The following is a 58256-nucleotide window of genomic DNA, read 5'->3' as shown; positions in this document are numbered from 1 at the left end:
AACCTGACGATTCTCTCTCCCCCCCCCCCCCCCCCCCCACCCCCAATGCTGAGATTAGGATTCTCTTTCCCCCCCCCCCTCCCATGCTGAGATTAATGAGGATTCCCACCTTTTCTCTTTCTCCACCCCCCCCCACAATGCTGAGATTAATCTGATGATCCCCCCCCCAGCCAAATGCTGGGATTAATCTGAGGATTCCCCCCTTCTCTCCCCTCTCTTTCTCCTCTCCCACCCCCCCCCCCCCCCATCCCAACAATGCTGAGATTAATCTGAGGAACACCCCCCCCCCATGCTGAGATTAATCTGCGGATCTCCCCCCACCTCCATGTTCCTGCTCTCCTTACCGGTGCTAATTTTGCTCCAGCTAATTCCACTGTTGATCCTCCATTATCCCCATTATTCTTCATGTGAGACTTTACTGATTGATAGCAATGGTAGAATAGCCATTTACAATGTTCACATATGAATATTTGACAGAAGGGGCAAATTGATCGTGATGACTTAAGAATCCTGTGATTTTCTCCTCTGCTGCAGACCTCTGAAGTCAACTGTAACACCTCCAATGTGTAGCTCTTTTCCCTGCCTCTTAAATCATGGTGTGTACCTTTTTCAAGAATAGAACAGGATGGGCAGAAAATGCTGGCCTTGTCAGCAATGCACATATCCGTTGTCTTCAGCTTTCCACTTTTATCATATTTCTTTATCCTGCAAAACTTATTAGTTTGTGCATTGTTTATTTATTAGTGTCACAAGTAGGCTTGCATTAACACTGCAATGAAGTTACTGTGAAAATCCCCTTGTTACTGGCACCTGTTTGGGTACACTGAGGGAGAATTTAGCATGGCCAATGCTGAAGTCAGATTGACAAACTGATTCTCCCAATATCCATACAATAAAATCACCATCCTGTAGATGCTGGAAATCTCAAGTTAAAAACAGAAAATGCTGTAAAGACTCAGCGGGAGACAGGGTTAACATTTCAAGTCTGCATGACTCTTAAGAGCTCTGAAGAAGTCACCTGGTCTTGACACATAAATTCTGTTTCTCTTTCTCCACAGAGGCTGCCAGACCTGCTCAATCTCCCGACATCCAGTTTAATCCAGAGCAAATTCACTTCAAATTTCTTAGATTTTCTTAAAGGGAGAGGGGGAATCAATCATATTTATTCCTTGCCATGGTTTAAAAAGTATTTGGACATTTTCATTATATGGTGATTACCAGCGATTTAATTGTTGGCAAGTGTTAATTGTTGCTTCCAATGTCTACTGCAGACATCTTAACATTAAACACTACACTTAGGGGTGGCATGATGACAGTGGTTAGCACTCCTGCCTCTCAGTGCCAGGGACCCAGGTTCGATTCCTGGCTTGAGTCACTGTGTCTGTGTGGAGTTTGCACGTTCCCCCTGTGTCTGCGTGGGTTTCCTCCGGGTGCTCAGGTTTCCTCCCATACTCCAAAAGACGTGCTGGTTAGGTGCATTGGCCATGCTAAATTCTCCCCGAGTGTACCCGAACAGGTGCCGGAGTGTGGCGACTTGGGGATTTTCATAGTAACTTCATTGTAATGTTAATGTAAGCCTACTTGTAACACGAAGAAATAAACTTAATCTTAAAATTTAATTAAAATTCAATCTGGATATGATTCACATCAATCAAATTAATGCTGATTGACCATCTTAGCATTAATTTTGGTGCATCTAATTGTTTACCATGTGTTTACCTAAGGTTAGAAAAATATGGGTAGCTGAGGTCAAGGTACATTAAAGAAACATGGTGTCTTTCTCAGATCTATCAATTTTCAACTGACTCCAACTGAAACATTGTACCTGTGTGTACGGCCAGGTAGCTAAGCTAATTTGTGAGCACTACCCAACGTAAAAAGCCACTTCTATGCTGTTCTTCCACATTTCTCTCAAAACTGTTCAAGATTATGATGGATGTTTGCTGCCTCCTGCCTCCTTTACTGAGGGAAATAGTGGGGTAGGGCAGATGAGAAAATATAACTTGACCTGTATCTGCACCATTCAATTTAGCTTAAAAGCCCAGGGCTTTAATTATGAATCTCAAGTTAGGAGGCAATCTTGGAAACTTTTTGCAATATGAAATGAGCACCAAATGTCAACTGGGTCGTCCTGAAATAGGGGACGTGGCCTTCTGGTTGGAGCCTGGTCTGTCAGGGGTAAAGTTAGGAAATATTCCTACATGGGAAGGGTGGTAGGCATTTGGAACTCTTCTCCAACCAACCAGCAGTTAAGAACATAAGAAATAGGAGCAGGAGTAGGCCATCTAGCCCCTTGAGCCTGCCCCGCCATTCAATAAGATCATGGCTGATCTGACGTGGATCAGTACCACTTACCCGCCTGATCCCCATAACCCTTAATTCCCTTACCGATCAGGAATCCATCCATCCACGCTTTAAACATATTCAGCGAGGTAGCCTCCACCACCTCAGTGGGCAGAGAATTCCAGAGATTCACCACCCTCTGGGAGAAGAAGTTCCTCCTCAACTCTGTCTTAAACCGACCCCCCTTTATTTTGAGGCTGTGTCCTCTAGTTTTAACTTCCTTACTAAGTGGAAAGAATCTCTCCGCCTCCACCCTATCCAGCCCCCGCATTATCTTATAAGTCTCCATAAGATCCCCCCTCATCCTTCTAAACTCCAACGAGTACAAACCCAATCTCCTCAGCCTCTCCTCATAATCCAAACCCCTCATCTCCGGTATCAACCTGGTGAACATTCTCTGCACTCCCTCCAATGCCAATATATCCTTCCTCAGATAAGGGGACCAATACTGCACACAGTATTCCAGCTGCGGCCTCACCAATGCCCTGTACAGGTGCATCAAGACATCCCTGCTTTTATATTCTATCCCCCTCGCAATATAGGCCAACATCCCATTTGCCTTCTTGATCACCTGTTGTACCTGCAGACTGGGCTTTTGCGTCTCATGCACAAGGACCCCCAGGTCCCTTTGCACGGTAGCATGTTTTAATTTGTTTCCATTGAGATAGTAATCCCATTTGTTATTATTTCCTCCAAAGTGTATAACCTCGCATTTATCAACGTTATACTCCATTTGCCATATCCTCGCCCACTCACTCAGCCTGTCCAAATCTCTCTGCAGATCTTCTCCGTCCTCCACACGATTCACTTTTCCACTTATCTTTGTGTCGTCTGCAAACTTCGTTACCCTACACTCCGTCCCCTCCTCCAGATCATCTATATAAATGGTAAACAGTTGCGGCCCGAGTACCGATCCCTGCGGCACGCCACTAGTTACCTTCCTCCAACCGGAAAAACACCCATTTATTCCGACTCTTTGCTTCCTGTCGGATAGCCAGTCCCCAATCCACTTTAACACACTACCCCCAACTCCGTGTGCCCTAATCTTCTTCAGCAGCCTTTTATGGGGCACCTTATCAAACGCCTTTTGGAAATCCAAAAACACCGCATCCACCGGTTCTCCTCCATCAACCGCCCTAGTCACATCTTCATAAAAATCCAACATGTTCGTCAAGCACGACTTTCCCCTCATGAATCCATGCTGCGTCTGATTGATCGAACCATTTCTATCCAGATGCCCTGCTATCTCCTCTTTAATAATGGATTCCAGCATTTTCCCTACTACAGACGTTAAGCTGACCGGCCGATAGTTACCCGCCTTTTGTCTCCTTCCTTTTTTAAACAGCGGCGTAACATTAGCCGTTTTCCAATCAACCGGCACTACCCCAGAATGCAACGAGTTTTGATAAATAATCACTAACGCATCCACTATTACCTCTGACATTTCTTTCAATACCCTGGGATGCATTCCATCCGGACCCGGGGACTTGTCCACCTTCAGTCCCATTAGTCTACCCAGCACTGCCTCTCTGGTAACATTAATCGTATTAAGTATTTCTCCTGCTGCCAACCCTCTATCGTTAATATTTGGCAAACTATTTGTGTCCTCCACCGTGAAGACCGACACAAAAAACTTATTTAAAGACTCAGCCATATCCTCATTTCCCACTATTAACTCCCCCCTCTCGTCCTCCAAGGGTCCAACATTCACTCTAGCCACTCTATTCCTTTTTATATATTTATAAAAACTTTTACTATCATTTTTTATATTAATTGCTTGCCTAGCTTCATAGTCTATCCTTCCTTTCTTTATGGCTTTCTTAGTCTCTCTTTGTTGTTTCTTAAATTTTTCCCAATCACTTGTTTCTCCACTATTTTTGGCCACTCTGTACGCAGCTGTTTTTATTTTAATACTCTCCTTTATTTCCTTCGTTATCCACGGCCGGTTCTCCCTTTTCTTACAATCCTTGTTTTTTGCTGGAATATATTTTTGCTGAGAACTGAAAAGGATCTCCTTAAAAATCCTCCACTGTTCCTCAGCTATCCTACCTGCCAGCCTGCTCTCCCAGTCTACCTTAGCCAATTCATCCCTCATCCTATCATATTTCCCTCTGTTCAAACAGAGGACACTGGTTTGAGACCAAACTTTCTCCTCTTCCATCTGAATCAGAAATTCGACCATATTGTGGTCACTAGACCCAAGAGGGTCCTTCACAATAAGATCCTTAATTCTACCTACCTCGTTACACAATACCAGATCCAAAATAGCTCGTTCCCTCGTCGGTTCCGTAACATGCTGTTCAAGGAAACTATCCCGACAGCATTCTAAGAACTCTTCCTCCATTCCACCCTTACCGACTTGAGTCTGCCAGTCAATGTGCATGTTGAAGTCCCCCATGATTATTGCCGTTCCGTTTTTACACGCATCCCTTATCTGCTTGTTTATAGCCCTCCCTACCTCAACATTATTATTTGGGGGCCTATATACCACACCTACTAGTGTCTTTCTCCCTCTACTATTCCTCATCTCTACCCATAACGATTCCACGTTTTGTTCCTCAGAGCCTATGTCATCCCTCAGTACTACCCTGATATTATCTCTTATTAATAGCGTGACCCCACCACCTTTTCCTTCCTGTCTATTCTTCCTAAACGCCTGATACCCCTGGATATTCATCTCCCAGTCCTGGTCACCTTTCAGCCACGTTTCTGTAATGGCCACTAGATCGTACCCACTTGTGCTGATTTGCACCATTAACTCATTCACCTTGTTCCGAATGCTTCGTGCATTCAGGCAAAGTGTCCTTATTCCAGCTTTTATCTTATTAATGGAAGGTTAATTAATTTTAAATCTGAGTGAAATGATATTTAAATTTTATTACTGCAGTGTAGCAGTTTACCAGTAGCAGCAAGCCTATTTTTGGCTTCCTCCTTCAACAAAGCTGTGACCAATTCGTGTCACACCAGCCCGCAATGCAACCCCATACTTTTCATATATGTAATATATATATGTATATAGATAGGTATGGTGGCCCAGTGGTTAGCACTGCTGCCTCACAGCGCCAGAGACCCGGGTTCAATTCCCGGCTTGGGTGACTGTGTGGAGTTTGCACATTCTCCCCATGTCAGCATGGGTTTCCTCCCACAGTCCAAAGATGTGCAAGTTAGGTGGATTGGCTATGCTAAATTGCCCTTAGTGCCAGGGGGAATTAGCTCGGGTAAATGCATGGGGTTATGGCCTGGGTGGGATTGTGGTCGGTGCGGACTCAATGGGCCAAATGGCCTCCTTCTGTACTGTAGGATTCTATGATTCATGGTCCTATCTCCAAGGTAGTTTCAGCACTTAGCCTTGTGGCATTCCACTAGTCATAACCTGCCATACTGAGAATGCCCTTTTTATCTGCTTCCTGCTGTAAATCAATCCTCTACCTGTGCTTATCGTTCTCCCCCCACCCCCAACACCCTAACCCCTTATGTGTGGCACCTTATCAAATGCCTTTCAAAAGTACACTACACATCTACTGGTTCCCTTTTACCATCCTATTAGTTACATACTCAAACTAATAAGTCTAACAAATACTTGTACCCTTTTGTGAAAAAACATGTTGACGACTTGTCCTTTTAGAACCCTCGAGGCAGAGGCCTTGGAGATTTCAGGTTTCAGTCCCTTGAGTTTATCCAGTACTATTTCTCTAATATTACTTGTCTCTATTTCTTCTCATCAACAGGTTACCCTCTATTTCTGGTATACAACTTTTTTTTATCATGAAGACAGACAAAATTCTTGTTCAATTTCATTTCCTTGTGATTTATTCTGCCCAATGAATGAATGAATGCTTGCTTTAGCTACTTTTTTCTTGACTTACCAAAGCTCTTACAACCTATCGTTACAATTTGGCTAGTTTGTCATTCTACTTTTTTCCTTTAAAAAAGACATTTTGGTGGCCCTTTGCAGTTCTCTACAAATTCCCAATCTGTAGATTTACTATTCTTTGCAACATTCTAATCCTTAACCATGTCAGTGAGCTATGGATGGATCTTTCTTGCTGTATTTTTGTAAAAGTTTATTTAACTGTTTATTTCCCAGCAAATATTTTGGTCTATTTGCCTCATCAATCGTAGCCAGTTCTTCCTAGCCCTATGTAGTTGGCCTTTATTAGAATTTCAGATTCTTGTTTGTGGTAGGAGTGTCACTTCCAAACTTAATGCGGAATTTAATTCTATTGTGATTAGTTTCCCAGTGAATCCTTTACTACGACCTTGTTAGCTAACTCTCATTGCACAATATTAGATCTGAATAGCTTTATCCCCAGTTCCACAACATGTTTCAGGAAACTGTCACAAAAGCATTCTACAAGCTAATCTTCCAGTCCAACATTGCCAAGATGATTGATCCAGTCTATATAAATGTCAGCCCTCACAACTGTTCGATGCCTTTGTAGAACGATTGTTGGGGGGGCAGAAACTGCTCCCATTCGCAGTTTGATGCTTGCTATTTCTAATTACCATCTACTTCTAGATTTTCTGAGCCAGGATAATTTCTCACTAATGGCCTTATACCCTTTTATTGTTGGTGCAACCTCATCCTTATCAATTCCGTTAGTCTTTTCAAAATGTGTGGTGCAGGATACAGTAGGGTGGAAGAAATTGTCTGTGTTTCAAGTTGCAAGATAAATGTTTCATTTCACAAAGGGAGAGAACTTTCGTCTTAAAGAAGCCCTATTTTTTCACAATCTAGCAATTAAGAATTTTTGACCTAGTTCTGTCTACAGTACCATAGGAATCAGTGCTGTGTCCTCTGCTATTTGTGATTTTTATCAATGACTTGGAGGAGGGGGCTGAAGGGTGGGGTCAGTAAATTTGCTGATGACACCACGATTGGAGGAGTAGTGGATGAGGTGGAGTGCTGTTGTAGGCTGCAAAGAGACATTGATGGGATGCAGAGCTGGGCCAAAAAATGGCAGATGGAGTTTAACCCTGATAAGTGTGAGGTGATTCATTTTGGTAGGACAAATTTGAATGTGGATTACAGGGTCAACAGCACGGTTCTGAGGAATGTGGGGCAACAGAGAGATCTTGGGGCTCATATCCACAGATCTCTGAAGGTTGCCACTCAGGTGGATAGAGCTGTGAAGAAGGCCTATAGTGTGTGAGTGTTTATTAACAGGGGGTTTGAGTTTAAGAGCCGTGGGGTTATGCTGCAACTGTACAGGATCTTGGTGAGATCACATTTGGAATATTGTGTGCAGTTCTGGTCACCTCACTAAGAAGGCTGTGGAAGCATTGGAGAGAGTGCAAAGGAGATTTACCAGGATGCTGCCACTCAATTCTCTTTAGAGCGGAGGATGAGAGGCGACTTAGAGGTTTATAAGATGATAAGGGGGATAGATAGAGTGGATGTTCAGAGACTATTTCCTCGGGTGAATGTAGCTGTTACTAGGGGGCATAACTATAAGGTTCATGGTGGGAGATATAGGAGGGATGTCCGACGTAGCTTCTTTACTCAGAGTGGTTGGGGTGTGGAATGGACTGCCTGCTGTGATAGTGGAGTCGGGATACTTTAGGAACTTTCAAGCGGTTATTGGATAGACACATGGAGCACACCAGAATGGTGGGCAGTGGGATAGCTTGAACTTGGTTTCGGACAAAGCTCGGCACAACATCGAGGGCCAAAGGGCCTGTACTGTTCGACAGCCATCTTAACAGCATCATGGCTGTATGTACATCAGATGGATTACACCTTCAATGGCAATTAGGGTTGGACAAATGTTGATCTTGCTCCAATCTCATGAACTAAAAAGGGATTGCATACAACTTACTGATTCGAGGTCGTTTCAGAATCAAATTGAAAGAAAAATGACGTGACTTCAAACAAATCAATTTAATTAAGATTTATTCCAAAATGCAAGAATACATCTTCCCAGCATCAGTACCACATTTATACATGTGAACTTGTAAAGAACAACCTTTCTTTGAAAATAATTAAAATTGTTGCTGGTAAATGTAGAAAATTATCAATAAATACAAGCACTATCGCAAAAAGGTGAAGTTCCCCCATGTACTGTTTAACATTTGAATGTTCACTGGCTAGTGTTCACTGTAGAAAAGGCTAACTACAGATAAGTGACATTTGTGCAATTCACTGCTCTAAAATATGAATCCAGTTGAGACTATACAGTGGAGCCTGAGTTATCTTGCTTCCATTATTTGCATTCTCAGTTATTCACAAGATTGCCAGGAGAGCTTGTGGAGTACTTCCAGACCATTCTTCATTCAGCTGGGTCTATAGCTCACTAACTATCCAATAATTGGTGAAAATCACTTCGTACAGCTGATGTTTTAGGAGACAAGACTAATGGATACAAGGATGACAAAACTAAGAATATTCAATTTTAAAAATAGAAAAGCTTGGGTGTTATCTACATGTGATGAGGCGGTCTGAAGACACAAATGAAGGTAAAAACACTCGCTGTTCGACTGAATATCGGACTTCCAACCACCTATATTTTAATTATGCAAGAGGGTTCCCCTACCCCTCCAGCAGAAGATAACTGGGGTTCCACTGCAAAGTTCTCCCCAATACAAGACATTTACACTAAATCAGATTGAGAAGTATTAATGGTTTATTTTACTCCATTAACAGCTGTGGTGGTAAACAAATAAGTCAGTCCATTAGTCACGAAACCATTTTCTAAAAAAAAATACAAGGGCTAATACCGTGTCTTGTTGAACAGGAAAAAACATTTTTGAAAAAGATAGTGGGTTGTACACATTGAATAAGACTACCAAGTACAGACAAAGCTCAAAACAAAGAAACCAGCTGCTACAAACGTTTGTACATCAGAATCTTCGTGGAGCACCCCCTTTGAATGGCTTAAAACGAGTATCTCCTGATCCATGTATTCCTTTGGCGCTCGAGACATTGCTTCCTTGCATTGTGTTGTTGGTGATCTGCACAATTCTGTTTGCTACAGGACTAGTGGGCAATGAAAAAACAGTAAGATACTAGTGAAGAATTTCAATCAGTGGCCACAAACAATTTGCACCTATACCTTGGTACAGCAAACACTAAACTGAAGCAAATCACAGTCACTCAGCAACAGAACATTTGTTGCAACTATTTCTATAACACGATTAAACCAACAATTAATATTGTGTGAACAGGATGCAGCAATGAAAGCTGCGGTGTGAACCAGCAATCTGCTGGACACTGTGCACAAAAATTGTGTGCCATTCATAAAAAAAACTTTTGCTACTGGAGTTTTTAAGTGGAAAGGAAAAGGAAGCATTGCAAAGCCACTCATCCGTATCTTCAGGAGACCTCATCTCTAATCTGTGGAGCAGGAACAGTTGTAGTGGGGGCAGGTTCTACCTTTTGGAAAGTGAGGATAATTGTGACATGGTTGCTCTTTATTTAGACGCGAAATCACTATTTGATCCTTTGAATATAGTGCTGTACAGGCAGATTAAATAGGACGTGTAAAATGTTACAGCAGAAGAGCGAATGTGGAATTGATCCTTGGGGATATCCTTGTTTAATTAAAATGTAGAAAATATTTATTGAACTTCATTTTGTCCCTACACTGAAACACTTCCACTACAGGTCACGTGGAACACTCCTCTCCTTCCCCCGCCAAACACTGATTGTAACTATCTCTTATGCAAGATGAATTTGGATAGTCTCAATTCAGGTTGTGGTAGATGGGCAATGCGAATACCTACAAAGCAAAACTAAGGAGACATTGAGTACATAGCATGTTACTGGCAGAGGCCACAACAGATTTGTGCAATTACAATGTCATGAAGTAAGTAAATCTATTTCAGTGAACGTTTGTATGTAGAATCTACATCTCACCTGGGTTTTGTAAAATAATTCAGGAAAGGAGTTAGTGTTGGCAAGGCTCGCATTACCCATCCCCAATTGCCCTCGAGGTGGCAGTGGGAAGCTATCCTGAGTACAACGGGGTGGTTCACTGAGCCATTTCAGAGGATAACGAAGAGTCAGGAATCTGCAGGTGTGCTAGTTTCATAGTTATTTCAGTAAAATCCATGTTGGTGGACGTTCATTACTTGCTCATGTTTATCACAGTCTAGTGACCATGAGTAGAAATTTGCAATGTGCAGTGAAGGACAGGGTTTAGCCTGGACACTAATTTGGCCAAGTCGGAGATATCTAAAGTTGAACTAAGGAGCAGAATGTGCTTTACAAGAAATATTTTAATAAAGTTGAAAGAGAAACAAATAACAGCTTTGGGTGATGTATTGATTGGACACTAGCTTCTGACCCACAGCACTATGATTCAAAGGGAGAATATCACTCATTGTAGACTCGTGATTTTGGAGCAACTACCAAACTACTTGATAAATTAGGAATTGCAATTAAAGACAACTGTATCTGCGTCCTTTTGTCATCCTCAGTGAAGGTTCACTATTTTGGCTGAATTTTCTGGTCTAAAACACACATCCTTTTGCAGTGAAACCAAACTTCTTGAGGAAGAACCAAAAATATTCAAAAACCCTTCAAAGAGCCTTGAAAAAGAGGTCACAAAATCACAATCCATAGTTTTAAAATTGGGCATCCTTTCCAAAGAATGGCTAAATTTTTACTGGATCTTTCAAAACAAATAAAGCCAAGTCAGCAGGCTCTTGAGTTTTCAACTTAAACCCAGTGTGCAAGTCTCTCAGATCATTCATCACCTGCATTTAGTGAGAGAAATCAATCAGATCCTCCCAAGTTGTGTGGGGCCCAGGTCCTTATTGACAAAGATTTGCTCAAGAGCCTTAAGTTTACACAATGTCATTAGAATGAACTAATGGAACGAAGATTCTGTATGAACTCAAACTTTATAAGCATTAGCCTTTGGAAAATGCTAAATCAAACCATTGATTGGCTACAGGATACCAATGGGACATATCGACTATTCTCTTAGTGGGGAAATGCTTAGGAAATCAGAAGGACAAAGGGTCTTGGGAGTCCTTGTTCCTGATTAATAAGGGGATCAGGGGTTATGGGGAAAAGGCAGCAGAATGGGGATGAGAAAAATATCAGCCGTGATTGAATGGCGGAGCAGACTCGATGGGCCGAGTGGCCTAATTCTGCTCCTATGTCTTTTGGTTTTATATAATCTGGGAATGCTGTGAATTTAAAGATGAAACTCAAATACAAAAGTTACTAGCAATGGGTTGCAGAAAGGCTCAGGACAGCCTGGTTTCAGGCACTATATTTTTATTTGATGATTATCTTCAAATGTAGGAAGACAAACATCACCGTTATGTTGGGAGCCACAGGCGTTACAATTAATTGTGCAGGATTGACAGGCAATTATTGGATCAATCATGGCACACAACTAGCTCATCATAATTGAGGCGATGTCTTACATCTAGCATTTCTTTCTCACAGGCATCATCCTTGTAACCAAGGGGTTGAATGATTGAAGCAGAACATTAATGAGACTCGGCTTTAGTTCATCATTTTAGCTTCTGGATGACTCGGGGGTGAGAGACACAGAGGAGAGGCCCAAAATCTGACTTCCAATCTGTGCTTGGCCAGTCTCCACTCCATCAGCAGAAGGAACGTGTGGCTAACAGCTCTTGCTCACCACTATCGTGTGACCTTTGGGCTGGAAAGGTCAGTAAATAAGCAGTCAAAACACAAGATTTCACTTAACCACAAATTAGGCAACTGACTAAAACTGGAATTTCTGAAATATTTCAAAGAAATAAAAAGCAACAGCCCAGTGACTAGATTGACTGAAGCACCAACATGTAGTGCTCAATCTTAGCAAGTCAAACCCCTAAATCAACCAAGTTCTGATGTCAGCCACGCTACTGTACGGAGATTCAGGAATATGTATATATAACTGTCTACTTTATCCATTATCTTCATATTTGCCACTGGGCTTTCCATGTCAGATACTTTTCTGTAATGCTCGATTTATAGCAGCAAGTGATGAATATGGAAATCTCATGCTCAGATGCGAATAAGATGATTTAAGTGTATATGCTACCACAGGATGATTAACAATAGTTGCAAGCTTCATGCATTTATTTCACAAATCAATAAGTTAAAATTCTAATTAAGAAATATACTGGCATGAAACTGGAGTCTACAGACCTAACATAACCATCAACACTTTGGCAGAAAAAAAAAGGGAGAATGAGAGATCCAGTGTGACAGCCTTTCCTCATCACACCCCCCTCCTTAAGATATATTGCATCAAGCGTCAAACAATGCGCAAGGACTACCCAATGTGGAGATGATCGAACTTGGAACAATTTCATCACCATCCAAAATCGTGCAATTGAAGAGTTAGTGCAATTGAAGAGTTAGCCTATTTAAGTTTTTATAGACTGATGCTTAGATACCAGCACAAATATTTCCTACATAGAAAGCAGAGCAAGAAAACATGGAAAATAGGAGCAGCAGCTGGCCATTCAGCCCTTCGAGCTCATTCAACATGATCATGACTGATCCTCCATCTCAATGCCATACTCCCGCACCCCACCCCATTCCCCGTGATGCCTTTAGTTTAGAAACTATTCAAATGGAAGCACTCAATACACATCTTGGTTAAGTTGAGAATGGTTTTAATGCATTGTAAAGATTTTTCTTTTACAGGAAAAACAAGTTTGAAGTAATTTTGCCAACATAGATACATCAATATCCCCATAACATTTGACTATACGATTAAGCAAATTATTCTGATGGATTTGTATTCCTCGATGTTTTATTTATATTGTGAACAAACCTTTCACTGTAAATGACTTAATAGGCATCAACAAACTACCCCAAAAAAAGCTAGAAGCAATACACTTAATTCAACTAGGTTTTCAGAAAGAGTGAGCCTGTTTAATATAAAACCAATCAAAAATGTAACATACAGAAAGAATTTACAGTACATGTTTTAAGATACAGGCAATCAAAACAGCTAACACAATACAACTTTAGTACCTGGATAGTGGAATCATGCCAGGACCACGGCTGTCACTCATTCGCCTCATGTCTTGATAGCCACTGCTTTGAGAACTGGGTCCACCGTGCCAACTGTTCCGTGGTCCTCCTGATTCACGACCATGACGTTCCACCACTACATGTCTATTATCATGGTAGTGAGATTGCTGGGGAGAGAGATGGCAGAAAGTAAATCAGCGCAATCATCGCACTTCCATCTTACAGATTTATTACACCATTACACTAGATCCCCAAGTGAAACCTTTAAAAATTATCTACTGGTTGAAACACAAACAGTAGATAAATTGATGTTTTCCCCCCTAAATATGCATATTTTAGTAAATATAACAACATCTGTTTGATTATGTAACTGTCAAATAGGCTTGTATCTGTTAACATTTATACATGTCACATCAGGAATATAAAATGCATGTCACTCAAGGCTGTAGGGGAAATTAAATACAATTATTTATAAAAGCCACTAAAATCCCCAAACAGATCAATTACTCCCAAGCACAATTAAAGGGGGCACAGTGGTTAGCACTGCTGCTTCACAGCACCAGGAACCAGGGTTCAATTCCCGGCTTGGGTCACTGAGTTTGCACGTTCTCCCCGTGTCTGCGTGGGTTTCCTCCCACAGTCTGAAAGACGTGCTGGTTAGGTGCATTGACCCGAACAGGTACCGGACTGTAGCGACTAGGGGAATTTCACAGTAACTTCATTGCAGTGTTAATGTAAGCCTTAACTGTGACTTATAAATAAACTTGAAACGTTCATCTCTTCTGTACCTGAGTATTACCGCCTCTGTCTGCTATTGCAGGTCTTCCTCCATCTCGGCTATTATAACCAGTCATACTGCTCGGTGGTCCACTTCGCATCGTCTGTCCAGATCTTTCTGGGCGTATCCGATCTCTCTCTCTCGAATTCCTAAGTTGTAAAAAAAAATGTCAAAGTTTACTCACTGATTGCTAAAAGTTCAATTGCTAGAAGTTACATTATTAGCTTTCACCACCACAAGTCAATAATAATAAATCAGTTTTAAAAGGCAATCTGTGTTTCACAGTAAAATACATTCTATAGATTAGCTTCACTGGCTTACAGCTCAGCAATGCAGAGTTGGAAGAAATTGTAATCCAACCATCTGGTGTGCACTAGCACGTGGCAAGGTACTGATGGTAAATCAATCATTTTGAGGGGGTCTCTTAGGCAACAATCTCTCACGACTAAGAATGCTGGATTCTATAATCATAAAGGAATCCAAATGCATTTTCTAAGAATCGCAGGTTCAAAATTTATCTTTCCACAATTTGCTGCAATCTTTTGATTTCTCTGACTTAAGTGATGCTGACTTCAACCAAATATTAATTGTCCCAGTGACAGTAACAATTCAAAGATTAAAATTAAACCCCACCTCCCTCCCAGGAATGCCAGTCGGCCACAAAAAAGGTCATTTGAAAAACAGAGGCAATATATTCACACACCAAGTTATGCAGCTGTAAACAAACCTGGTTTAAATGTGAGTGAAATAAAACATCTTTGATTTCCAGATACGCTACAAGCGGTAGAACAAATTCCACGTTACCTCAATTCATGTTTAGTGGAGCTCATGCCACCACTCGGCTTCCAATCATCGGGTCTGGAAGTATTATGACTTGGCCGACTGTGATGGACTGCATGGTCATCCATCCTATTTCGGTCAGGAAAACTTCTCGATGGGGATATCTTTTGTAGATGTTCATGCCCCCTGCTCCCAGCCGAGCGGTCCTGAATTGTTACAGTTCGCCGGTCCTCTCTCTCCCTTATTTCTCTCCGCTCATTATTTGCGTGAAGTTCACTTCTTTGTTGGGAAGTTGGTCTTCTGGAGTCACTATATGGTTTTGGATATCTGTTATACCCAGCGTCCTCTCTGCGACTACCAGAACGATTCTTCTTTCCATCTCCTTGATGGTTGTAACGATCACCTCGTCTGTAAATTTGGGGAATAACATGTATTAACCAACTTCATATCAGCAATATTTTGATCTTGGCATAAAATGCTCATCGTAGCCTGTCAGGATCTTACTGAACTATTGTTCGAAACAGATGGGTTGATTTTCTCTCGGGTGCCCCATCCTGTTCAGTATGACAGGGATGCACACCAAATGCCTGAGAGATCAGGAGCACCCCATCCAGACAGCAGCCATGAACCAGTGTTCAGAGCTTTGGTGCAATGCACCCACATGCCAGTAGTGTGCGCCGTTGGCAGCATTTTCAATCGGTGCGATGTTTATTTTTCACATACCATGGCCGTATTCAATCTTCATAATGACCAATTCTTTCTTTCCAACTCTAATCATTTCTGCTCAACCGATCACGCAGGCTAAAAACACATCAGGTCTCACAAGCTGTGGTCAAAATGCAGATGCAAAAGGTAGCACTCACCTATCAAATGACGATGGTACCCTGTGGTCAAAGTCATTGTAACGGTTTGGATCTTGACGACTGTAATCAGAACCGTGACTAAAACGGGCGTCATTGTCCATGGCCCTCCTTTTGTGTTCATTCCAATAGGGCTCATCTCGTCTAGATATGACGACATTTACAGATTTTAATTACTTTCAGAATATTTTAACTAAAAAAAATTAAATTCAAATGCAAAATGTCACAACAGCCACATTTCAGGTGAAGAGAAAACTTGCCTTTTCTGGCTGCGTAATTGAAAATAAACTTGAACTTTTTAAAACCTACAAGTTTTACTCCACCTTTGTCCAGAAAAAGCTCAAAGCATTAGATTCCCATGTGTTTGACACCTTTAAATATCATAAAACTTTGCAAAATGCTTCACAAGAAGGGGGAAGCAACAGGAAAACAAGAAAATTTGGATCTACAAGAATGGAGATTCTTGGGGAGCCGGGGCAAAAGGAAGTTGCCGAGGTTTTGGAAAGATTTGTAGATTTAAGACAAAAATTGAGGCAACTGTTTTGGGGTGGGAGGGAGGGGTAGTGGCAAGGAGGTAGAGAAAGTTGCAGACGATGAGGGTGATGGCAAGCAGATTTTATAAGATTGGATAGGAGTAAGAAAGTTCTGGGTATATTGGACTCTGCACATTTAGAATAACGGATGTTAATTAGATGAACATCTGTCTGGCAAAGGAAGAAGCTGGAACCAGTCTGTCCTCAACACTGGGTTTATTCACAAAATCCAGTACAACTGAAAAGCAGATTACTTTTCCCTTGCACACAGTTCCCGCCACCAAAAGGTGGAAACTGATTCTCAAATCTGTGCCCTAACCTTTCCCTAGTTTATATCAGTTGCTCTTAATCACAACTAGAGCTGACTCAACCGTCACTGCATCTGAAACTTTCACACCATCTCCACTGATGGTTCAGAAACCTGGACAACAATCAGCAAAACCTTATTTTTCATTCATAGTGAAAGCTGCCGAGGGCAGGGAGATCAGATTAATGCCTTTGGTGTGAAAACAATAGTTGTATATTAATCAAACGAATAGACGACAAATTATCCAATCACAAACTTGCAACTTACGAACATACCGGTTATCTACATCATGTGGACGTTTTAAAGAATTTCTTCTTTCCTGTTCGTAGCGGAGTTGCTCTTGTTGCCGGCGAAGCTCTTCACGTTCACGGGCAATGCGTTCGATTTCTTTACGCCGTTCCTGAAGCATTGAATTGGTACAAGTGAATTTTTTTTTCCTGAGCCATGACTGTTGTGTTGTCAGCCTTAGACCCACTGATATGCAGTGTATTAGTGAAACTGTTCAACTCAATGTTGAGCCCAGGATGTTGTAAAGTGCTTAAATAAAGATGAGGTACAATTCCTTGAGCTTCATAAGAATAGTGTTGGAAGCCAAGGGCAGCGAGGTCAGAATGGGGCACAGAATTAGACCGAAGTGAAATTCGCCACCCCATTTCCACCTCTGTCCGTACTTGCTCATTCCTTCCACTTTATTCCAGACCTTCACTGTTTCTTCATCCTTCCACCTACTCTGCTGTTTTCCCACTCAACTGTAGACGCAATCTCATCCATCAGTTTAGTTACTACAAAATGTTCTATGTTTCTAAAATTTTAAAAAATCAACTTCAATGCACCCAATAGTGTTCTTTTGAAATTGTCCCCAAAGTCAACAGAAAATCAAACTTTAATTGCAATATTAGTCATGCAAATTGAGACACCAAATTAGATCCAAACACACAATCTTAATTTGCAAATAACCCCATTAGGAATTCAGACTTAATATCTCAAAAAAAGATAACCTATCAGAGTATTAACTCAAGTTTTGCAGCCAGTATTGAATATCCACTTACGATAAATAAACTAGATTCTTCCAGACATGTATCTAAAAGAAACAGTTTGCATTTAAGCTAAATTTATTAATACTGGACTATTGCATCTGATTAGCTTGTTTTGCCAGAGTGAGGTACATGGGTCAGCATCTTGGGAAACTCATTTTAAGTTAACTTTGCCATTGTAAGAAAGTGCCAACTCAAAGCCAAGCACTTCACAATTAGGTCAAGATAGCAACTGAAAGGAAGGACAGCACTAAAGACTCCAGACTGATGAGCAATGCAGAAATTTGCAAACTGATTGCTTAAAAAGTGTGCAAAGCTGAAGATGGAGAAGCAAACTTCATGTTTCTTCTGTCAATTTCTCATTGGATGAAGAATAAGTACCAATGACAAGGGAGAATCTACCCCACGATGTTTGAGCTACATCTCTTGGTAACTTATCCTCGGAGTTAGCACCCACCAGCCAAGCCAAGTTGTTTTGACAAAAACACTGTCTTGGCTCGTGATTAGCTATGTGATTAGGTAGAAAGGCAAATTACAAACTTGTAACAAAATCAAACATTCCGAAATGTGAATCCGCGTTGAAAAGCTGAATGGAGAACCTGTTCTATACGGATGCGTTCCCTTTCTAAACGTTCCCGTTCCATCCTCTCTCTCTCAAGTTTTTGTTTTTCAATCTCCAACCGTTCTCGTTCTCGTTGTAAACGATCACGTTCTTCACGTTCACGGATCATGCGAATGCGCTCCCGCTCACGACGCTGCCTTTCAGCTATTTCACGTCGCCTGGTTAAAAAGAAAGTTTGAAAAATGCAAAGTTCATACACCTAGCACAGCAGAAATCTTACACCTAGTCAAATGGAAACTTTTTGAAATATGCATGATGTACAAAGCAAAAGGCTATTATCGTGTAGTCTGTAATCGTTGGAGTTATGTGCTGTTGATAAAGAATTTTAAATCTTAATTTTGAATTATATCCAACTGAAATAACCAAGCCTGGTATCATGAGAAAATTATAACAAAAACTAGCAAAGAATAGGAAGTGCAAAAAAATTAGTGTGGCTAGCTCTCAAATTCAAATCCAACCAAAATTAGGGGAAATAATGTGTCCTTCTATCAGCCTCTAATATAACGAGAGATTAAGAGAGACTACCATCTGTATAGCACTGTTAACAACCAATTAAGTCTAGTTTGATATACAATCACGGTCGGAATGTAGGAAACACACCATCTGATTTGTGCACTCAAGGTTCCACAAACAGCAAGGTTTGCGGATAAGCAGATGACCTGAGCTTTTATTTTTAAAGTGAGGTTGGCCAAGGAATAAAATGTCGGCTAAAATTCCAGTGCTTCTTTGAAATAGTTTAATGGGATCTTTTGTTACACTTGAGAAGGCAGATGGGTTGGGATTAATACCTGAGACAGTGCAGTGTTCCTACAAGAATTTTGTATCCGTTTTTGGGAAGGAAAAGTTGATGGGGTAGCTCTGCTAACAGTTCGAAGGGACAACCTAGGTCCAGAGGATGCGGAGCAGATTTGGGTGGAAGTGACAAATACCAAAGGAAGATAGAGAGTGGTAAGAACATTGTATAGGCCCCCGAAAAGTAGCTATAAAATTTAAGTCAAGAGATAACAAATGCATGTGAGAGCACTGCATTAATCATGGGCGATTTTCATTTAGATTTAGATTGGGCTAATCAAATTGGAAATGGCAGCCAAGAGAATGAATTCGTACAATGCTTTCAGGATGGTTTCTTGGAGCAATATGTAATGGAGCCAATTAGGGATCAGACGATTTTGGAACTGGTAATGTATAATGTGAGTTTAATAAATGATTTTAAGGTTAAGGATCCCCTCGGAATTAGTGATCACAATATGATAGAATTTAGCATTCAGCTCAAATGTGAGAAAATTGGGACTGAAATATCAACGTTAAATTTAAAGAAGGGGAATTACAAAGATATGAGGTTGGAATTGACCCGAGTGGACTGGTCATGTAGATTAGTCAGCAAGACAACAGGTGAGCAGTGGCAAACATTGAGGGAGATATTTCGTAACTGCGAGCAAAAAAAAAATCTCAATGAGTGGGGAAGGCTCCAAGGGGAAGAACCACCAAGGAGTTCAGGACGGTATTAAGTTGAAAGCGGAAACAGAGTTCCATTCTTCTGGCCCAACGCTGATTCGGAATGCAGCAAAGAAGCACGAAAAAGAAATAATCAGGAAGGAGAAAATAAACACAGGGCAAACCAGTGAGAAACATTAAAAAAAACTCTTGTCTATTTTTTTTAAAGTACATCAAAGGGAAGAGAGCATTGGCTCCTTAGAGAATGAAACTGGGGAAGTAATTATGGGGAACAAAGAAAAGGCAGAAGAGTTAAATAGATATTTGGTCTTTACTGTAGAGAATTCTACAAGCATCCCAGAAACATTTTCAAGGATCAAGAGGTTTTTAATCAAATTAGGAATTAAGGGTTATGGAGGGAAGGCTGAAGAGTAGACTCAGAGTTAGATCAGCCATGATCTTATTAAACAGCAGAGCAGGTTCGAAGGGCTGAATGGCCTACTCCTGCTTCAATATCTTGCGTCATATGGGACATGAGCAAGGATGAGTGGCCAAAGAGAAAATGGTCTGATAATTGTGTGTTGAGGTTCATTTAATTACGCAGTTACGATCTATAGTGAATGTAAATGTTTCTCGGCCACTTCAAGTGGGTCAAATTATTAGACGACAAGTGGGTAGAAACATTAGTTTTACCTTTGCTTACCTTCTATATTTTTTTGAAATCAAAATGGCCTCAACGGTTTAGTGCTTAAATACAGTTATTCAGGATGAAGTAAATATTAACACCAGAACAAGACCAATTTCAATTGATCCAGTTTGCGCATAAATGATGGTTAATGGAGTGGAAACTTACATTTTCATAGGAAATATATATTGCAGGTTTGATGTTTTCCTTGGGCTCCAATTGTTCAATCTGATATTTGTCTGTATTTTAAATTTCCGTGTAATCTAATGAGATTGGCAACGTACTTGACATCAGCAAAATGGGCACTAATAATGGGGTCAATGTTGAATCTAACTTCCCAATTGTGTCCACAGAGGATACTCCAGACCATGATCTAACACAGCAAAATTGGTTTTCTTTGTACCTCACACAGTCGAATATACTCCAGTTCCAAAGGTAGCTGCTGTAAATTGCAAGCTTAAGTGAGCTTTCACATCAACTGTGATATTATGCACGTCAATTTCCACATATACATGGGTGACACTCAATTCTGCATCACTATCATTTCCCTCACCTCTTCCCATCTTCAATTTGCAATACTTGATGTAAAGAAATTTCCTCCAATTATATATTAGGAAGACCAGAATCAATGTCTTCGATCCATCAAGTCCAACTCTATTCCTTAGCCACCAATTTCATTTTTCTCCCAGGCTAAAACAGACTGTTCTGACCTCAAGATGAGCCTCCAACCCTTTATCTGTGCCATTACTAACACCATCTCTGTAACATTGCCCATATCCATCCCATTTTGGCTCATTGGCAGCTGAAACGCTCATCTATGTCAGTATTACTTCTAGATTGGACTATTCTAAAGCACTCCTGACCAGCATCCCAGATTCTATTCTACTTGAGATCATCCTAACTTCTGCTGTGAATCCTTAATCACACCAAGTCCTGTTCATCTATCATCCCTGTGCTTGCTGGCCTACACTGTTCTTGATTAAGCAACACCTCGACTTTAAAATTCCCATCCTTGTTTTCAAATCCCTCCATAATCTCACCTCTCCATGGCTATCACCTCCACAAACAAACTCCCCTAATTCAGTTCTATCCCTGATTTCAATCACTCCACCATTGGTGCTCATGCCTTCAGCTGCCAAGGTACTAAGCTCTGGAATTCCCTCCTCCTCCTCTCTACCTAGCTTTCCTCTTTTCAGATATTCCTTAAAACCTAAAACCTACCTCTGACCAAGCTTTTGGTCATCTGAATGAATATATCCTTCTGTGATGTCAATAATGCTGCTGCAAAGCATCTTGGGTTGTTTGTTTATTAACTTAAAAGCCTCTGATTACATACACAAATTAATAGAATCCCTACAGTGCAGGAGGGAGGCCACCTGGCCCATCTAGTCTGCACCAACTCTCCAACAACTCTCCAACAGAGCATCCCACCCAGGTCCACCCCCTGCAATGCCATGTACTTACCCCTCTAAAAGGACAATTTACCATGGCCAATCCATCTAGCCTTCACATCTTTGGACTGTGGGAAGAAACTCAATCACCCAGAGGAAACCCAAGGAGACACAGGGAGAATGTGTGGAGTTTGCACAGTCAACCAAGGCTGGAATAGAAACCCGGTCCCTGGCGCTGAGAGACAGCAGTGCTCACCACTGTGCCACCATGCCGTCCTGTTACGTACACAAAACTGAATCACTAACAGATTTCTCCAATCATATGGTGACAGCCACAATCGCTAAATTTATTTAAGCTGCTTTTATAAAATTCATAATTCATCCTCATTCTGCAAGATTACAAATGGATTGCTGTCTTTTCTGTCCACACAATCGTTGATGCTAATTTTCAAGGACAGTCATGTTTAACTTTTCATGCTGGTCAATCAAGCTGAAGCAGCTTTAGAGAGGAGAGATGAGCGTACAAGTAGAGGCGAGGCCTACTACCAGCTGTTTTATCACCAGGAAAACAAATTAGGTGCACAAAAGTACAGCAAAACTCAATTGAATCCCGAAACTCTCACATACTGATCTAAAAGGGCCTTCAGGCCAAGGTTGCACAAATCTGAAAGAGTACATTTGCCAGTCATTGCCATCAGGGAGGCTGGAATTACTGGGGAGAGAAAGAGAAATTAAGTTTGTACAGAGCAGGCCTGACCTGGATGGCAAGATAGTGATAACACTGGACATTTAGCCACTCAAGCTCAGTTATTCTTAAGCCAAGCTTGCATCATATAGTTTAGTAGAGTCCGTAGGTTGAATCTGAGAATCTCTATCTGCAGGATTTGCTCAAAAATGCTGGACCTTTGAGCTGATTGTTTCAGCATTCGCTTTCAGATTTTAGAATAATCTTTTTAATCCTAACTGAAATGTACAGGCTTTGGAAGGGGAAGTATCTTCCGAATAATTTATTGAAGACACTCTACGAAGTAGTAAAAGCAATATATGGCATTATTGATAAATGTTGAACTTAAAAATATTTTTATATGGTGATCTTAAACCAAGTTCCATCAGCAGTGGGAAAGGGGAAATAAAAGCTGCACAGTTGTACCTCTAAACCGTGTTTGCAAACTCTGTTCTCTGGAAGTCAGCAGTCAGCTGCCCAATTTCCTCCCAGTTAGCAGCCATGCTCAGGGATGTCCCAGCTCTGCCTTGACTCTTGGGCTACAAGAGGATCTTCAAATGGTCCCAAGGTTTGAATTTTGTCAAATGGCTGAATTACTCTCCTCTGGATGCAGGCGTCACTAACTGGACTGGCATTTACTTCCACCCCGAATTGCTGTGGAGAAGGTGGGGGTAGCCATGCTCCTCTTAAACCACTGCAGTCCATATGTGTACGTACAGCCAATCACAGTGCTGTAAGGGAAGGAGTTCCAGGACATCGACCGAGCAATGAAGGAACAGCGATACAGTTCCAAGCCAGGTTGGCGTGTGACATGGGGCTATCATCCATCATCATTGCCTTTTCCTTTCTACATTGAAGTTGAGAGTTTGGAAGGTCCTGTCAAGGAATTCTTGGCAAATTGCTGTAGTGCATCTTGTGCATCTGTGCCAGTGATGGAGGAAGTTAACGTTTCGAGTGGTGGCAGGGCTGCCAAGCAAACAGGCTGCTTTGTCCTGAATGTGCGTGTTTATAGAGCTGCATTCAACCAGGCAAGTAGAGAGTATTCCATTACACTCTTGGATCTGTGTCTTGGAATACACACTTTGGACCAAGTCTCTAGAGGGGGTTTGAATCCTCAAGCTTCCAATTCGACTGTCCTACCATGGAACCATGACTGACAATATTGAGATTGCTCAATTCATCTCAAATGAACGCAGTTTAAATAGGTGTGAATTCACAGCACTGACAAGATTATTCAACCTTCTCTTTTTGTGAGTTAGAAAATCCCACCTACCTTCTTAATTCTATTGCACGTCGTATGCGTTCTAATCGGATTAAGCGCTCTCGAATTTTTTGCTGTTTTATTTTTTCGAATGGCAGAATACCCTTTCTGTCCCTGGAATTTGGTTTAGATGGAATATGTTTCTCTTTGCTCCTTGAACTAGATGTCTATAAGTAAAGGAAAAAAAAATTGAAATCAGTATTACAACTTCAAATATGCTTGAGCCTGTCAGTGCCAATTATATCAACCGGAAAGGGTAGTGACAAGCATGTTACTCCCTCCCCCAGTTAAAGCAGGCCTCGTTTCCATTTAACCTTTCTTCTTCTCGATAGCAAGAAGATTTGGAATTAAACATGTTGCAAATTACAAGCTTAACCCATCTTGATCAAATTTAAAAATAGTACAATAGCTGTAAAGGAACAAGGCTTCCTAAATTGATGTAGGACCATATACAAAAATTAAAACCAGATCTATACCTACAGAAATAATTGGACAGTTTCATTCTAGGACCGCAATCAGATTACTCTACTCTGTCAAGTACAATTTTTGAAATTGTAAGTAGTCCAAAATTAAGTAATACCACAATATCCTCTCACTCCACCATGCCTTCCTAGTTTCAGCATTTCCATGGTTAATTTTGAAACAGTATTAAAATCTCCCTTAGGTGTCTTCATTACATAATTTTTGCATTAATCTGGGATTAGAGTTTTCCTTTAAATTTCTAAAACCTTCAAATACAGAATTCAAATGATTGGCTGTTACCTTATCACTATACTTTTAACTGAGGTGGTTTGGATACTCAATATTAGAAAATGGAGTGAGTTATGGAAGGGAAGGGTTAAATAGATGGACAAATCCACTTGCAAAAGAACAAAGATGAGAAGAATTTGACACATGTAACCCTTTTGTAGATATTCACCTGCTCACTCTTGCCTTTCTTTGCAGTTTTCACACTAACAACAGGTTCACCTTTAGTCTTGTCTATAACCACCATTCGATGAGGGCTCTTCACACCTACAAAATCAAAAGAATTTGTAGAAAATTAATGAAATTAGACAGGAAATCAATTACCCAATTATGTATGCAAGAGTTACCCCTTTTTGAAATTAATTGCAACTTTACATAGTTGCATAAAAACTTGTGTACAACGTAGTTTGCACCACAGATTAAAACCTTCATTTTAAAATGCACTTTTTATAATATCTTGTGTCAGAATCAGAAATACATACCCCTTCGCCTCCTTTCATCCACTCTTTTGCTATGGTCGTGACTACTACTCGTACTCTCCCTCTCATCCTTTTTCATTTCTGGTTTCTTTGTGGAGCTTGATCCATCCTTACTTTCTTTTCTCTCTCCAGGTTTTTCAGTTTTCTTATCCTCTTTTTTCGAAGAAGTTTGTGTCCTTTATATTTAAGATGAGAGAATTTTAACAGCTAACATTAATGGGCCTGTTTATAATTCCAGAACTTTCTAAACTAATGCTGAAGTATTATCTATAATTATGCAAGTGGATTTCCCAGGACATTTTTTTTAATGAAAAGTGATGTTATTGTAAAAAATTGAGATAAATGCGGTGAAATAATCAATCAAATGTATGATTAAAACTTTTGATTGGTTTATACACAAAAATCCTAAGTGTTTCTCATAGTCAGTCGATTAACTTTTTAAAGATGGCAATGGAGTTGGGGACCACACTAGACACAAAGAAACAATGACTTCATGTAACCACTGTCTAGTGGCCAGATTCAAACTAGTGTTTGATCTTTGACAAAGCTTAACTGAAGTAACAGTTTATGTTGATAAACATGGACTTAAAACTGTGGCCATAACTATAATAGCAGGCACGGTAGCACAGTGCTTAGCACTGCTGATTCACAGCTCCAGGGACCTGGGTTTGAATCCCGGCTCGGGTCACTGTCTGTGTGGAGTTTGCACATTCTCCGTGTCTGCGTGGGTTTCCTCCAGGTGCTCCGGTTTCCTCCCACAGTCCAAAGATGTGCAGGCTAGGTTGATTGGCCATTCTAAATTGCCCCTTAGTGTCCTGGGATGCATAGGTTAGAGGGATTAGTGGGTAAATATGCAGGGATATGGGGCTAGGGCCTGGTTGGTGCAGACTCGATGGGCCGAATGGCCTCTTTCTGCACTGTAGGATTCTATGATTCACTGTGGTTTGTGAACTGGAAGCACGCAAGATGTGCAAAATAGATTTCCAATCATATGAAAACTTGGTCAATATATTTCTAAACTAATTCTTAAATTGCTACTTGGTTTTTGGATATCGGATTCCAGTACATCTCATTAACATAATTGCTCCTTTATAAAGCTCTTTTGAGTAAATAAGATGTGTTGTGGAGGCAGTTTGACTAAGATAATGGAAGAATTTTCATTTATTTTCAGGTCTACGAGGAAAAAGGGAGGTGTGGAGGTGGGATTAGGTGAATTGCAATTGCAAAAAGCTGGCAGCAGCACAATGGTCCAAATTTGAATATATCTACAAAACACTAAATAAAGGAGCAGTCTTCACAATTCATGGCAAGTCAGAAAACAAAACTGCGTAGAACCATCCTTTTTTGAACAAGAAAACTAAACTTTAAAAGTAATCATGTTGTACTAATTACTAATATTTATCTGCATACTATTTGCAAGTTTTATCCCTCCCTGCTGGCTAATTAATTATCAAGCTAACTGATCTCAGCTGATATATCAATAGCCATATATTTGTCCAGTGGACCATTGTGAGAAAGGAGAGAGGGGAAAAGCTGTCAGGGATACTGTTCCTAACTGCTAACTAGCAACTCCTACTGAAGTGTGCATGCTTTGGCAAGATCAGACTCGGCTTTGATGTCCCAATCCTGGTGTTGCACTGTTCCGACCCTCATATGAAATGGGTGAGATATTGAAAGTAACCAGCACCTGAACTGTATTCGATTGAAGCTTCAACACCCTCAACAGTGGACATGGGAGAAAAATATTGGGAAGTGGAATGCATAAGAAAACTTACTTGCTAGTTGTTTTTCCACTTGTCGAACTCTTCTTATCACTGTTACTTCTGCTTGAACCGGTTTTCCCAGTTGCATCTTTTGTGCTGGATTCTTTTTTAAAAGGATCATTTTTGACCTAAACAGATGAAGAGGAGGTGGAATTTAAAGACCAAAATAAATCTTTTCAGGAGTAATGGGCAGATTAACCGTTTCCCATTTTAGAATTCAGACCTCAGGTGTGATGTTAATCTCCTCGGAAAACCACAACTCGTTTAGCCTTTTGGATTAGCACACCTGTATTCTCATTTTGAGCATCAATATGCTTGAAATTGAGAATAAACATTCAATAATATTTCTCCACAGTACATTCTAAAAATATTGTGCCTGCCTACACTTCCTACGACATCGTTCATTATAAATTCTTACTACTATATTTGTAATGGAAATTGGCCATGTAATTTTGCCATGCTGTCCATAAGTACACCTCCCCCAAAGTTGTGGCACTGCATGACTACCACTCCCACAGAATACAATTACAGCATGACAAGTTTACACAGACAGTTTCCATTTTAAATGGAAATATAAATACAAAGCTAAAATGTATGATTTGAAGTGAGTTTTGAACTTCTGGTACTGCTCGCCAGCCTCTACGCCTGTTTCACCTGAAAACTGCACCTGGTCCCGACTGAGATTGACTGGGTTATATATTACTATGATGTGGAGACGCCAGCGTTGGACTGGGGTAAACACAGTAAGAAGTCTCACAACACCAGGTTAAAGATATTACTAGACAATCCCTGGTAAATTAGAATTGAACAAAGTACATATAGAGCGGGATTTTCCAGCCGCACTCGTCCTGAAAATCCCACCTGAGGTCAACGGAGCTTTGCATGGTCCGTGTCCCGTCCACTACGATTCCCGTGATGGGCGAGATGGGAAAATTCAGCTCAAAGTATATTTCAACTGTGTAGCATTTTATCCGTTATATTTTGTATGTCAGATTAATACAGAAAATGCCTATACTTTGTAACCAGATTAAAATAATACTTTCATGTGCAGAGCAAGCAATGTTCCATAATTTTCAGCACATTTGCTGAAACCTATTTTGTCAAAAAGCTTTCAAAATTAAAAATGGAGCTTCAAACACGTTCATTTTTTAAAATCACTCAATTGCATTCCTTCACCAGTAGCAGCATTTCAGCCTGGGAGTTATCTCATTCAGAAAAGGCAAAGGGGAACGGTACGGACTGCTCATTTCTCAATTTTTCCGGTCTCAAGTAACCAATCCTCCTTGATATTTCTCTTACGCCTCTTGCCCAAATCTTGCTTTGTATTCATGTGATCTGATCCAAAACATTTTCACATCAGATTCAAGAATGTTGGGAAAAGTATGCTCTTGTTCCCTGCACTTAACAGGACCATTAACCTTAGAGTAGGTGCATCTGGATTTTTTTTTTGCTGAGACCATGACTGCGATTCTCCCATCCGTGCCTGCCACTTTTCTGGTGGGATCAGCCAGGAGCCACGTGTCTGTGGCCTTGAACGGGGATTTGCGCATGTGCGGGGAACACATGCGCATCTCCCAGAGCCGGCGAGCAATCGCCCGCCAGACCACGCTGGAAACCGGCGGGAAGGCAGGTAAGTCATTTAAATCTTTTAAAAATCTATTTTAAATATGTAGATTAGTTAATTACAGGTTCTTACAGGTCCCGAATGAATCTCCCACCTCGCCAGGAGTACTTCATTTCGGCAGGGTTTAGACCAGCTCCCCATGCTCAGGGAGCTAGCGGGAGACCCCGCCAGATTGAGGGGAGGCGCAATCGGGGCTCGCAGGCTCAGAGAGCCCCCTGGCAGTGCCAGCCTGTGCCCCCAATGCTGCCCAAGAGGCAAAGAGCCCATGCCCAGGGGGCACCTTGGCATAGGAACAATCGGTGGAGGTCCCGCTGCCACTCTGCATTGGGATCAGTCTGGAATGGAGGGAGGGCAGCGATTTGGAGAGGGGGGGTCTGCTGGGGTGAGGGGATTGCCACTGCTTGGGGGGAGGGGCGAGGGGGAGCTGGGCGTCAGGCCGGGAAGGGGGGTGGGGAGAAAGAGAGGGGTGTCAGGACTGGCCCGGGAATCATTGTGGGGGCTGCGATCGGGGCTTACGGGACAGCACTGCGGGGGGTCCTGAGCTGGCCAGCAAACGGGAATTTGACAGTTTGGGGCCACTGCGCATGAACAGTTTTGCCGCCATTTCAGCACTTCTGGGAGAATCGCCTCCCACATTTCTAAAGGGTACAAGTTCGAGTAGAGGAATTAATTTACTCAACTCAAGCCTTGTTCAAATGAGCCTTGATAATGGGTGCCAGCAAATCATTCCACTGTGGGTTGCATCACAGATTAGCTTGATTCAGTCTTCACGCCTGTGCATCCACTAGATCAGTTCGTTTTTCTCAGTGACAACCAAGGCCATTCCACCATCACAAAATCAAGTTCAGCACCAGTCGGGATAGAACCTGAAAACTTCCTGATTTTTACACCTCAGCATGGCGCCACTGCAACTGAACACTGGAGTTATCAATAATACTGTCTTGTGCACTTACTTCAGAATAGCTTACTATCACTCACATTTTGAATCCTAATAGGAAAAAGGGGGTGAAAACAAAACTATTTTAAGATCGTGAACCGAACATGAATACCCCTTGTACCCCACCTCAACTCTCAAAAGCATAGTTTGTTAAAAACATTCCAGTAGTTCTGTAAATCTAATGTATAAATATTTTTTAATCCAGACACTCTTATGCAGGAGTGTATGAGTATGGCCTTAAATTATACCACAAATGGAACGTTCAAAGATTGAGTGTAGTTAAGATGAATGTATTCAACTATTTATTGCACTTTTTGCAGTCACAAAACACCAGAATGCAGAGTGTGCAACAATCAGGAAAGGATGATGAGCGAGATAGAGACAGTGGCATCTGATCTCTACTGGTCTATTTTTGTTGAAAACAAGTCTGTATGTTAAGTACCAATAAACTTTGAAATTAACTAATCTCTTATTCTGCTTATACAAGTGTGTCTTCATCACCCGCACATTTAAAATCATTGGCAACATCATCAAGAATAGTTACCTTTTCAACAGAAATCTGCTGTCCATGGAGCTCAGTGCGATGAAGGTGGGAAATACACCTGGACATTTCTGCACTTGAAGACATGGTCACAAATCCATAACAACGAGCACCAGGACTGCGTGCATTGGTTACTACTTTTGCACTCAGAACCTAAGATAAGAGGCATACAATTTACAACGACCCTTCATTAATATACTTACAAGCATTCTTAATGTTTAATAATTCATTATTCATGGGACATCACACAAAAATTATGTACCTTGCCATATTTACTAAACAGGTTCTTCAGATCAGCTGCTTTAGTATTTGAAGACAAGCCACTAATCCATAGGTTCTTGGTTGAACTGCTAGTGCTGCCACTGCTACTCCCAGTACCGCTATTAACACCCCCTACAGTACGGAAGAAAAGCAAAACCACTGCCATTAATCATTTTACTAAATTATTTGAATATTAGACTGACAACCTCACAATCATAGAACTATGTTCTATGTTTGATACCTATGAATTGCAGATCACGTTCACCCATCACCCCTGTACTCAATGATCTACATTGAGGCATTGATGGTTTGGGAGCCAATTTTTAAATTCCCATCTTATTTTCAAATCCCTACATTCCTTCACTTCTCCTCATCTCTGTAACCTCCTGCGGCCCTATATTACATCTCTGCACTTCTTTGATTTTGGTCTCTCGAGTACTTTTTTTTTGCTTTATTATTGGCTGCTGTCCCTTCAGATGCCGAGGCTCTAATTCTGGAAATTCCTCTCTAGTCTTTTTTGAACCATGTCCAATTTTTAGTTAGTTGTCCAAATATTTCTGTATCTGAGTCAAATTGTGCATCGATAAGCTTGCCTAGTGATATTATGCTATGTTAAAAGGTGTTATAGAAATGCAAAATGCTGCAAGACCATTTCCAATATTCAAAGCAAACTGTCAAATTACAGTTACAACATGTTCCGAAGGACGAAGACTTAATCTGGTCTTACCTTTCTCATCTTTAGAAGAGGTTTTATCTTTCGAATCCTTACTTGAACTATGAACACAAAACAAAGTTAGAAAAAAAAGAAAGCACAAAGAAAAGTAGAGTTGATTTGTCGAAATACTACTGGACATAATTCAAAACACACAACAATGCATTTTCCCCATAAGCCACCAAAACAGAAAGATAACAGACGGCTAAATTAAAAAATTGTAACTGATTTCTGGCCACAAAGGTACCGAAGCCAACGTGTCCTACACTTGAACAGAACAATTCCAAAATCAACTCTTGCATTGATTTTCCGAAGTTGAATAAAGATCTGGGTTTGTGTTAATTCTATTCAGTGAGCAAATCACAATATTCTCCAGTATTCAGGAGTGGTTGTTTTGATTCCATATATGAAAATTCTCCTTATTTGACTGCGAATTGTTCACACCGGTGTGTTGATTGTTCAGAATCAATACAACACAAGGCTTTTAAAAAAATCTTGGCAATATCCAACAAAAAAATATCTAATATAAAAAAATAACTGTCAGCAGAGGGAAAAAAAAGCTATCAAAAATGCAAGCAGTCTTGCATCTGTTTTTTGTTTAAAAAAAGGCATCGTGTTAAGTCTCTTAAAAAGAATAACATAATCGGAGACCTAACAAGCCAGTGGATGAACCATGTTTAGTCACAAATGAAGACCAATCTTACTGTTGGTATTCAGTATCATAAATTGACATAGAAAAACAAACCTCTTTGCTTGATTGGATGCCCCAGAAGATGAGGGGCCTTTCTTTGAAGAATCTTTCTCTTTATCTCCAGCTTCAGCCTTTCTGGACCCTTCTCTGGTTTCCTTCTTTGCTGACTCTGATTTTGTCCCCTCCTCTTTTCTTCCTTCCTTATGGTTTTTCTCTTTCTTTCCCTCATTTTTGACTTCTCCCTTCACATCCTCCTTGGACTGGGACTCCTTTTCAGCTTTGGTCTTATTCTCACCTTCGGGAGTTTTCAAAGTTTTACCTGTTTCCAAGAGATCATCTCCATCGAAGTCCAATGTGATGGCATCTTCTGCTTGGATTGTGACGGAAATATTATCGTCATCCACTTCCTTCAAAGATGCACTGGGTTCAGTTTCATCTTGAACCATTTGTTCAGCTTCAGCAAGGCCTTGCTCTGAAGGTAGAGATTTAGACACTTCACGAGAACCGTCATCTATATCATCTACATCTGAGGGATTTAACAGGAATAAACATGGCAAAATACAGGTTTAAATGTCAAAACTTTTACCTAGAAGGTGACCTTATCATTGATATTAAAATAAATACAATTTACCTAAATTAAGAAGGTTAGAAAACTACAAGGTGCATGTGAATCTGAATTCCTCAGTGACAAAGTTATGTGCAATACCTTTAATACACAAGTCTTCTGTGGAAATACAAATATCCTTAGAAGGTGAATCCCAATTGCAGTCTTTCAACATAATGGAATCTGTCTTTTTCCAGTCAAGGTCTGTTTTCATTCACATTCATCACTTCAACAAAGTTCAATTGTCCACCAAGGTCCTCTGATTTGAGCATCTCAGATTTGTGGTAAAATCCATCTGATGAAATGGTCCATGCAAGTCATTTTCTCCACTGTATTCATCCATATTGTGAAAGACATTTACCATCTTCAAAATAATTCCACACTCTATACAACATCTCAGAATGCATTCATTCATCTTCTTATCACAGATTATGGAGAATAGGTACCAAACTGCTCAGGATGAAAGTCTTCGGCAAAATCAACATCTCTTTTCATGTATTGTCTAAATCACACAGCAATGATGGTCTTCAACAGTACATTTTTCCCCCCGCAAAGTTACATCGACATTGTGTTGAGTCCTCCAAAGTTCCAAAGCAAAGCAGAGCAATGTTCGTAGGTTTTGTCTCCATTTATGTTCGTTGTACCAACCGTGTTTACTACAAAAATCAGAATCTCTACCTTCACAGATTCTAACCTGCCAGTTCTAGTAGTGCAAATAAAAAAAAAATGCATACCACACTCAGTAGAACGAACCATGTAACTTTGCAAGTGTGAAAATAGATCAGAATTTATACAATTAGACGGTCAATTTGATAAAAGTAAAACTCGTGCTTTAAAAAAAACTTCCAATAGCAACCAAAAAAGTTTTACACAAAATAATCTAATGTTCTCCAATTTGTCCAAGAGGGCTCCATTTATTTGACATTGTCTTCTAAGTGATAATGAAGGGAGAATGGTTGGACTTTTACTTCAATATGGAAAAATAAACCATGTTTAGGACTTAAATTAGGCAGATATAAATAAAAGGCATTTGCAGCTTGGTGGAAAAATCATCAACACTTGTGCATATTCATAAATGCACCATAGTAACTGGCAAGTCTACTCATTGCACCTTTTTACAAGTCACAATTGGAATTTTAAAAATATCTCTCGCACATAAACCTTCTCCAAAACAGGAGACTTTTAGTTGTATTTTAAGTTACAATTGGTGCCTTGTAATGGCTTTCCAACCTTCATCTATTTCTAGTAAAATCGAAATATAGTAGAGGGTACAAAAATAAACTGAAGGGAAGATACAAACTTTGCAAAAGCACTGGCAACCTTGACATACCTTTTTCATTCTCATCATCTTCTGCTTCCTGAAATATCTGTTTAAGACATTTTGAAAAAAAATGCAACTCTTGAATTGAACAATTTTTAACATTTAAAAAAAATCAAAAACCACCCCAACTTTCAATTTACTGAACATGTGTTAGATTGGATTTAAAACAAAATATAATTTGGAATAAAGCCCTCTTGATTCTAACAGCAATAAATCAGGATGCTTAACTGAAAGGAGGAGAGAAAATTGATAAATGTTATGCAAATCTCGAGCTTCAAAATTAAAATAAAATCTGACAGATCTAGAGTGCAACAACAGGTTTGTAAATGAACAGCTCGCAGCTGAAGTACAGTTCTAAAACATTACTGAAGCACTTGGACGAAAAACAAAAGATTGTTTAAAGAAGCCGAAAGAGGTCAGTTTTATTAGTGGAACTGTTGACCCGATAAATCCAGAGTCAAGAATCAAACCAGGCACCACCTCATTACTAAGGCATCTGCCTGCTGCCACCGAGTTCAATTAGAAAACGCAATGCTTAAAATATGGAATCCAGTGAGAGAGACCTGGAGCATGCCAGGTATTGACAACCAGCTTGTATTCATTTAGCTGAACTCTTGCTAGAGCAACAGAGTTGTTAGGGTGTGGGAGGAGGGAAGGAAAATTGTGCTAACTAGAAAATTGTGGTAACTAGTGGCGTGCCGCAGGGATCGGTACTGGGGCCTCAACTATTTACCATTTATATAGACGATCTGGAGGAGGGGACTGAGTGTAGGGTAACAAAGTTTGCAGACGACACAAAGATAAGTGGAAAAGTGAATCGTGTGGAGGGCGTAGAAGGTCTGCAGAGAGATTTGGACAGGCTGAGTGAGTGGGCGAGGATCTGGCAGATGGAGTATAACGTTGACAAATGCGAGGTTATTCACTTTGGTGGAAATAATAGCAAATTGGATTATCTAAATGGAAAAAAATTACAACATGCTACTGTGCAAAGGGACCTGGGGGGTCCTTGTGCATGAGACGCAAAAACCCAGTCTGCAGGTGCAACAGGTGATCAAGAAGGCAAATGGGATGTTGGCCTATATCGCAAGGGGGAATAGAATATAAAAGCAGAGATGTCTTGCTGCATCTGTCCGGGGCATTGGTAAGGCCGCAGCTGGAATACTGTGTGCAGTATTGGTCCCCTTATTTGCGGAAGGATATATTGGCCTTGGAGGGAGTGCAGAGAAGGTTCACCAGGTTGATACCAGAGATAAGGGGTGTTGATTATGAGAGACTGAGCAGATTGGGTTTGTACTCGTTGGAATTTAGAAGGCTGAGGGGGGACCTTATAGAGACCTATAAGATAATGAAGGGGCCCGATTGGGTAGAGGTGGAGAGATTCTTTCCACTTTCCAAAATAAAGGGGGGTCAGTTTAGGACAGAGTTGAGGAGGAACTTCTTCTCTCAGAGGATGGTGAATCTCTGGAATTCTCTGCTCATTGAAGTGGTGGAGGCTACCTCGTTGAATATGTTTAAATCACGGATAGATGGATTCCTGATCAGTAAGGGAATTAGGGGTTATAGGGATCAGGCGGGTAAGTGGAACTGATCCACTTCAGATCAGCCATGATCTTATTGAATGGTGGGGCAGGCTCGAGGGGCGAGATGGCCTACTCCTGCTCCTATTTCTTATGTTCTTATGTGCTAACATTGGTTTTCAGGCATCAGGTATTCTGTGCCTGTGCAAGCATATCCCAAGTAAAAATAGCACTGCTAGTCAGGGACAGGGAATGATACCAACCAGCGAAAAAATACTTCTATATGACCAATAATTTAGAAAGTTTACTGCCATGCAAGAAACTATGCATCAACTGCAGGTTTGACAGGTGTTGATTGCTCTAGTCAACCTCCTTTTAAAATATACCATAAGATTATTTCTTAAATTTCTATGAATATTTCAAAACTAAATAAGACTTGTCTACAGCAATACCTTTTTAAAAAACCAACACATACGTACACACGTAAAGTTCAGATCTAAAAAACTTCCAGTGACCACTGCAGACTGAAATTCTCGAACAAAACTACAGAATTGATGCCAAAAGCCAATATTAACACTTATTCCTTTCATAAATGCCAGGCTGATTAAAAGATTAGGTTTGTTTTTGTCCATTTAAACTTAGAAAATGTCAAATTAACTGTGCAATTCATAGAATCCCTGCAGCGCAGGAGGCGGCCATTTGGCCCATCAAGTCTGCATCAACCACAATCCCACCCAGGCCTTATTCTCATAACCTCACATATTTATCCTGTTAATCCCCTGACACTGGGGTCAATTTAGCATGGCCAATCAACCTAACCCGCACATCTCTGGACTGTGGGAGGAAACCCAGAGCACCCTAAGTGACCCCATGCAGATACGGGGAAAATGTGCAAACTCCACACAGACAGTGACCCGAGGTAGGAATTGAATCCAGGTCCCTGGTGCTTTAAGGCAGCAGTGCTAATCACTCTGCCACCCACTATATTAATTACAAATACTTTAAAAATTATACATGACTAAACTACAAGAAAGGGCTTATACTTGCTTAGTTAAAAAGACTATTCAGTCAACAAGACGACGCATCTAGTTAGCTGATCTTTGCCAGAGAAATAGAAGTGAAAGCATCTGCCAGGTTCCCATTCTTGATCACCATCCAATGAACTTGGTTTCGTTTGTGAGAGACTGCTCAAGCAGAATTTACATGCAGAAAGCAGTTCCTGTTCAATCCATAGCAAATCTTCAAACCCTGCATTCTATCCGTCATCAAGCTCGCTTATTACCCAATTCTGGCCTTATCTGTGACTAAAATCTCTATCCACCCTTCTGTTTTCTGAGCAACCTCACTGCCCTCCTGAACTCAATCCAAAAGTAAACACCACCACATCCTACCCTGCGCCAGTATTGTTTTCATCTCTTCAGGCTCCCAACACACTGGATTGAAAATGCAAGTAACTGTTTACAAAGGTGTTTTTTTTGTAAGTCGTTCATGGGATGCCTGTCCCCAACAGCTCTTCAACTTAGTGGCTTGCTCACATGTAGGCCAGATGGCAGATTTCCTTCCCTAAAAGGGCACTCGTGAACCAGATGGGTTTTATGACAATGTTTTCATTATCACACGTTTTATTCTAGATTAAGTTAAATTTCACCACTGGCCATGATGGGATTTGAACCCGGGTTTGCAGAGCACTGCCCTGGGCCTCTGGATTGTCCAGTGACAATAACTATGCCACCAACTCCTGTCTTAACACTTTATCCTACCCTACTTCTATGATGCTTAGTTGCAAGCCCCAGCCCACATTATCCAGTCTTTGGTCATTGGCACACTACACATTTCCCTTATCTATCATCAGTAGTTAAACCCCTTTGGGTGAGACATAAGAGTGGTTAATAATCAAGAACTGTGCTCTCAATAATAGGTCAACACTGTCAGGAGTAAGAAAGGAGAAAGTCTGTGAAATGGACACAAAATCCTAAGCCAATAGAAGTGTTTACCTCTTCAGGCAAAAGGGCATCCACTTCTTCAAGTACAAGCTCTTCATTTTCTTCATCTGCCTGAATAAATAACGTGAACCACAATTCAAATCATGTTTCAATCTGCGTTAAGCATTCCACATTCAAATTAGGCAAGATGTGTTTTAAATCTTAGAACCAATTGCAGTCCATTTGTACAACCTTTGCAGCAGCAAGCAACCATTATTTGATTAATAATATGGTACTAAAGATTAAAGCAATCTTCATCTAGCATTCTCTACCTGAACACAGATCCTTTGCAATTATTTGCCGAATAAAATGAAAAATCCTGGCGTTTTGCTCTAAGTGTAGGATGAGATGACAGGCCAAGTCCACCTCTTTATGGTCCATTTAAACTATAATCCAAAGTCCCAAAAGCCCCAAGTTATTTCACAGATTTTATTGATGTTTCCCTCATTATCCATGCAGCCATTCTGCTGTGCTCGGTCAAATAATTAACTTACTAAACAAAAGGAACAGTCTTTGTTGTTAAGTCGTTTGAATCTCAAAATGCCCCTTTTGATTTTCTAAAATGAGCAGCATTGCAAGTAGAAATAATTTTAGTCGACTCAATGCTAAAACTGAAGCAGTTATGAAATCCAACTGGTCAGAAGTAGTGTATTAACATGTTTAAAATGTTCTGAAGCTCTGCTCATACTGCTCAAAATTAAGACTGCATAGTTGATATCTGACAAGTCAAATGTAACATGTAATAGCAGTCTTTCAATACATTTACGTGTACTTACTGTGAAATGTCTGATGACGCTTCAAATATATGGAAACATAGGAACAGAAATAGGCTATTCAGTTCCTTAAACATGTTCTGCCGTTCTGTTAAAATCATGACTAACCTGCACTGGTTTCCAATTGTCCGTCTTCACTCAATATCCCTCATTTTTTCACTTAAAAAAATCCAGTGATCTGTCTAATACATTCTAATTAATCCAGAATAACGTATTTTAGGGAAGAGAATTTCCGATTTTGACTATCCAAGTGCTTCAGGATTTCACTCCTAAATGGCCTATAATTTTAATCCTTACCCTGGGTTCCTAAATTGGAAATGTTTCACCACCTATTCTATTGAATCACTTTATAATTTTAAACACCCTCTATGAATTCCCCTCAATCTTTTGTCAAGGAAAAACAAACTAACTTGTTGCATCTGTCTTCATAATTTAACAATTTAAGCCTTGGTGCAGTATAATTTGAGCGGATCTGCATTTTATCACTTCCAAGTATAACATTTTTAAAGGGTCAACACCTAAACCTGATGCAGCACTTAGAATGGGGTCTGACCAAGGCCCTGTACAACTGAAGCATCGCTTCTATTCCATCTTCTTTTGAGAAAACAAACATTTAATCAGCTTTTTTAAAAAGACTTTTCATTCCTGTGCACTGGCTTCCGGTAATCCCTGTACATGACATCTAAACCCCTTTGCTTTTTCACAGCTTTGTTTCTCACCATGAAGAAAACATTCCAACTTGTCTTAATTGGATGCAAAGAAACGTCACTTGGCCTGGTTTATGTACGTTTAAGTTCCTGCTCCATCTACATAACTTAATATACCTAACTTAAGTGTCATCTGCAAATTACATTCTTAAACCAGTTCCTTCTTTAAAATATTTCTTCGTTGGATGTGCATATTACTGGCCAGGCCATTATTTATTCCCCATCTAAAAACGTCCTGAGAAAGTTGCAGTGAGTTATCTTCCAGAACTGCTGCAGTACGTGTCCATCCACAGTTTGACAAACAAGGGAGTTCCAGGATTTTGATCCAGAGATGAAGGAATGACAATATATTTCCAGGTCAGGATGCTGTGAGACTTGGAATTGGAGGGTGTGGTGTTAGCTTGAGTTGGCTGTTCTTGTTTTTCTAGGCAGCAGGGGTGCTGTATTTGGAAGGTGCTTGTGAATAAACTTCGAGTTGCTCTGTGCATCTTGGAGGTGATGCACACTGCAGCCATGGCGTGCTGTTTATCCCTGAGAAATTGCTCAAGTTTCTGTTTACTATTCGCATTCTGCAAACACGTGCTCTCATCTCTTTCATACTCGGAATAATTCAGTCCCTTAAAATAATTTGAAGCTTCATGTGAAGTCAGAGGTATTCATCTCAAGCTGTTAGCAATCACCTGCACTGCCAAATGGGTTACAATCACAAACCATAAATCATTCCATATACTTGCAATTCCAGCGACATGTTAGGCTGGAGGTTATTGAAAACTAAAAGAATCCACTATCTGTTGTTATGACAGTCACTTGAGATATTAACTTGCATCATGCAGCCTGGCTTCCTCCCCAGTTTATTGAAGACCCAATGAAATAGAGTGATATTTCAAACTTAGAATAAGGCAAATGAACACTTCTTTGTCTAACTGATGCTGTAACAAAGAAACGCATTCACATGCATTTATCTGAACACGAGTAATGATTTTAGTGATTAGTGCATGCTTGTGGGAGGTCAAATACACAAACTCATCCTACGATATATGGCTATACTTTTCACAATATTGCTTACAGTAAGAATCCTGACCTATTCAAAAAATGTTGCATGATAACCAATTCTGAAATACTTCTGGTCATTTTCCATATGCCATCTAGTTATGTACCTGGTCTTCTGGCTCTCCGTCATCCAGAGTTTTAGCATCAGGCTCATCTGCACTCGCGAGCAACTCTCCACTGACTGAATCATCATTTTTATCCATTTCCTCAGTTTCGCTGATTTTTTGCTCCTCTATACCATCTTGATCACTTGTGTCCTGAGAATCACTCTGGATTGCATCTATATCAGCTTCCATCTGTTATAAGAGATTTATACTTCTCAATATCATGCAAATTTAAGTTGACCTGTCCAGAAACCTGAACAATAAATAAAGATCTGTTGAGGGCTTTAAAATGTGGATGCGAATGCATATGCTAAAAATTCCATATGCAGAGCAATGAAGAAGTGTTTGAAATCAAAAAAAGTGACATCCAGAAAAAATATTTCAGCCATTTGATGAGAGCTGAAAAGCTAGAGATGTCTTGTAGACAGCAATGTGGAGGGCAGCAGAATGAGGGATTGACCTAAGCATAGTTGTATGATGGACATCAAAGTGGTTACATATGAGCTACAGCAAATGGGGAGGATGGCAGAGAACAGATCAGTGTAACATAAGATAGCGAATCTCCTGTTAGGAGCAGCTACAAGCAGCTGCAGCATGAACACTTTATGCACAATTAGCACATAACACACATGCATCATTCACATGCTTGCAAAAGCTTCAGTCTCTTGTTTTTAATAGGAACAGAAGTAGGTCATTAAGTCCCTCAAGCCTATCATGCCATTCAATTAGACCATGACTGATCCACACCTCAAGAGCATTTAGCTGATTTGGCTTGATATACTTGGTTAGCCCTACCTGACAAAAATCCACTAATATCCATCTTGAAAACTCCAGGGGGGTGGGGAGGGATTCCAAATTTCATTTCAAAAAGTGCTTTGGATCTTTGCAACTGAATAGCCTACCTCGAATTTTATCAGAACCCTCACGTTCTGGATTCACAAGTCAGAGGAAAGATCTTTGCTGTATCTATTCTCTCAAACAGATTATTTTAACATCTTAAATGCCTCAATCAAATTAGCCCTCAAATTTTTAATACTCCAGGAAATCCAAGTCTGTTATATTCCAGTGCTCTCGAGATGAAGACCATCAGCGAATTAAACTGCAGTATTTTGTCTTTGCGTACTGTTGTTGAACAATGTGTGTACTTGGGCTCCCAAATCACTGTTTCTTTACCAATCATTTAGAAAATACTGGGATTTATACTTCTTTGTTTCAACAATGTTCCCACATTTGCCATATTTGCTCATTCACTATCAGTCTCGACCCTTCTGTAACTTCCTAAATTACTTACTGTCTCTCCTAACTTGTAACATCTGCAACCAATCTATTTCTTCATCCAAGTCATTATTAAATCTGGTAATATTTTAAGACCCAAACCAGTATTACATCACATCCTGCCAATAAGAGTCAAGTTTTAGCTCCAATCTGTCTACTTCCCAATCAATTTCCAACTCAAGCCACAAGGCTACCTTCAATCCTGTGTACTCATGTTTTTTGCTAATAATCTATTGTATGGAATCCTGTTGAATACATTCGGGAAGCCCAGATGGATAGTATTCATGAATACCCCGTTTGATAAAAATGGCTTACCCTTAAACCAGTATTATTTTCCCCATTAGGTTGATATTTATTCATTCATGTGTTCATTCACTATATTCCTAATGATAGATTTGTCATTTCTCTACAACTAAAATTAAACTGAGAAGCTTGTAGTTAACTGGTTTATCTCTCCTCCCCTTCTCAAACTATGGAACATTAAACAAAATTCCAATCTAACAACAGAATTTCCAAATCAAGCGAGTTTACAAAGATTGTTTCACTGCTTTCTTAAGCAGCACAAATTCCCATTGCAACTCTACACAGCCAACAAACATTTTTTTTAAGCAAGGAGCTGAATATTTTCAAATGGTTGAGAAACTATTTAATGCTGGTGTTCATGTCAGATTTGGATATTCTTGTACAAGAAACCCAAAGTTAACATGTAGCCAAAGTAAGCAATTAAGAATGGAAATGAAATGTTGGTTGACCTTTATTGTAAAGAGGCTGAAGTACAAAAATAAGAAATTGTTGTTGCCATTCTACAGGGCTTTGAAGAGAACATACGAGAACTCTGTGCAGTTTTGGTCTCCATATCTAAGGATATACTTGCCTTAAAAGTGCAACATTGTTTCACTGGATGGATTCCTGACATGAGTCTATCATATGAGGAGAGACTGAGTGAATGAGGCTATAACTCTAGTCTCTGGTACTTTGATGATAGACTCTTAACGAAACATTAGATTTTGGGAGGGCTTGACACAGTAGATGTTGAGAGACTATTTCTCCTGGCTGAAGAGTCTAGAACTAGGAGGCACAATCTCAGGATGAGGAGAAATCCCTTCACTCAGAAGATTGCACACCTTGGGAATTCTCTACCCCAAAGGGATTTGGATGGTCAATTGTTCTAAAAGACTCGATTTTAGGAGTTAAATAGGAAAGTGAAGTTGTGGTCAAATCAAAGATTAGCCATGATTTTATCAAATGATGGAACAGACTCAGGGGATTACAAGGCCCCCCTCCTGCTCCTATTTCTAATGTCACCGATAATGTTAAAGTTAGCCATAATTATTAAATGAAAATAAATACGAGGAGGAGCTGGAGACAATAAAGGGATCAATTTGACTTGGAGATAAATCTTACTGTAAACTTCAAAATCTGTTTCTACTGCAAACGTCTTGATAGTTGCCATCAATATTCTTGAATTTAAGCTTTTTCTTACTTACTGCCTCCCCAAAAATCTCTAATCATGAGTCTGGCTATTGAAGACAACAGTAAGAGTTTTAACAACACCAGGTTAAAGTCCAACAGGTTTATTTGGTAGCAAACTCTTACTGTGTTCACCCCAGCCCAACGCCGGCATCTCCACATATTGAAGACAAGGACAGTGTTTGCTACCAAATAAACCTGTTGGACTTCAATCAATCATAGAAACCCTACAGTACAGAAAGAGGCCATTCGGCCCATCGAGTCTGCACCGACCACAATCCCACCCAGGCCCTACCCCCATATCCCTACATATTTTACCCGCTAATCCTTCTAATCTACGCATCCCAGGACACGAAGGGGCAATTTTAGCATGGCCAATCAACCTAACCCGCACATCTTTGGACAGTGGGAGGAAACCGGAGCACACGGAGGAAACGCATGCAGACACGAGGGGAATGTGCAAACTCCACACAGACAGTGACCCAAGCCGGGAATCGAACCCAGGTCCCTGGAGCTGTGAAGCAGCAGTGCTAACCACTGTGCTACTGTGCCGCCCATACTTTAACCTGGTGTTGTTAAAACTCTTACTGTGTTCACCCCAGTCCAACACCGGCATCTCCACATATTGAAGACAAGGACAGTGTTTACTGCCCAGCCTAATTTGTGAACTGCATCCTTGAATATGGCTGAGTGAATCAATGGACCATTTGAGGGCAGTTAAGAGTCAACCACATTGTTGTGGATGTGGAATCACACATGCCAGAACTGGTAAGGATGGGAGATTTCACTCCCTAATGGATATTAGTGAATCAGATGCTTGCCTTCTCGCAATCTGATCAGTTTCATAGGCACCATTTTTTCAGATTTATTTATTTGAATGGTGTGTGTGTGTGAAGTCATGTTTCAGAATCATTAGTCCAGGCCTCTAGTTCATTAACAACCTAACAGCTAGTAATATATTTGCTATGTGACTGTTCCATAGTGCTAGCAGGAACTCAGCAATATTTGTAAGAGGCCAAATTCAGACAATCCTTGGTTTTGAATTTACAACCATCTGTCTTCACCAGACTCATCCCACCCCACCAACATCTTGCCTATCTTACGATTAAAGTGCAAAGAATGACAAGATGACAATGATTTAACTTTCTACTTTTTAAAAAAAAATCTGGCCTGAAAATTTAGACGTGGTTTCTATGTAGATTTCAATCTGCAAACTTATTACGAGAAAGCGATTAAACTGGTCACTAAGTAGCATTTATCTCCTGTAATTAAATTTGTGAAATTCAAGAGACAGCTTCATCAGAAGTACACAATTAATATATTGGGTATGGTAGGGTGTAAATATCCTGGATGTAACATTTCATATAACTTACCGTAAGTAACATCATTGGAAATTTGCCTTTACTTTAATAAAAACTGCAGTACAACTCATGAGCTATGGAGTAAAGATAAAAATAATATAGACCTGGCTCCCCAGCATTGGATTTGGAGGGTTCCCCAAAGATGCACTGGGAAATCCCTCTCAGAAGTTCCCAGGTAGAGGTTTGCATAGCAATTGTCCAGAAACACTTGGAACCATCCGGCAAAGTAATTTAAATCGCTAACTTCGTATGGTGCTGCCAGTGCAACACTAACAAGACTCTCAAAGAATTAGAAATAAAAACACTTCTAACTTCAGCGTAACTGTTTTGAAGACTAAGGCCAAAATCTGCAGGGACACTTCTCCTTGGCCTCTTATTCTCAATGGGACTTTTAAGCTCACCTGTCAAGCATGTCCTCCTCCTCCACTTCTTTTGGACTCAGATGCCGGAGCTGGGGATCCACTGTGCTGCCGAATCTGACCCAGTCTGAGTTAAGATGATCAGGCAAGACAGGCACTTGCACAACTAAATGGGTACAGAGTGCCACTTCGACACTGACTGCCACTCCAAGGAAGTTATGATCCATTATACTAAACCATACAAGTCTGTGGTGAATCAGTTGACGTTAGCCGGTCGGGACAATCATTGGGTGTTAATATTCAATTCATGGCCTCGGAAAGGGGATGGGCGATATGAAGAATCTGCCAGGGATTCCAAATCTGCTTTTCCATAAACTCTTACAGAAAGTAGGATGTGTTTCAGGTGTAATGCCTTCCGTGGCAAAATAGTTAGAATCACTATTGATAACCTCACTTGTGACGTTAGCGTACCTTTAAGAAATTTAAAAATCATGTTCTCCCAGCCTCAGGTTATGTCATTGCTGCCGAGTTGGCTGGAGAAGTCCTTTTATTGCTCCTCAAGAGGTTTTAAAGGGGTTTGTTTATTTTACTTTGGGATCTTTTATGACCCTGCATTGTTAGGAGGAAGATTGGTTGGTAGGTTATGGATTCTGGACAGTTTTTATTTCTTCCTTGTGAATTTTAAGGTTTCATTTTCTGATTTGGCTGGCAGCAGTTTGAGTTTAGAAGGGACATAAAGCAAGAAATAGGTGTTTCTCTCTCTCTCTCTGTTTTTGGAAATTCTGTTGATTAGCTGAAAGCAACGCTTCTTGCCTTCCTGAAGTAGAGAATCTGCAGTTGGTGGCTAGACCAGAGTCTCTCCCTGGTGTTCTGGAAAGCTGTTCTGACTCCAAGCTTGTCTGTATGTCTCAAAAGAACTGCAGCATTCATCCAAAGGACTCAGTCCCAGTATCACGTGAGCATCAGTCTTTGCTGTGTTAAACCTGTGGAAAGGGTTTTTTTTTTGTCCATGGGAAATTTTGTTTGATTGTAGCATTTTAGATTTACTAAGGGTTATACTATACAATGATTGTTTTTGTTCTATTTGTAATTGGTAAAAGTTGCTCATTTTCTTCTATACATGTTAACTATATTCTTAAATAAACTTTGTTTGATAAAAGCTCCCTCGTGGGTCATTTGAATCATACCTGAAGTGGAGCATATCATGCTTACCCTAGCCAAATTCAAGAGGCAAAACTTATGATTCATGTGGGCTTCATAAAACACTTGCGAGTTTCTGACCTGAATTATAAGCTATATGGATCACACATAAAAGGCAGCAGGACAAGCTGATGAAGGCCATTTTTAAAAGTATACAGGATCCTTGGCTTTATAAATAAGGGAAGGGTGAAAAGACAAGGAAAGCTTTCATAAAACATGGTTTGGAAGCCTCAGCTAAAATACTGTGTCCAATTCTACATACCACACTTTAAGATCTCAGGGGCTTGGAGGTAATTTATTTATTCTTTCATGTGATGTGGGCATCACGAGCAAGGCCAAAATTTATTGATCATCCTTAAATGCCCTCGACTTCCTCGGCCATTTCAGTGGGTCGTTAAGAGTCAACTACATCGTTATGGGTCTGGAGTGACTTGTGATACAGAACAGATATGGCCAGCAGATTTCCGTCAATTAGGGGAAATTAGTGAACCAGATTTTTTTTTAAAACAACAATTTAAAGCTAGTCTCAAGACTCTCTTTTAGTTCCAGATTATTTTCAACTGAATTTAAATTCCATCATTCACCTGGGCCTCTGGATTATTAGTCCAGTGACATAATTACGACACCACCGTTTTCCCTGTTTCCTAAATTTATTAGAATGGTACCAAGGACTTTGGTTAAGTGGAGAAATTGGGATTGTTCTCCACACGGTAGATGCACAATTTAAGAAAGGCGTTCAAAATTACAAAGGGTTTCAAAAGCAGATTGGAAGAAATTGTTCCTGGCAGTTGAGTTGATAACTAGAGAACATGTATTTTAAAATATTTGACACAAAAGTCAGGGGGTGGATAAGGAGAATCTTTATGTAGCAAGTTATAACGATCTGGAATGCACTGTCTGAAAGATTGCAGAAGCAGATTCAATCGTAACTTTCAAAGGGAATTGAATATATAATTAAAAAGGAAAAAAAGATAACGTGGAAAAGCTCGAGTAGGACTATGGTTACCTCTTGCAAAGAGCTGACATAGGCATGAATAAACTATGTTTCTAAGAATGGCCACCTGGGGATACCTTTGGAAGACTTATGCCATGCCTATGGAGCTCCAGTTTAATTAGAGTCAATGCCTTCAGAATGATAAAGGAAGAAAAGTGAGAAATCTGAATATAAAAAGTATCAGAGTACACAAAGGCTTCCTTTGAGATCCTCCAAAGTCATACTTTGTGTGGAATGAATTTGCATATATTTTACTGCAAAATTAACATACTACTACAAATCCTTCATCAGAAGTTCAGCACACACTCAGATTCTACACTTCATGGTATCTTGAAAGATCACAAGGGTAAATATCTTAGTTAAAAGTAGATTTAACTGAGCACCTGAATGCCCAATTCTTATTGTTTTTTCATTGTCCTGCTATTCAACACATAAACGTAGTAAATCTTTTGTTTACCTTGCCATTACCATCCTCTTCTGTGCTGACATCACCACCAGCGTCATCAGCATCATGCCTTTTCCCTTAAAGTAAAACAGTACAGTTTATTCCGTGCACTCAGCTGAAAAGATCACTGTTCCTCCCTCGAGTAAACCCTCAGTAATAAGATTTACTAATCTGTGGGATGTTACCAAAATATTTCAGAGAAAATTTACTTTAGCATTTAAAAGCCTGGAATTGAACTATGAATGTACATTCATACAAAAAAAATTTGGAAAATTTCACAAAAAACAACCTATTCTGGTGTCAAGATCAAAGAGTTTGGAGTTTCACATATTGCCAGCTTTTGATCATACGACCTAATATCTCCTTATGTGGCTCGGTGTCATACTTTGTTTTCTAATGCTCCTTTGAAATGTCTTGGGACGTTCATCATGTAAAACACATTTTATAAATACAAGTTGTTGTTGCCAGGCAGAGCTGATGTTTTGCATAACAGCATTCCTTCCCCTAAAAATATGGAAAAAACACTGTCAGTCTCACCTCGGGTAATCACATATCATAGTGAAGGGACAAAGTTATTTGAAGCAATCTGCCAAGCGAGTGGAATGCAGAAGATCTGTCACGGTGTTTAACAGAAAACCAGTTGAGCAGCACCAAATAAATTTGGTTGTCGCTCATCAAGAGCTATACTGTGAAACATTTAGTTAGCACTCACAGACAAGGAGAACGCAATACTGGCAAGAGAGTTCACCCAAAAAGAATCTGTCACTTTCTGGAATCGAGAAGGAGAAAACAATCTTTCAAATTCACTGAGCACAACCAATTTATAAACAAGCAAAAGGTTTGGTCACTCACTTAAATATCTATAGATTTAATCTATACTGTAAGGTTTAATTACACATTTCTTCACTGCTCTAACTGGACATTGCCACTGTTCAAACAGGAAAACATTGACTCTTTGCACGATACAGCAGTGTTGTGCTGAGATGAAAGTAGAGCAGAACATTTGGAATTTTTAAATTCACAATTTAAGTATTATTGGCAATGCAATTTATTGCTGATCCCTGAATGCCAGGCAGGTGGTGGTTCTCAGCTGCATTCTTGAACTGTTGCAGCCAATTTTTTTTCCAATCAATTTTCAGAAGATGGCATCGCTGGCTACGCCAGTATTTATTGCCATTCCTAGTTGCCCTTGCATAGGTGGTGGTGTAGATGCCTTCTTGAACCACTGCAGTCCCCAAGGAGTAGATATACCCAGTGCTGTAAGGGAGCAAGTTCCAGATTTTTGACCCAGTAAAAGTGAAGAAATAGCAATCTCTTTCCATGTCAGGATAGTGAGCAACTTGGAGGAGAACTTCCAGGTGGTGGTGCTTCCAGGTATTTCCAGGCCACCCTGGGTTTGGAAGTTGCTGTCTAAATTACTCTTGCTGAGTCTCTGCAGTGAATTTTGTAGAAGATACACACTGCTGCCATCATTTGTCAGTGGTCGAGGGATTGAATGTTCGTGGAAGGGGTACCAATCGAGCAGGCTGCTTTGTCCTGGACAGTGTCAAGCTTCTTGAGTATTGTTGGAGGTGCACATACCCAAGCAAACGGAGAGCATTCCATCACGCTTCTGACTTGTGCCTTGTAGAAGATGGACAGGGTTTGGGGAGTTGGGAGGCGAGTTACTTGCCACACAATTCGTATTTCAGTTTCTGATAAATGGTAACCCCCAAGATTGAGATAGAAGGGGATCCAGCGATGGTAATGCCACTGAACATCAAAGGGTAATGGTCAGATTCCCTCTTCTTGAGAGCAGATGGTCATTGCCTGGCACTTGTGACGCGAATGTTACTTGCCACTTATTAGCCCGAGCCTGAATGTCGTCCAGGTCTTGCTGTACATAGGCATGGATTGCTTCAGTATCTGAGGAGTCGTGAATGGTATTGAACACTGTGCTATCAGCAAACATCCCCATTCCCAACGAAGGTCATTGATGAAACAGCTGAAGATGACTGGGCCTAGGCCTAAGACACTGTCCCAATGAACTCCTTTTCCAAGGTCTTGGAGCCAAGATGAATGACCTCCGTCAACCACAAACATCTTCCTTTGTATTATGTAGGCCGCCAACCAGTGCAGAGTTTTCCCAATTTCCACCAACTTCTGTTTTGTTGATACCACTCTCTGTCAAATACGGTCACTCTCACATCACCTGTGGAATTCAGCTCTTTTGTCCATGTTTGGACTGTAATGAAGTCAGGAGCTGGGCGCCCCAGGCCGAACCCAATTGAACAGTGGTGAGTATATTGCTATGCATGCGCTCTTTTGCAGTCCTGTCAATGATAACATAAGAACTAGGAGGAGTAGGCCATCTGACCCCTCGAGCCTGCTTCGCCATTCAATAAGATCATGGCTGATCTTTTTGTGGACTCAGCTCCACTTACCCACCTGCTCACCATAACCCTTAATTCCTTTACTGTTCAAAAATGTACCTATCCTCGCCTTAAAAACATTCAATGAGGTAGCCTCAACTGCTTCACTGGGCAGGGAATTCCACAGATTCACAACCCTTTGTGTGAAGAAGTTCCTCCTCAACTCAGTCCTAAATCTGCTCTCCCTTATTTTGAGGCTATGCCCCCTAGTTCTAGTGTCACCCGCCAGTGGAAACAACTTCCCTGCTTCTATCTTATCTATTCCCTTCATAATCTTATATGTTTCTACAAGATCTCCCCTCGTTCTTCTGAATTCCAATGAGTATAGCCCTTGTCTACTCAGTCTCTCCTCACAAGCCAACCCTCTCAACTCCGGAATCAACCTAGTGAATCTCCTCTGCACCCCCTCCAGTGCCAGTATAACCTTTCTCAAGTAAGGAGACCAAAACTGTACACAGTACTCCAGGTGTGACGTTACCATCACCTTATACAGCTGCAACATAGCCTCGCTGTTTTTAAACTCCATCCCTCTAGCAATAAAGGACAAAATTCCATTTGCCTTCTTAATTACCTGCTGCACCTGCAAACCAACTCCTTGAGATTCCTGACAAGGACACCCAGGTCCCTCTGCACAGCAGAATGCTGCAATTTTTTACCATTTAAATAATAGTCTATTTTGCTGTTATTCCTACCAAAATGGATGACCTCACATTCACCAACATTGTACTCCATCTGCCAGACCCTTGCCCACTCACTTAGACTATCTATATCCCTTTGCAGACTTTCAGCGTCCTCTGCACACTTTGCTCTGCCACTCATCTTAGTGTCATCTGCAAATTTTGACACACTACACTTAGTCCCCAACTCCAAATCATCTATGTAAATCGTAAACAATTGCGGTCCCAACACTGATCTGAGGCACACCACTAGTCACTGATCGCCAACCAGAAAAACACCCATTTACCTCCACTCTTTGCTTTCTGTTAGTTAACCAATCCTCTATCCATGCTAATACATTACCCGTAACATTGTGCACCTTGATCTTATGTAGCAATCTTTGATGCCGCACTTTGTCAAATGCCTTCTGGAAATCCAGATACACCACATCCACAGGTTCCCCACTGTCCACTGCACATGCAATGTTCTCAAAAAATTCCACCAAATTAGTCAAACATGACCTTCCCTTCACGAACCCATGCTGCATCTTACCAATGGGACAATTTATATCTAGATGTCTCCCTATTTCTTCCTTGATGATAGATTCAAGCATTTTCCCTACTACAGAAGTTAAGCTAACCAGCCTATAGTTACCCGTATTTTGTCTACCTCCTTTTTTAAACAGTGGCCTCACATTTGCTGTTTTACTATCTGTGGGAACCACCCCAGAGTCCAGCGAATTTTGGTAAATTACCACTAGTGCATTTGCTATTGATGATGCCCTCCATCACTTTGCTCATAATTGATAGGAGGTTGATGGGGTAGTAATTGGCATGATTGGATTGGTCCTGCTTTCTGCGGACACATGGGCAATTTTCCATTGTCGGGTAGGTGCTCTGGTTGTAGCTGCACTAGAACAGCTTGAACAGTGGCTTGACTGGTTCAGGAGCATCAGTTCTACATACAAACCCAAACCACAAAAGGAAACTTATAATGCAGTTACATTTTAGTGCAATATCTTTGTTCTCATGATTGAGAGTAATTGAATAAGTGGCAGCCAGAGGCATGCTGTTTGCCTTAAGCTCATGCTGCCCCTTGCTCCTGTAGTGCTTTGTCCATGCTCTTCCCACGCTCCTGCCAATGAGAGATTCTGCAGTGAGAAGCCAATACACCAACCTCACCAATATCTGTAAGTAAATAGCTGTTTCTTTAAAAGTATTAACACATTTTTCAAACAGCATTTTCAGATCATGCATAATGTACAGATTATAATTTAGAGGGGAGCAGTCTGTAATTACAAACCAATTTGAGATATTTCTACCAAAGTTCGACAGCCATTGCGCTATGTTGACCGCAAATCAAAATTATTCCTACACTGGATTTCCTTGGAAATCTAAGCAATATGTATTTAAATGAAATGGTAATTTGAATACAATCCCAGTGGAAAAATGCCTAATTTATCAATTTGTTCATTATCCAATCTACCCATCCCCTCAATCGTTTGGGCTCCTCTGTTCGGTGTTATTCCCTGTAAACAATTTGTAATAAGATTACTTTAGTAAAACTGGCAAAAGCATATAGAAATTAATCTGAAGATATCCTTTTGAAAAAGTGCTGTTCTACTATAATCAGTAAATTCTGTTTCACCAAACATTCAAAGTTTTAAATTTTGAAGTTTATTTATTAGGGTCACAAGTAGGCTTACATTAATACTGTAATGAAGTTACTGTGAAAATCCCCTAATCACTACATTCTGGCACCTGTTCAGGTACACCAAGGGAGAATGTGGCATGGCCAACCCACCTAACCAGCACGTCTTTCGGACTGAGGGGGGAAACCGGAGCACCCGGAAGAAACCCATGCAGACACGGGGATAAAGTGCAGACTCCACAGAGTGACCCAACTCTATGAAAGAATTTACTCTTACTCAGTCCCACCTCCATTTACACCATCCCTGTAACCCCGCACATTTACCATGGCCAATCCACTTAACCTACGCACCTTTGGTTTGTGGGAGGAACCCAGAAGAAACCCATGCAGACACAGGAAGAATGTACAAACTCCACAGTGTCACCCAAGTCCTGAATTGAACCCAGGTCCCTGGCAATGTGGGGCAGCAGTGCTAACCACAGTGCTACCGTTCTGGAATCCTACCACATCCAGCAAGAAGTGTTGATTGACGACAAATGAGAGGAGACTGCTTGATCAATATGACTATTTTTAGCAATGGTGGAGTCCAACAATGCAATCATCTTCAGCCAGTAGTACTGCGTGGATGGCCCTTCTCAGCCTCCTTAGAACACTCATACATCCCGGCCTACATCATAGATAGCACTTTTCAGCCAATGCAATTAATTCCTCGTGACATCATAAAACTGGACACAGCAAATCTGACAGGCACCAACAGTCCAAATATCATGAAACTAAACTAACACATGGGTATCCAACAACACAGGAAATTCATCAAGTGTCCTTTACGCAAAAAGGACAAATTGGGTATAGTCTGGCTGGTCAATTATCAATAACGCTGACAGCACTTCACCAGTAACCCCTGGTTCTAGACCTCAATATATACATGGTCCCAACATGGGTCACAAATGCTGAATTCCAGGTGTGAGCCAAGAATGACAACCCTTGACATTAAGGTAGCATTCAAAGCTCACTTCCGCAATGAAGAGGTTGTTTTATGAAGAAACGATGAGCAGGTTGGGCATGTTCAGAAGAATGAGGGGTGATCATCTTGAAACACAGGGCTGTCCAACATATGGCTCGCAGGCCACCATCCAGCCCAGAGCCTCTCTATACAGCCCACATACACTCAGGTAGTTAGAATGACAAATCTACAAAACCCCCCCCCCCCCAAAATCACAAGCCATTTCTCTCCCATCGTTGCTGCTGATATCCTCAACACCTTCACCGCTATCCCTATTTCATCCTCAATGTCCAAACATCACGGACTCTTGGAGATAAGCGAACCGGTCTGAGAATGCAAGAGCCCAGAGACTGGGAGGAGACTCTCCTCCTCCCTCCCGAACAACCTATCTATAAAGCTGGCTGGTAGAGATGAAAAACCCATTTCCAACCCCCACTTTCATATGGATTCCACCAAGGCTAGCTTGGAGTGCGTGCCACCAGAGACAAATGCAAGATTGGCATTGGTTAAACCCAGCTCCTTAGCTCGGTCCCCACCCCTTCCCTGTTGACTAGGACTTGGGGTCTAATGTCTGCAGCTTTGTTTCTTATGTAAAAAGGCAGAAGTGCTTTTATTAGCACTGTGGCTTGGCACTTCTTAAAATATCATTTTTATGAATTACCTAAAATTATTGTATTGACAGTTTAACAAAAAAATCACATTTAACGTTGTGCCAAACCTTATCGTCACAAAATCTCCTCATCAACCCCGAGTGAGAATAAATTTGTGTCCCCTCATATGAAAATGAGAGATAACCATGTTGAAACATAACATTCTGAGGGGGCTTGACAGAGTAGATGTCAAGAGGATATTTCCCTTTTTGGTGGAATCTAGATGATGAATAACTCTCCACTTGCACAAATGGACACAGCTGTCATTCAAGAAACTCAATGCCATCCAAGCGAAAGTAGTCCACTTGGTAGACATCTCACCCACCAGCCTAAATACCCACTCTTCTACCATGACAACTCAGCAAAGGTTTCTTCAGCAGCACTTTGCAAGTTTACAACTGCCATCAACTAGAAGGACAAGGGCAGGAGGTATATAGTAATAGTACCACCTCAAAGATCATCTCTCAGCATCATTCCTCCAAGATCAACACTTTTTGCAAGAAAGTACTAAAATATAAGAAAATTGAGACCCTTCCTGTTGTATAGTTGTACAGCAAAACTGAGTAAATAGACTACCTTTGTTTTTAGGTGTTTTCTTTGAAACAGTATCGGAAAAGAGCTGCACGTTATCAGGATCACCTCCCTCCTCTTCTATTACCTGTTTTGATAATAATTATTCATAATATTATTTTCTTTAAAATATCAACTCATAACAGAAAACATAAAATTAGGAATAAAAATGAGAAAATGATTCGCAAAAGCTGTATAATTCTGAAGACATATAGCATGGCACATGATAAAAGTTGACACTCCAGTTGAACAAAACTGTCAACTTGAATATTTGATTGCAAGAGCAATTAATTTTGAAAGACAAACATTTCTTTTCAAGCCCGCGATTTTTCCAAACTAAATTGATACTTGGAGAAACCACAAATTAGAATTGTCACTAATCCAGCGACTGAAGGCTGGATTGTAAATTAATCTAATCCAGCGACTGAACCATTGAAGGTTTTTGGTTTTGGACATTCACAACATTCAGCTTTGGTCATCCGACAATTATATGTGCCCCAGCAATCGATCAACTAAGTGGTTAAGAAATAAGACCCAGTTTATTCAATAGCTCTATGTCAACTATGAAAAAAAAATCATTTTTAAGTGTTTCATGCGTTTCGATCTCTCGTTATCATGTAAATCAGAAAATGGGCAGTTTTTGATAGTTAAATCATAAGCTTTTTGAAAAAAAATGAAAGCTTCAAACGATGAATTAAAAGGCGTCAGCTCGCAGTGCATTGAAGAAAACCCTTCCCCAATGCAGTAATACTAAAAACAAGGACAGAAAAGGCAAAACATTCCTCATTAATCGTCATTTGATAGTTAATTTTTTCAGTTGACTGCTCGCAGGAAATCTTGTCACTGCGAATCACGCAGCACAAATAAGATCTCAGGCTTTATTCAACGTTATGAGATAATTTAAATAGCTGAGATTTGTTTGTGCCCTCGCAGTGAAACATTAAACCCATTTAGAGAAGCAGCAGCGGCCATTAGGATTTGTATTGGGGGGGCGGGGGAGATCAGGCTTCATCCGAGGCCTAAACGTAGCGGCGGTAAACTGTGGCGCCGACTCTCCCTTCACTCTCCGCGACCCTGTCCACTTCTCACACCTGTTTCAACCGAGCGATCAGGACGGTTTTGACGCCGTTGATGTCGAGATTCCGCCGCTTCAGTTCGGATTTAAGATCTACGACACGCAGATCCGCGATGCGCCGGGCCTCAGTGGCGCTGGGAACGGCAGCCATTTTGAGCTTCTCCACCGAGCGAGCTGGAGCTCGAGCGGTTCCCCCCCTCCGCCCCCTTCACACGCCCTCGACCCCGCCTCCGACAGAGACCCGGATGTCCACACTCGGCTCTGCCTCCAACAGGAACCAGGATTTTCCCAGCTCCGCCCCCTCCTCGGCCAAACGATTCCTGTGTCACTCCACCTCCGACAGGAACCCGGATGTCGTCGCGGCTCGCCGGGTCTCAACCGCTCACTGTGACCGCCTCTGACTGAGACCCGGATGTTCACACTCGGCTCTGCCTCCAACAGGGACCCGGATGTCCATTCTCGGCTCGCCGGGGGAGGGGTTCAGCCGCGCCCCGTGACCCCGCCTTCTAATGGACCCCGGATGTCCGTGCTCGGCTCCGCCTCCGCGAGGAGCCCGGATGTGAGCTGTTGGCGCGGCAGAGGGTGTGTTGATGGCGGGAAGTGGGTCTGTCAGTCGGGGTTGGAGCGGGAGCCCGGGTAGCATCAAACACAAGGCCTCGCATTCCAACCATTAGTACAAGGGCTCGCATTCCAACCATTCTGTAAATTGAGTTTGTGTCTTTGTGCCCTGTTTGTGATCAGAACTCCCGCCCACCTGACGAAGGAGCAGCCTGTTCCGAAAGCTAGTGGCTTTTGCTACCAAATAGACCTGCTGGACTTTAACCTGGTGTTGTGAGACTTCTTACTGTGTTTACCCCAGTCCAACGCGGCATCTCCACATCTGAGGAAAGACCAGGCTTCTTAATTCACAAGCTGCCGAGTTAAACTCCTTCACCTCTCTCAATAGACTTTAAGAAATGCGAAGGCACCAATTTCCCCAATGGTCAAAGATCTGAAATGTTAACTGTCCCTCCCCGGGGTATTTTAAAAATATTTAGTGGTGGATCACCATTCCTATTGGAGGCTTATTGTTGATTATACCGAGACATTGAAACAACTTTCAATGAAAATCTTTCCACAGCCTTTCTTTCACACCATCTTCACAATGTGGGAGGCCATTTGGCCCATTGACTCCTGCACTGGCTCCCCCAAAGAACATTCTACCCAGTCCCACTCCCCTGCTTTATCACCGTGACCTTGCACAATCTTTTCAGATGGCAATCCAATTTCTTTTTGAATACCTCGATCGAACCTGCCCCCACCACCCTCTCAAGAAGTTCATTATTTGATTTGATTCATTATTGTCACATGTATTAACATACAGTGAAAAGTATTGTTTCTTGTGCGTGATGCAGACAAAATGTACCGTTCATAGAGATGGTGATGAGGGAGTGCAGAATGTAGTGTTACAGTCATAGCTAGGGTGTAGAGAAAGATCGACTTAATGCAAGGTAAGTCCATTCAAAAGTCTGACAGCAGCAGGGAAGAAGCTGTTCTCGTGTCGGTTGATACGTGACCTGAGACTTTTGTATCTTTTTCCCGAAGGAAGAAGGTGGAAAAGAGAATGTCCAGGGTGTGTGGGGTCCTTAATTATGCTGGATGCTTTGCTGAGGAAACATGTAGACAGAGTCAATGGATGGGAGGCTGGTTTGTGTGACGGATTGGGCTACATTCATGACCTTTTGTAGTTCCTTGCCATCTTGGGCAGAGCAGGAGCCAGACCAAGCTGTGATACAACCAGAAAGAATGCTTTCTATGGTGCATCTGTTAACATTGGTGAGAGTGGTAGCTGTCATGCCAAATTTCCTTAGTCTTCTGAGAAGGTAGAGGCGTTGGTGGGCTTTCTTAACTATAGTGTCGGCATGGGGGGACCAGGACAGATTTTTGGCGACACCTAAAAACTTGAAGCTCTCGACCCAGTCTCCATTCCAGACTCCAACCACCTTCTGGGTGAAAATTTCTCCTCGCATCACTCCTTTTACCAATTGTTTTGAATCTGTTCCCGCTCGTTCCTGATGCACTCGAGTGGGAATAGTTTCTCACTATTTACCCTGCCCATACCCCTCAGGATCGTGAATACATTTATCAAGTCTCCTCTAAGTCTTCTTTTTTTGAAGGAAAACAGTCTATCCTTATGGCTAGTTCTGTATTCCCTGGAATCATTCTCGTGAATCTCCAATGCCTTCGCATCCTTCTTCGAGTATGGCACTTAAAACTGGACACAGTACTCCAGGTGAGATAAAGGCAAAATACTGTGGCCGCTGGAATCTTTTATAAAACATAAAATGCTGGAAAATCTCAGCAGGTCTGACAGCATCTGTGGAGGGAGAATAGAGCCAATGGTTTGAGTCAGGATGACCTTTCGTCAGAGTGCCAGATGAGGCCTAACTTATACAAGTTCAACATGACCACCTTATTCTTGTATTCAATGACCCTATTAAAGCCTAAGTTACTATATGCTTTTATTAACTGCTCTCAATATGCCCTGCCATTTTCAATCACTTATGTACATATATACTGAGGTCCCTTTGTTCCTGCACCTTTGAGAGTTCCTACCTTTGTTTTATACTGTTTCCATAATCTTGCTGTCAACACGAAGCAACATATACCTAACTACATATCTGATCTGATACTCCTTTATGTGTCTCAAAGTTTACATTGTGCGTGTCAATAATCTTATGCACTTCAGTGTATTTTTAACTATAGCTGAATATTATTCTATTTAGCGCACCTTTACAGTGACACAGTGCTTAGCACTGCTGCCTCAACGCCAGAGACCCGGGTTTGATTCCTGGCTTAGGTCACTGTCTGTGCGGCGCCGGCACGTTCTCGCCGTGTCTGTGTGGGTTTCCTTCGGGTGCTCCGGTTTCCTCCCACAGTCCAAAAGACATGCTCGTTAAGTGCATTGGCCACGCTAAATTCTCCCATAGTGTACCGAATGGGTAAAGTTTATTTATTAGTCACAAGTAGGTTTACATTCATGCTGTGAAAATCCCCTAGTCGCCACACTCCGGCACCTGTTCGGGTTCACTGAGGGAGAATTTAGCAGGATCAATGTACCTAACCAGCACGTCCCATTGGGCACCGCAGAGGCTGGGGTGCATTATAGACCCTGATAATCACATTATGATTTGATGTTTTAAGTTTCCTTTGTACTTCTGTTTGGGCTATTCCCCCTCCTTTTGGGAACCTGCCCCTTTTACTTTATCTTTGAGTTGGTTTATTTGGTTTGCCCTAAAAGAGGCCTAACCTGCGTGTCTTTCAGACTGTGGGAGGAAACCCACGCCGACATGGGGGAGAACGTGCAGACTCCACACAGACAGTGACCCGAAGCCGGGAATCGAACCCAGGTCCCAGGCGCTGTGGGGCGGCAGCGCTAACCCACTGTGTGACCAGTGCACAGGCGGCAAGTAGGGGGATTTTCTCAGTAACTTCATTGCAGTGTTAATGTAAGCCTTACTTGTGACTAATAAATAAACTTTAAAAGACATTGTCGGTGCAGACTGTGTGACTGAAGAGGCGCTTGGTAAAAAAAAAAAGTTGTTACATGAACGTATTGTGTGCAATTCTGGTCACCTCAC

The 58256-nt window shown here is 41.0% G+C and overlaps 1 protein-coding gene across 4 annotated transcripts; it reads right to left on the bottom strand.

Moving 5' to 3' along the window:
- Positions 1–8219: 8219 nt before the first annotated feature.
- On the bottom strand, positions 8220–55016 carry sltm (SAFB-like, transcription modulator). Of its 4 annotated transcripts, XM_078241415.1 has the most exons (21): positions 54653–54865; positions 53568–53649; positions 46633–46697; positions 39520–39708; positions 36895–36954; positions 33393–33429; positions 31513–31984; positions 30783–30829; positions 30057–30187; positions 29798–29947; positions 26705–26820; positions 24933–25105; positions 24623–24717; positions 23716–23870; positions 18186–18366; positions 16828–16952; positions 15716–15856; positions 14877–15260; positions 14083–14221; positions 13295–13461; positions 8220–9319 (listed from the first exon to the last, which is right to left on the bottom strand). In XM_078241415.1, the coding sequence occupies exons 1-21, from the start codon at positions 54785–54787 to the stop codon at positions 9184–9186; spliced, it is 3180 nt and encodes a 1059-aa protein (XP_078097541.1). In that variant the 5' UTR covers positions 54788–54865; the 3' UTR covers positions 8220–9183. The 4 variants fall into 4 exon arrangements, with proteins under 4 accessions (XP_078097541.1, XP_078097543.1, XP_078097544.1 ...); XM_078241417.1 differs by lacking the exon at positions 36895–36954 and having other exon boundaries at positions 54653–55016; XM_078241418.1 differs by lacking the exon at positions 39520–39708 and having other exon boundaries at positions 54653–54974.
- Between the last annotated feature and the right edge of the window lie 3240 nt (positions 55017–58256).

Source organism: Mustelus asterias, chromosome 24, assembly GCF_964213995.1.
Source record: "Mustelus asterias chromosome 24, sMusAst1.hap1.1, whole genome shotgun sequence".
Taxonomy (NCBI): domain Eukaryota; kingdom Metazoa; phylum Chordata; class Chondrichthyes; order Carcharhiniformes; family Triakidae; genus Mustelus; species Mustelus asterias.
Note: the sequence above shows the minus strand (reverse complement) of the source record. Positions and strands in the feature narration are given on the sequence as shown.

What these genes read in the sequence shown, in the direction of transcription:
- sltm (XM_078241415.1), bottom strand. Translation starts at nt 54,787, where the DNA reads ATGGCTGCCGTTCCCAGCGCCACTGAGGCCCGGCGCATCGCGGATCTG. An exon ending in AAGAGGATGGTAATGGCAAG is followed by an intron (nt 39,709 to 46,632) that starts GTAAACAAAAGA and finishes CTCTTATAACAG; the next exon opens with ATGGAAGCTGATATAGATGC. An exon ending in AGTGGAAAAACAACTAGCAA is followed by an intron (nt 25,106 to 26,704) that starts GTAAGTTTTCTT and finishes TTAAATATAAAG; the next exon opens with GACACAAACTTCTTCGAAAA.